General features: G+C 31.5%; 4 protein-coding genes across 9 annotated transcripts; 1 reads left to right on the top strand and 3 right to left on the bottom strand.

The window, feature by feature from the left end:
- Window positions 1–4,577: 4,577 nt before the first annotated feature.
- LOC129306474 (protein STICHEL) lies at window positions 4,578–13,036 on the bottom strand. Its single transcript, XM_054947087.1, has 6 exons — window positions 10,567–13,036; window positions 10,197–10,416; window positions 9,029–9,592; window positions 7,729–8,428; window positions 5,899–5,977; window positions 4,578–4,883 (listed from the first exon to the last, which is right to left on the bottom strand). Exons 1-6 carry the CDS (start codon window positions 12,664–12,666, stop codon window positions 4,806–4,808), a joined length of 3,741 nt encoding a protein of 1,246 aa, XP_054803062.1. The 5' UTR covers window positions 12,667–13,036; the 3' UTR covers window positions 4,578–4,805.
- Window positions 13,037–36,790: 23,754 nt separating this feature from the next.
- LOC129306036 (pentatricopeptide repeat-containing protein At3g54980, mitochondrial-like) lies at window positions 36,791–62,115 on the top strand. 6 transcript variants are annotated; one of them, XR_008592106.1, is made up of 5 exons: window positions 36,791–37,042; window positions 38,073–40,591; window positions 42,733–42,840; window positions 43,017–43,147; window positions 62,097–62,115. XR_008592106.1 is itself a non-coding variant. In XM_054946346.1 (3 exons), exons 2-3 carry the CDS (start codon window positions 38,477–38,479, stop codon window positions 41,099–41,101), a joined length of 2,496 nt encoding a protein of 831 aa, XP_054802321.1. In that variant the 5' UTR covers window positions 36,791–37,042; window positions 38,073–38,476; the 3' UTR covers window positions 41,102–41,120. The 6 variants fall into 6 exon arrangements, 4 of the variants coding, with proteins under 4 accessions (XP_054802321.1, XP_054802318.1, XP_054802317.1 ...); XR_008592105.1 differs by lacking the exon at window positions 62,097–62,115 and having other exon boundaries at window positions 43,017–45,505; XM_054946346.1 differs by lacking the exons at window positions 42,733–42,840; window positions 43,017–43,147; window positions 62,097–62,115 and adding an exon at window positions 40,721–41,120.
- Window positions 44,150–45,856, bottom strand: LOC129306038 (early nodulin-75-like). Its single transcript, XM_054946348.1, has one exon. It carries the CDS (start codon window positions 45,839–45,841, stop codon window positions 44,369–44,371), a length of 1,473 nt encoding a protein of 490 aa, XP_054802323.1. The 5' UTR covers window positions 45,842–45,856; the 3' UTR covers window positions 44,150–44,368.
- On the bottom strand, window positions 49,998–56,259 carry LOC129306037 (uncharacterized). The gene is made up of 9 exons (XM_054946347.1): window positions 55,495–56,259; window positions 55,009–55,390; window positions 54,683–54,907; window positions 54,102–54,361; window positions 53,589–53,809; window positions 52,946–53,071; window positions 52,256–52,441; window positions 51,369–51,506; window positions 49,998–50,655 (listed from the first exon to the last, which is right to left on the bottom strand). Exons 1-9 carry the CDS (start codon window positions 55,643–55,645, stop codon window positions 50,332–50,334), a joined length of 2,013 nt encoding a protein of 670 aa, XP_054802322.1. The 5' UTR covers window positions 55,646–56,259; the 3' UTR covers window positions 49,998–50,331.
- Window positions 62,116–72,089: the final 9,974 nt, after the last annotated feature.

Raw genomic sequence — 72,089 nt, 5'->3', positions numbered from 1 at the left:
CAAGTAATATTATTATTATCACAACTATTGTAATTGATATAACAACCAAAATAACTACATACATACCAATAAGAACAATACACAGCCTCTAACATTTTTGCTTCTGCGCAGCTTTCCTTTTCTCATAACCTTCTTGTACTGTTGCATTTCCATGGATAGCTCTTTAAACACAAGGGTAGCCCAATCAAATTGTCTCCATGCATTATTTGTGCATTCCATGATCTTCAACATCCTCTCACTTACACTAGGAGAGGCAGTCAGGCAAAGAAGAATTCCCAATGTGTACAACACAAATAGAAACTCAAAATCATCACTATTTTTTCTCTACAATTTTCTCTTTCAATTAGGTGTATGATAATGGAGCGTATTCTTTCTTTAACTCATCAAGAATATCCTTGTCTACCTCTATTGTCACTTAGCCCCTTCATTAGGTATGCCCAATAGCTTCCTAATATCTACACTTGTCAACTTGATGCACTTCCCTTTAATAGTCATTTTTTGAGTTGGAAGATCATAAGCACTCATTATTTTTTACAACTAATGTCAAGTAATCTCCCAAAACCAATTTTGTCAACCTTCTTTTTCATCTTCCTATTTACTTTCATAAAATCAACCATCTCTTTGAATTTTCTTGGAGAACATCTCGTGTTGAATGGTGGAACATATTTTTGAGCTTTTCCTTCAACCATTGCCACTTGTATGTACTGCTCCTTCTCCTCAACATTAAGCTTTTTCCAAGCTTCTCCAACACGTTTTGTAGCACCTTCAAAAGTGTAGAACTTTCCCTCGTTCTTTTCATGGAATTATTTTCTAAATATTCTAAATGCATTGATTTGTTGTTTAGGATGCTTCTGTTTAGCTTTTTTGTCCACCATTTTTTAATATCCTTGAAAAAATTTACACTTGTGTTATTTACTCAATACAACTTGTTAATATACAATATTCAACTTGTAAATTTACTAGTTTTACTTATTATCAATCTTCACACAATTTACAAACCATTACACTTGTAAACAAGTAGATATTTCATTCAATATCACTTGTTAATGTCTCATATAATACTTGTAAATTTTGCAACTTTACTTGTTATCAAGTTTCACAAAATTTACAACAAACAGATATTTTATTCAATATCACTTGTTAGCATCCTGTTAACACTTGTAAATTGCCTACGTTTATTTATTATTGACCTGCATACAATTTACAACCAACAATCATTTTATTATTAAACATCACTTATTAATCTCCCATATAAGACTTGTAAATTTCATAGCTTTACTTGTTATCAAACTTCATAAATTTACAACCAACAAATATTTCATATAATACCACATGTTAACATCCTATATAACACATGTAAATTACCTACGTTTCTCTTTTATTAACCTTCAAATAATTTACAACTAGAAGATATTTCTTTTAATATCACTTGTTAATTTAATATATCAATCTTGTTAATTTCCTATGTTTATTTGTCATTTTGCTTTCTATCATTTATAAACCAACAACTCAACATATATGTTGTTAAATTTCTATCAATAACCAGTAAATTATTTAACAATAATTTTAAATCACCAGACTAACTTCATTTTTTCAAAATAATATTCAATTTCAAAACATAAATCGCATGGAAAAGTAAAGGTAAAAAATTAACACACCCAACAACTAGAAAAGTCTTTACACTAAATGGTGAACAAAGTTACTATCAAAAGGAAGAGGGATACCTGTGACTGAGTGTATTTGAAAAAGAGAAGATTTCACTTTCTCGCTTGTGTGTACGTCATTGATGGTGAAACATGAAATCCCTCAAGATGAGAGTGACAACGTCAATAAAAATTTGATTGAAGATGAGGATGTAAATCGAAAAGTCTCAACCTTAAGGAAGATGAATGGAGAGGAGAATTTGAAGCTGGCAGCTCTTTCTTCAGAAAAATGTCTTGCTCATTCTTCCACTGTCACATAAAAACTAAACTTGTTTCTTTAGCATTTGCATTGAGAGCAATTTCATCTTTTCCTCATTTCACTTATTTTTAGTTTAGTCCTAGGAGACTGAATTGAAATTTTGCATTCTTTTAAGAACCACCAAAAGATATATTGCTACCCAGATCCTTAAATGAAATTCTCCTAAAGATAAAAATAGTCATCTACTATTACATAAAAATTTAGTTGAGAAGATGGATACCGATGTTATTAAGTAATGATAACAATATATCGGAGATATAATTGTATCCAAAAAGTTCTCATTTCCCACATGCCCCTTTTTTCTCTGCTTTCGTGCTCAACCCAATCATATTTTTTAGATGCTCGAGTCCAAGAATTTGAGCTTATTAATTCTAGTGATGATTTTAGTGCTAAAGAATCAAAGTTTAGATAATAAGAGTGAAACTATTTAGTAGCATTTGAAATTGGGTGAGCATGATTTATTTACATCAATTAGATAGATGACTTATGCACATTGTATGAAATCAAAGAAAAAGGTCTATCGCTAATGATGCTGATCTAATGGCATCCATTGTTTCTTTATGATCCTGGCCTCAGTAACAGGAGGTTATAGGATCAAGCCCTCATATGACTAAAAGGGAGGGAAAAAATTTGTGTATGAGATTGTAGCATGGTGTACACTGTGTTTGTGTGGGATCCCCTTTTCTTACAAGGAAGGTTTAGCTAAGATATTAAAAGAAAGAAAAAGAAAACAAAAGTGGGGGGAAAAAAACAAGTTTGTGTATCTTGATTCTTGGACTAGATTTATGTTGTCTTATTCAACCTAAACCCATGTAATTTCAAAGACCAAAGCCATCTCAGATTCCAGGGCAAGCCCTTTCAAATGCGCTTTTTGAAAATTAAAAACTGACAGTTAGAGGTTTTATTTTTTTTTCCTTGTTTCCCAATGATTTTTTTAAATTTTATTAGGGAAGCCAATTTAATCAAGTTAATTTGTAAATAAAAGTTCTCTTTATACCACCCATTATGAGCATTTGTTCATCAAAAGGGGGCAAATTCTTATCTAGCCCTTGCAACATGGAGATTTTTTTATTACTTACAAGTAATCTCTTATTAGAGACAATTTTCACAGGGATGAATATATCTAATATAGCTAGTAATTCCAGCAGACCAAACTTATTCTGGTCAGGCTCAATTCGGGCTGAGTTTATTCAGATCAAGCTTAAAGTATCCTATTCTTTCTAAAAAGCCTATATAGTCAAGCCCGACTCTAACATCTTCAAGTGTCGGGCTTATTCAGGCTAGCTCGAATACCTAAATTTTTTAAAAATATTTTTTCTTTATTTTTTAAACCAATTTTAATTTTTAAATAATTCTATTAAGCATAAAATATTATTTCAACTTTAAAAGAATAAAATAAAAAATAATCTATCAACTTTATACTTAAGTAGTTTTGTTATTATTTTGTTGTATTATATGTAATTTATTCATGAATGTTTCATTTACTTATAAATTAATATCTTAATTATTTAAATATTGCTCTTATCATAGTCATAGATAAATGTTTTATATATTTTAATTAAACAATATTATTTTTAATTATGATTAAATTAATCTCAATTCAAACACGTTTAAACTACTAACTTAAAATGATTATCCCGATTAGTTCAAAATGTTTAATAATTTTTGGGTAAATTATACTTTTCATTTTTATAAATATAAAAAAAATAACCATCATTATATTATATAAAGCAAAAATATTTAATTATGATTAAAATATTTTTTTTGAATCATTTTTCTTCAACTTTTTATATTATTTAACTCTTACATATAAAAGATTTTACTTTAATTTATTCTTAATTTTTAACCAAGTTTAACATGGACAATAACCAAGTAGTTATTCAAAAATATTATTCTACTTATTATATTTATCTAGTAGTAGAGTCAGGAATTTGAACATGCCTAAATTTTATTTTTACTTTAAAATTAATCATCTAAATTTATAAAAAATATATAATTAATTTTTTTATACGCAAATGATGCATAAGACTCAAAACTTTTTTAAAAAAAAATTGAATCTTAAAATATAAATCAATATTAAAATATATTTTAAATATTATTGTGAGATATTTATTGATTAAAAATAATAACAATATGAAAATATAACTATTTTTAATTTTTTAAAAAAATAACTATATTAATGCACTTAAATATATAGTATTTTGGTGTAAAATGATATAAAACTTAAAAAATTAATTAAAATTTATCATATTTTATAAATTTAAAAAAAAATTACTCAAGTATTCAGACCAAGTACGAACCCTATCAAACTTAGATTGAATTTCCTTCGGCCTCTTCAGGCCACTCGAATAGACTTGAACAATAAAAAATTAATATTTTTTAAATTTGGCCCTAAATTCTTCAGGCGGGTTCAGACTTAGCCCAAATTACTGGTTATAATATCTAGCAAAAGAGGAAAGAAAGCCTTTTGTAGTAGCTTATATGTGAAACTAGAAGTGTTATTCCTTGCCTCAGGCTAAATAGTAAATAGATAGATTGCAATTGACTTTCACATAATACTGAAACTAGGAATGGTGAAGTGCTAAAAGAATAACATCGATGAAACTGGGGAAAAAGAAAGTAAAGGTGTTGATTCTTTGTTCCCGCTTTATTAATTTCTTAAATAAAGGATGAAGCAAAAGGAACACAAGATGAACATAATAATAACCTCTACACTTTTCACTCACATCCTTGAAGAATCGCTCAAATAAACCTAGACAAAACTTTTGAAGAATAAAAAGAACTTTTGAAGAATAAAAAGAACTTATATAGGCAAAACTAGATCTGAATTATGAGTCAGATTCTCAACTCTTTTTCTCTGATTTACCACACTCACCAAACAATGAAAAGCGTCCTACTTTCCTCACTGGGGTACCTTTTACCTGCTTGCCAAAAAATTGGACAGGTTTGTTCAGAGTCACAAGAAAGATAAATTCAGAAAGGAAACAGAACAAAGAAAATCTCTTAATGTAGATACAATATATGAGACATTAGTAAAATAAATTGCGGCATCATGAATGGATATATAGATGTGTCAAAACTCAAAAGTAAATCCTTCTAAGACATAAAAAGTCAAATGCATTTTAAATTTTGTATCCTTTCATTATTGCCCTTGAATTCCATTTTCATCCATATATTAACACAGGCTAACATGGGACAGCGACAGGGATTCAAGTGGAGTGAAAAGCTGTCACCCAAAAGCTAGTTATTGAGATGAGAAACCAACTCTTCATTATACCACCAAGTATCTGTATCTTGTACTACTTCTTTAGTCTTATTTATAGGTCAAAAAGAAGATTAATTTTGATCATATTTATATTCATATTTACTATTCTGCCTTTATTAAATGCTAGGAAGAATTATTAAAATAATTATTTGTGTCTTTATTAGTAGAGTAGAAATCAAAACTTATTAGATTTTAAGACAGAGTTAATGAGGTTTAAAATTTTTCTTAATTCTAGTAAAACATGTTGAAAGTGATTTGTAAATAGGATGGAATACATTGGACTCCACATGACTTGCATTAGTTAATTTGCATATGCTTAGTAAGATAAAAAGCTCTAATAAGAAACCTTGATTTCATGAAATTCAAAAGCTCAGCATCTCCAAATTTCCCCGCTAACACAATTTTCATCAACTGAATTGATACTATTTTCGATAGTGTGTCATAGGCAAGTTAATTAATGCCAGTAGAAAACACCCACCTCAACCATCTGTTAGATTCTACATTAATATAGTATAAATCTAAAGAATGAGAAATTAAACTGAAAGAAAAAACCCAATAGGTATAGATTAAAAGTTCGCAAGTCTTGTAAAGAGATAAAAAACAGTTTTCCTCAACAAGAATGTTAACTAATTATTCGTAGTAAAAAGAAGGAAAGTACAGTCTTAACCTACCTTTACCCTTCTACGGTTGGAGTTATTCCAACACAAAAATCCGCTACAACCTCTTGCTCCTGGGCCTGATTCATATCCCCTACAGAAACAAAGCAGAATTGGTAAGCAAAAGATACACGAAATGAGTTCTGAATGAGCAATGCTATTTGTGGGTTTAATCAATCTTCTTCAGTTACTATCACATTACTTGTCATGTTAAGGAGCAAATGAGAGACATAAGAGAAAGCAGAGCAAAGTGTGAGTAGCATTTCTCTCTGACTAAATTCACATTTTGGTTCTTGAAAATTATTACTACAGAGTTTTGCCCTTGTTTTCTCGAGCAGCATATAAAATATGATAAATGAATCACATTGTTTATGACTTATGAATAGTGTGGCCTAATATACGTTGGCCAAAAACAGTGTGACCTACTATAATGTTATATTCTATGTTGAAAAAAAAAATAATGTATACTTAAACTTTCAATTTCTTCTTTTTGCAGGCTCAAAAAAGGACTATGTAGGCACCAAAATAATAAATAAATAAATAACACAATATAAAATAAAGACTCGAATGTAGACTTTTTTTTTTTTAATGAACAAAGCACAAATCAGTAATACTTCTCAAGCAATTTAGTCAGTATCTATCGATACATTCTCAAGTGAAAAATATTCATTGAATCAATCATATGATCACCAATCTCCATGACACTAACTAGAATATAGAACTAAAGTTATAGCCAGTAAATTGCGGTTAACAAGATACAAGGAACTTATATCACATTATGGAGTGTAAGTCATAGTTTACACTTTACAAGCGTTTTCATTTTGATCATAGTCAATAAATTGGGGGGTTACTAATGCGCATGTCTACCGAGAAGCTAATACTTGTGCATACTGGATCACAAATTTTGTTCATACTATGGATGCTGAGGCTACGATCATGAAAGAACCTACCGAGGATTGCAAAAACCTTTTTCATTTGGATTTGTACTACGGACACAATGCCATGTTTACAGACCCAATGGATTCCCTTTTTTTTTCCCTAGCTGAGGACATCCCTTCGTAATCCCCCCCCCCCCACAAAAAAAAAAAGGGAGTTCTCATTTTCATAAGCAAAAACGGAACAGCAATCAAGTAGATATGAGGATCATTTCAAAACGAGTATAATTACAATAAAGCCCAAATTTGCTATTTCATGGGGGAAATAATCAATCATCCGGAGGTTTAACAAGGCATCTATACAATGTATTTAGCCATAAGTGCAATAATTTTTCTCCATCTTAATAACAAAAATGTTGATTCTTGTTCACCATACAAGGAATGTTGTTACTGGTTCATGCTAAAAAAAGAAAAGGATAATACTGACAGTTGCACAAGGCAGTTCTGTGTGTCTCTGTGTGTGTGTGTGTGTGTGTGTGTGAGTACGCAGTCCTTAGATTTCAACTGCAAGAAACAGATACTAAAACAACAATTAGAAAACAACCCAAGCACACTTGTAAAATTTAATAGAAAATAGAAGACCACAGAATTGAAAACAATCGAAATGTTCTGCTTCTGCCACTGTAACACTTTAATGCTACCTTAACAATTCAATAAGTTCCTAAAGAATATCAAGTTATCAACATTGAAATATTGATTTGCCTCAGAAGCTAAACAATATTTGATGCTCTGAAAATTTAATCTCAGCTTCAAAAAATGCATATTTCTTCTGGGAAAGCTACTTCATGCACTCAGATTCTTACAGGGAGTTCACCATGGAATTTACAACTACAGCATCCAATCATTTATGAAGGAGAGATCATTGGAAATAAGCATGCAAACAAACTGGAATATTTAAAGGTTAACTTACAGACTGTCTTTGATGGAAGTTGTTACTAAACTGCCATCATGCAATAAACTAGGGGACATGGAGTAACAGTCAACTCTTCTTCCAATTCCAATCTGATCCTTCTGTAGGACCCTTCCATTTTTAGCTTTCAAAACTTTGACTTCATGACTGATGTCATCTTCCCTACGCTGAAAGGAGAATCTTGTGGAGTCCATGGACTCTGTTGGGTCTTTACAGTAGATACCTTCCTGAGGCAGGACCTGATTCTTTTCAGGTCTCAATCGACTTAATGATCCTGGGGAGCCTTTTCCTACGGCCTGTAACCAAGCAGTTTCCAGCCTCTGCTCACGAATGATGGATTCAATCCTTTGCATTGGAATATCTGATCTCTCTCTTACTCCATTTCCATCAACCAGTAAATCCGATGAATCATTGGCAGATTGAAAGCTTCCATCCGCCAAAGGAGAAAAATCTGAGAAAGTATTTCTTCCTCTTGTATGACCTTCTCTACGTTCCTTCTCGTTTGCTATTATTGATTCTGCCTGTTTTGGGCCTGACCGATTGATCTGATCTTCACTTTCACCATCAAGCAAGTGGATAATTCTGACCTCAACATTTCGTCTCAAAACCATTTCCATTGAATTTGTAATGCTACTCAAAAACCTTTCGGCCCTAAGTTTAATATCTGCATCCCCAAACACAACGTATGCAACCAGCAGACCTGCAAGGAAAAACGTACTGAGGAAAAGTGATCTTCAATATGTACAAGGTGAAGAGGAACCTGGAAAAAGGAATTTAAGCAGTAAAGTACAAAATAGCATACTTTGAATTAAAAGTATGCATAGAAGGAGTTTTATAAAAGTGCTGCAAAGAAATAAGAAGGAATGCAGATGGCAGCATAATTTTAGAGAAAACAAGCCCATCTGGAGCAATGTTGTCCTTTTTTTTTTTTAAGATAAGTATTTGAAATGTGTTGACATTTATTGATTACACCATATCCCGAATATCAAATTTCTTCTTTCAAAATTAGACAACACAATTAAAATGAAAAGCTGGCAAACAAGTTCATACATTCTGATCAAACAAAATCTTTGTTTTAGCTGGTGCAAGAGCAATAACTTAGTAAAGAACCCATGATAACTATCAGCAATAAGCATAAGTGGATGTCTGACTATTGGCTGCCTTACAGAATTTATCTGCATAGGTTCAAAGCTAAAACAAGCATCTTAATCAGTTGCTATAACCGGGTTTGTCATAAGTGCTCTTAAATTCATTTGGCAAGCAATATGTTCAATTTTGGGCAAAAGTCTTATCAAATTACCTTCAACTTCACGAATGGATACAAGTTTTCCATGATTATGTAGCAGCTGCTTCAATGTCTTTGAGTGACACCTTCCAATACAACGTGCCCAGATATCACATAACTTTCCTGAATCTACGCATCTAAATGTCACATTACTAATTGTATGATCATCAAATGAAACAGGTGCGGCATCATCATCTATGACTGGGCTATTTGACGGCTTTGAATTCAAGCTGAAACCATCAGACTTTGATGATAACTCCCTTTGGTGGCTGGGATTGCTTTTTACAACTTTCTGCAGAGATGCAGGTGATGTTGATTTCCAAGGCATAGACTGAACATCTGACCTGTGCTTGTGAGCAGTTACTTCTCTTGAAGCATTTGATGGATCACCGTCAGTTGTCTTGCAGCTCTGCCTCCTGCTACTGCTGGTCAGAGTAATATCTGGCGAAGGCATTGAACCAAGCTGTAACAGAGTAGCTGTGAACCATGTTGAGCGTTCACTAGAAGTCCTCAACTGTTTCTCAGCCTCTGAGAGTAGCTTCAAAGCATGCTTTAATCTCTCCAACTCCGATTCATTCACTGAGTGTGAAATCCAAGTGTCCGTCTCAATAATTAATCAAGTGTTTCAGGTTCTCATAATTATAATACACAATGCAACTTGGAAGTAATACATAGAACCCAGAAAAGGCAGCAATAAACTTCAGTGTCAAGAGAGCATCACTTTATTTGAATTTAGTTGTTCTGAGAATATCTACCATAGCCTAAGGTCAGAAGCAAAAATTAAGAAATAGGAAGCTTGACTTTCTGAATATTTATAATACATAGCTGTTAATACCTTTTCATGCAGTGCTCAAGCTTTCCAAGCACAAGCCACTAATAAAGAGTTGCATTAGTTTGTTTTGCAGGGCTAAAAAAAGAACAGAATCATTAAGCTCATAGCATAAAAGTATCATGTCCAACATGATGCCCTAAGTTAATGAAGATTCAATTATTTCCGTTGACAACCTGATCAATAATGCTAGTTCATTCCTTTTCGATTTAGATGACAATTAATGAACTTTTCTTTCACTCCTTGTTAAAAACCATATTGCAGTTAATAACGCCTCATATATGACAGTAGGGGATGATAGAATTTTCACAGTACCAATTCAAATATTTAAGATCAAAGATCAAGATCACTCACAACTTCGTCCGCCAAAAACTGAATCACCAGGTTTGTCATCTATGACAGTATATGATCCGGCAATGATGTCCATAATGAGGCTAGCCAGTTGGGACATCAAAACAATTGGATCAACTCCAGAGTCCATCAATTCTCTGGCCCTTTTCACTGTTTCTGCAGTGTCTGATGACATTGCCAACTCCAAAAGTTCCAGCAATTTTTCATCTGAAACAACCCCCACCTGTTGCAGGTAATGCACCACAGCATTTAATTTGAATGATATAAAGAGATCAAATTATACTCATTAAAGTAGACATTATTGATTCAAAATATGAGAATGACAGTTACACTTTCGGATCAGGTCAAATAATAATAGAGAGAGAAAACTCACAAGTTCATTGACAAGACTAGTAGTAATTCTTTTTCCCAGCAAACTCAGCTGTTCTAACATAGTTTCTGCATCCCGAAGTGAGCCATCTGCATTCATAGCAATAAGATCCAACGCATCTGTTTCAATATCCAGGTTCTCCTCAGCAGATATTTTCCTCAGACGTGCTATTATATCTGCATCTCTAATTTTGTTGAAAAGGTACTTCTGGCATCTAGATTGTATTGTCCGGGGCACATTGTCAAGATCTGTGGTTATAAATATGAACACAACTCGCTGAGGTAGATCTTCCAGAGATTTAAGAAATGCCAACCATGTCTTAGAGGGTAACAAATGACACTCGTCAATAACAAAAACCATGTATCGTGAGGAGGCTGATGAAGAGCTAACTGATAATCTTTTCAATAGATGTCTAACTCTATCAATCCCTTTTTTATTGGTTCCGTCAACTTCCAAAAGGTCCCTGCTCTTTCCAGAAATGAAATCTGTACATTCCCTGCAGTAGCCACAAGGCTTAGTTTCATCAGGAGCTATACAATTCAGTGCACCGGCAAAAATCCTGGCCGTTGATGTTTTACCAGTTCCACGTGGACCTTGGAAAAGATAAACAGGAGCAATTCGACCTCTTGAAACAGCATTTATAAGGGACTGGACCACAATATTCTGCCCAATCAATTCACTAAAGAACATAGGTTTATACTTTTGACTGAAACTCCTACTATTTTCTGGTGTGCCTTCATCATCCCCTTCTCCATGGAAAGCTACAATCTCCCATCCTTCTTGACTCCTACAACTCGAGGACCACCTTCTTCCATCCAACCTGCTTATTCCCTCAAGATCAAGCTCCCCATAGTTTGTAGAAAGTTCATCATCGCTCATGCCAGTTCCTAGAGGTGACCCTCTGGCATCATCCTTGTTAGTGAGCAATGGGAGAACACCTTGAGCACTCCTTGAGGAAATTCTCCGCTTGTGAGAGCTTGACAAGGATCTCCGGTGTCTAGGATAGATAGTTTGACTACCACAAAGCATGCTACTTCCTTTCCTCCTTAAAGTGTCTGAAAGTGAAGGTGAATAACAACTCCTACACATCCCTCTATGTTTTGGAGTCTTCTTTGACCAATAGCAAGGTATACCGCATCCTTGGCGACCAGGCAAATCCAAAAGATCATCTACTTCATCATCAGCATCATTTAAGGAGGTTGTCGTGCCATCCCAGGATCCGACAGTACTGGGATTATGTTGACCGTACCTATTATAGGAACTGGTTGACATTGCAGGGGTACTATAAGAAGAATCCTCTTTTCTATTACTTCTCAATAACTTGGAGTTAGAGCGAGACCAATTGTTATGCTTAAGCTTCAAAAGCAAAGGAGATGGCCCTGGTTTTCGTGTTAAATCTTCAGAATTGCAGCAATCTTCAGTATCATCAGACGGCCCTACTGAGTCCTCTCGGCTATAAGCTATTGACTGGTGAATATGATGCTTGGGATTCACCATAGCTTTACCAAGGTTGGTTTCTCTTTGCTGATATTTTCTGAGAGTATCCAAATGGGCATTTTTGCTTTTCTTGCTCTTTTTTTTCTTAATATCCATTGCTCTTCTGGTCGATGGCGTGCCCAACGCCACAGGATTTGCATCTTTACACCGGAAAATGGAAGAACGAATCCCATTCCCACCAACCCCTAAGCAAGTGTCGCTCTTGGAATCGCAACCATTGCGAGCATCACTAAGGCTATCCTCGAAACTCCCCAGAAGAGACGAAGATCCATCATTTCCACCATCATCTTCATCATAATCTTCTTCTTCGTCCTTATCATCACCATTGTGCCTCTCACTTGACGATTTGTAATTCTTCCAATTGTACAAGAACACCATCTTCTCCTTCCCATTGTTGTTCCCACTCGGGAGAGACGAATGGGAATGAAGTTGAGAGTTGCTACTGTTCTTCCATGCAGAAGCAGAAGCAGCCGCAACAGATCTCGACGAACTAAGTGGCGACTTCCACGAAGAAGTAGTACCAGGATCCCTCAATACACGAGCAGCTTTGCGAATTTGGGTGAGCTCCTTCTTCAAGTGGAGATCAGAAAGCCGCATTTCTGACATTGTTGCTTACTTGGGGTGGGTGAACCTTATTGAATGAACCCGAAGCTAATCAATCCTTCAGAATCAGAACCATAGATGGAAAAGAAATTACACGCATTCCCATTTAAGAAACAATATCCACATTTATTCCGGCTTCAATCAAAGATCATCACAGTATGATGTAGAAATCAAAAGCGGTTTTGAAGAAAAAATATGAATAGATAGTGATGGACGATCAGTTAATAGCCAAGCAGTGTAATGGTGCTGTGAGTGCGGATCTGACAGATAACACAGTGACAGAGGAGGCTTGTGTGAAAATGAAGTTGATGCCTTCTTCAGCCTTGGTTTGACTCCTTTCTCTCTCTTGTTCCTACCTCTCTCCTATTTTTATTTCTAATTTCTATTTGATTCTTTCTTTTTAGGGTTTTTTTATTTCCCGCCCCAAATGAATTCTTGAACCTGCGTCAGTCTCTCAGGAACGTGGATTCTTGTCGGTTTTTGATTTTGTTTTTATTTTGGGGTTAGATTGATTTAATTTAACTTTTTTTCCTAATTTAGTTATATTAAACATTAATTTAGATCTCGTTTGATTTTGTTCGTATTTGTTGCTTTGAAAACTATTTTGTAGACTATTTTTTATAAAAAATTAAATTAAAATAAAGATAAAATATAATTATTAATCTTTATAATGTTATCAAGTTTTATTTTTAATTCTTATAATTTATTTTTAATATTTTCAATCTTTATAATTCATGTAATTTAACATTGTTAGGAACTTAAAAAAAAGATATCACCAATCTTATTGATATTACAGCAATTGAAAATACTGAAAAAATTATAGGGATTATAAGCAAAACCTGATTAAACTACATAAACCAATAATTATGTTTTCCCTAAAATAAAATAAATGTGTTTGATTATGCTAATTTAAAAAATAACTTTAGAATTAAAAATTAACCAATAGTGATAATAGTCCCTAATTAATGATAATAGCTTAGAATAGTAGTTGGTCAGACATGAGAGTAATTTATAATAATCAAATATAATATATTTTAAAAATTGAATTAAAAGGTTAGAAAACTGATTTCAAAAATAGAAATCGTGTCATTAATCTCTAAGGATTGGTTTAATTTTTGTTCTCAAAAGCTATTTTTTATTTTTAAAAATAAAAAATTTAAAAACTTGTTTGGATAAGCATTTTAGATTTAATTACTTTTAAAATTGTTCTTATTTTTATTTTTAAAAACAAAAAAATAGAAATATCTTAATGTTATTTTCATTTTACGTTTCTTATTTTCAAAACAAACTACATTTAATTATTAAAAAATATATTTAGTTTGATCAATTTCTATCATAAATTATCATCATTAATTACCTACAATATCACTATCAGCTTATTTTTCAATTCTAAAATATTTTTAAATAAATATATTTTTATTTTATTTTATTTTAAAAAAATTCTAAAAGCTATATTACAAAATAGTATTTAAAAATAAAAAATGGGAACTTAAGTATCTGATTTTACAACTATGTAACTAATTAACCATCATACATACATGATACATGTATATCCAAAGAACTCATTTCTAATTATCTATTGTCTTAACATTCTAATTCACGTTGGTTAAAAAAAAAATCTAATTTCGAAATATGTAGTATGGTTTATGTTAAAAAAAAAAAGGTGAACTTATATATACGAAAAATATTTTAAAAATACAGGAAAAATGTTTAAAAAATACAGTGAAAATAATTATATTAAAAATACTTCTAAAAATTACTAAATATTTAAAATATATAAAGATCAAATCAAACATAATTCATATAAATAAAAAACGAAACTAATTAATCAAATATAACTAACCCAAGTGTGTAAGCCAATGAGTTCAATAAGTTGAATTATTTATATTTGAAGTATAAATGTCAATATGTAATCGTGTTAACAAAATTAAAAAAAATAATGGTATGAATTGAAATAAATAAGTTATAATAACAAGAGAATTTTATTTAAAAAAGAAAAAGAAAAAGAAACAGTCTCGTAGCGCACCATGTTTGCCTGAGAATGAGAATGCCTTTATCATCGGCTTGATTGACAAATAGTTTGTGTCTTTAATTTTTTTGACTTTGTGTCCTTTATTCATGCACTCTTAACTGTAGTGATTACCTTTTGCATGATTTTGTTCCGAATTATCATTTCAAAAAGCGAAAACGTGTTGCCGTATGAAGCTAGTCAAATGGCAATATCTATGTTTCTTAATATAGTGCGTTTGAATAAAACTAGAAAGGAAAAAACCAAGAAGAAATCAAATGGGAGAATAACAAACTAGTCCCAAAGAATCAATTTAGTTGCCATAAAGTTCCAAAAGATTCCGAAATGTCAATACATTCCATAGATTTTTTTATATATATAGTTATTATAAAACAAAGGTGTAATTACTTTCGAAATTTGTCACTATTGTCAAACAAATGGTGTTTTGGGAGCATGTATTATTTTTCTCCTGAGTTCTACTTTTCATTAGATGAGTGTGGTTGGAAGATTAAAAGAAGAGCATTAAGGAGGCAGAGTAAATACCAAGGGCATCTTAGTAAAAATACATTAAATATGATAAAAATTGAAGCTATTCCTCTTGCTCAATTTATAAGCCATTTCTAATATATTTCATTAGCATTAAGAAAAATCTTAAACTTATTAACTTTATTTTAAAATTTAATAAATTTTTAACTTTATCCCTATTAAATCTATGCACTTCAATAATATATTTTCTCTCTCCAACATTTAATGGAAGGTAAAAAAAATTTATAATAAAAATTTAATAATGTGATTTATAAGCATGACTAAAAAATTATTCTTTCTCTGTCTTATAAATAAAACTAGAAGGAGTATTCATTAGTTTCACTGTTTGCAAATTTAGACTGATTGGATGGGATTAATTCATAAACCAACAAGTTGGTCACTTTGGCAATTTAGTTAATTGAGCAAACATGTTATTTTGTTATTATCCCTTTTTAAATTGTGAACCGTAAAATCAAATCTAAATATTTTAATTAATATTTTTAATTTTATTATATTTTATTATTATTAGAAACTTATAAATAATATTTGTACAATACTATTTTTTCCTTGTAACTATCTAAATTAGTTCCTTCGAAATGCAGATAATCTTGAATTAAATCAAGGCAAATATTATTTCACTTTTAATGGTGCTCTAATGCATTAACCAAGTAAGTAACTTTGTTTTGTAACTATGTTGGTATGATTGATATTATTTATTCATTTTGTATGTCTAGGAACTAGTGGACTATATATTTTTAGGAAATGTATCTCTTAATTGCTAACCAATTTTAGATATATTTTTTTGGGAAAGGCATTGATATTTTATCAATTCGTATACATCTCCATGTGCATTCAACTCTTCACTTGCTTACTTGTCTCAATAATTTAAAAAAGAAAAAGAAAAAAAAAGAAATTAGGTGAGGGTGTTTAATTTTAAAATTTACTAGTATTTTCTACTAATTAATTGGGTATTTTTAGGCATTGATTTCTTTATGCGTTCGATGGTAAATAATTTTGTGAACCTTTCTTTGATTTGGCTCAAAGTGGTTAATGTAGAAGGTAAATATATATTCTTAAAGGATGACTTATGAAGGAGCTTATCATCTTTGTTTGACATAAGGAGTGATAGCTTTTGGTTCTACTAAGCCTCAAGTTTCTTTTTATCACATTTTCACCTCCCAAAAAAAAGTTTTTTTTATCATCCCTTACCTTACACACTAAATTACAAAAATACTTTTATTCTTCAATTATTCATTTACAAATATTTGGCAATATAAACTTATATGTGATGTAATTTTTTTTTAATATTTAAAAATGATACACTGAACACTCTGGTTTAAAAAATGTTTAACTTTAAGATCCTTAATATGGTATTTATCTTCATTTGGGTTTAAAAAATGTTCAAGTATAAATTAGCTCAAATATATATAGATATATGCTAAATAATTTATTTTTTGAGCTTGAAATTTTAAAATAAGCTGACTTAACTCTCTTAACTGATTAAATCAAATGCCTTATATAATACAAGTTTTATCGTCGCTTTATCTAATTCAGACAGTTTATATCTTGTTATTTTCTTAATTAAATTTTTTAAGAGAATATAATTTAAAATACAATTAAAAATAAATTGATACCCCCCAAAAGTTGGCCACTTGGCCTAATTGATAGGGACTGGAATCATATTTTAACAAAGATGCTCCATGAATTTGATTATCTTCAATTTGGGAATCTAGTTAACAAATAATATATGTTTCTTTAATTTCTTTTTAAATCATGAGATTCGTTTAAATGTGGTTAGTCTGTTAACTCAACTCATTTAATTTCTTTTAAAAAATAATAGTACCTTCGCCTACCAAGATTTTATGATTGCATGTCTATATATAGAGGGCCTAACTTAGTTGTACTGTAGGAGTTTTGAGTTTTCTTTTGCTCTCTTTTTAGGTTTTTCTGCTTGTAATTTGTTTTCGTTCAGTTGATTGAAGATTCTTATATTATTCAAAAAAAAAAAACTTAGTTGAATGATTGGACAAATAATTGAATAAAGCATGAGAATAAAATAAATACTTCCTCTATTTAAAAATATAAAATATTTTTAATTAAATCTTACTTCTCAATAAAATAATTATCTACTTTTAAATTAATCCCATCTTTTTATATTTATTTTTATTAAATACCTTATAATAAATATAAAATCACTACAAATATAAGCACTTTTAAAAAAAATTAATGATTATAACTCAAAAAATTAAAAATACCTTATATTTTTAATATTTAACTCCTTAAAAATATATTATATTTTTAAACTAAGAGAATAATTTTTATGAAAAAAATATGTAACAAATTTTTAATTAAATATGTACTTGTCAATTGTCTTTTCCACATACAAATTTATGATTTTTCAATTTTGAATGACAATGTATTATGTCTGTATTCTTTTTATGAATTATAGGGGCAGACCTAAAATTACAAGTGGGATTAAATTTGTGACTTTTTAATTATAAAAGAATTTTACATACTACTAGACTGTAAGATTTTTTGCAGTACGCTTGTGTTCTTAATTTAATAGCAATGGAGACACCTATGCAAATAAGTTAAACACATCGGGCCAAAATAAATGATTTTGTTGGGGAAAATTTTAAATTAAAATGACACAATTTTTCTTAAAAAAATTGGGAGTGTTTGCTCGCCTTTTTTTTTAGATGGCTGACAAGTATTCTTTTATTAAATGGAGTTGTTACTAAGTAACTAATTTTTTTATATAATTTAATTAAATTAAAAGAGGATGAGAATTAGATTCTAAAATATTAAATTAATAATAGTTAAGTCTCCAATCATTTTTAAAAAAATAAATTAAAAATATTAATCTAAATAATTATAGATTCAGAAGTTTTAATTGTAAATAAATATTTAAGTATTAAATGTGACTTTTAAATTGTAAGGGAAATTTTTTTTATAATTGTTTAAATTAATAATTATAATTTATTTTTTAAAAATTTTTATTGAAGATCTAACTATATTATTAATTCAATCCCTTGGAATTTAAGTTCCAATCTCTCTTAAATAAATGATTTCTTTTAATTTTGATTACTCTCAGAGAAACTTATCCCTTGAATCCTTAAAGATAAGATTCACTGACTCAATATGAAAAGATCACTTTCTCTCCCGCCAAAAAAGATGGGTCAGTTTCTTCTCAATTTCACCTTTAAAAAAACGCAGTGCCTTACTTTTGTCTCCCGGACATTTTTACATTCCAAAGTGTGAATTAGAAAAATTGATGAAGGAAGAAAAAGTCCGTCATAGGAGTTCTAATTATCATAAATTTTCATAAAATGCATGAATTATTCTCAAGTTTCAAATCATTTATTTATCAATAAATTTTATATATAATTATTAAAATATCTTTATTTTATCTTTTTATTAAAAAAAAGTCAACCCATCCATTACTAATTGCCGGAGCTCCGAATGCCGTCCAAACTTCAGTCAGTGCTCGTCACAATCCATATGGCCACCAGAGTTTCAGCAGTGAATGGATTGACTTTTTTTTTTTAAAAAAAAAAAGGTAGAATACCGATATTTTAATAATTATACATAAAATTATCTTTTAAATAAAAAAATTTGGAACTTGAAGGGTAATTCATGTATTTCGTGGGATCTATGATAATTAAAATTCCTATGAAATACTTTTTGGAGATTTTTTTTAAAAAAATAGAGCATTTTTTTCTTATTAAAACAGGAAGAGAAGATAAAAAGAAAATAAGTGGATGAGAAAATAATAGCAAGTAGCAAGCGATAAAATTTTAAAGAGAGAACATACTTCCAAAATTGTTTCATGCGGGGGGAAGGTATGAGATCTACAACTTTAATTAATGTCCATATAGGTATTATTGTAATTTTTTTTAGCCAAAACAAATTAGTCACTTTTCTTCTCTATATTTCTTTTTCTTTTTCAGTACATGTAAACATAAAGAAATAAAATACTTTCTCACTATTTCTCTCCTCCCCTTGTTTTCTCCCTTACAATTTCTTTTTCTCTCATGTTTTCTTCTCATCTAAAAAAAGCATGTAAAGTTGGTGTTTGATATTTTTCTGATTTTATTTATAAATTATTTTTAATATATTTTATTGATATAAAAAATTTAAAACTTATTAATTTTGTCTAAAAATTTAATAAGTTTTATTTTTTATTAAATATATATATATATATTTTAATTATCAACTTTCTCTCACTAACATTTAATATAAAGTAACAAAATTATAATAAAATCTTAATGATATAATTTATAAATAAACAAAAAAAATTCCTCTAATGGTCTTATAATTAAATAGGATTGAAGGAAGTAACTGTTTGAACCTATACATAGACCACGTAGGTGAAATTAAAAAATTAGGGTTTGGACAATATAGGTGAAATTACAAAATTAGGGTTTATGGGTTCTAGCATAGCTATAAAAGAAAGTGGCGACGATAATTTTGAAGAAGGATTTTATTAAATGGTATTTGCCTAATAGTTATAACAAGTTGAGCAACCTGGCAAATAAAATTGCATATACATAAAACAAGGAGCCATTTTTTAAAATAAAGCAAATATTTTATTAACAATAAAAAGTTAAAAACATAACTTTTAAGTTAATACACAAGAGAGAGAGAGAGAGAGAGGAGAGAGAGAGAGTAAAATATCCCATGGTAACTAAAGAGATGAAGCAAAGTAAAAAGTAATAAGGAGCTATTTTAATAATATGATTTTTTTGATAAAATAAGAAGAAAAATACTCAGCTTAGACATACCTGATATGAATTTTGTCCTAAGAAAATCTTAGTGATGAAAAGGATTATTGACACTTAATGGAGAGTGCTAACAATATATTGGATTTTTGAAGTGCTAAAGCTTAATAATAATTTAAAGGGTAGTTTTTTTTAAATAAGAAGTGATTCAATAATCCAAGCAAATTATGTTATTTGTCATGTCACGGCGGAGGATGAGTAAAGATATAACTTAGGTCAAGCATTTCTTGAGCATGCTTAGTCATAGCATTACCATGCCTAACAAAATCAATATACAATAAAGTAAACATTTGCAAGTAACTAAAGTTAATATAAATAGTAGAAACTCTCATTATTTAAGCAAGTGATGATTGAATGATGCCCTAACCCTTATATATATATAATAATAATAATAATAATAATAATTTAGTTATAAGAAATCTTTGAAGTCAACTCCTTATGCTTAAAAACTGAACATTTACAATCCAATCCCTTAAGCGGTGAACTTTACAATCAATCAGCTTCTTGCAAAATATCTAATAAAGGCTGATCTTCCTTCTAGTCTCTAGTGATAACATTTAATAATTTGATCACAATTTGATCTAACCAGACTTCCACTTTTTTGATGTACTTATAGTTTGCATGTAAACAAGACTTTCATATTAGCAACGAAATATGAACCTACAACATTGTAGGTTATAAGCCAAATTCTTACCACCTCAATATTATCAGTGTTGAGAATCATTTGAATAAATTTCATCATGAAGAGAGTTGTTACAGAAAGAATGAATTAAAACCAAATTTTTAAATATAATACCTTACATTCTTTTCAATCAATGATTGATACAGTTCCTTTCACACATTGCTACCTAATTTCTTTTAAGTTTTAAGACAGAATGACAATCATAGAGCTTGGACACATATACTCTAATTAAATTCATCTACAACTTGCTCGGTAACACTTACAAAAGATATATGTGTATAGTAGATTTCTATTTGATTTTTGTTTTTTTATTTTTTGTTTTTAAAAATAAAAAATTATTTGGGTAAATGTTTTCAAAATTATTTTTATTTTTTCTTTTGAAAAATAAAAAATAGAAATATCTTAGAGTTATTTTCTTTATTTTATTTTTAAAGCATACTACATTTGACTATCATAAATTATATTTTATTATGACTAACTATTATCATATACTGTCACCATTGATCATTGGCCCCCCACTCTCTGTCCTTTTTTATTCTAAAATTATTTTTAAATTAACGTAATTAACAAACATATTTTCATTTTGTTTAACTTGGAAAATCATGTTTAAAAATTGGGTTATAAAACTGTTTTTAGGAAAAATCGCATCCAAGCACCTATGAAGAAAATTATTTATAGACAAGGACCAATATGAAATGGATTGTTGTTGGAAACATGGATGTGTTTTTGTCTTAAATTGTGACTTGTTATCATTCTTGTTTGCAAATGACTTTTTTTCACAGATCCTTGAATGCAGTTTGCCCTAGTTTTAAAAATGAAAATTGAGCCCAAAGCATTACAGGAAAAATTAATTTAGGATTTACTCATTTGACCACTACTGTAATATTCTAATTTCTAGATAATAAAAAAATTATAAAATTTAGGTTTTATTGAGGATAAAAAAATTAATAATAATAAAAATTTATATTATTTGAGGTTATTCAAGAGTAATAATATGTTATATATTTAATCATGAATTAAAAATTTAAGCTTAAAATCACATAAAAGATATTAAGTTAAGATATAATTTTAAAATTTAAATATATAAATGTGTGTGTGTGTTCACATAAGAGATGTTTAGTTAAAATATAATTTTAAGATTTAAAATATATAAGAGTGTATGAGTGTGAGTGAGAGTGTGTGTGTGTGTGTGAGTGTAGGTAGCAAAAAAAAAAAGAGAGAGAGATATGCAAGGCTTATTTTTAGATCCCACGTCGATTAGATGTAGGAAGAGGAATGGATTCCTCAATTATAAAAATGCTGGAACATGCATCAGATGGGGACAAAAGGGCATTGAGCAATTTATAAAAATTATAACTATTGGCCCAAGGATTTGAATAATTAAATTTAAATCTATAGTCATTTTTTAATGTAATTGTGAGACCCACAATCTTATTTTTATATTTTCTCTGTTAAAAAATATAAAGTATTTTTAACTAAATCTTACCCCCAATAAAGTAGTTATTTAGTTTTTAATTAACCTATCTTTTCATATTTATCACTATTAAACACTCTACAATAAATATAAAGTCATTTTCAATAAGGACATTTTTGAAAAAAGGCAATTATTACACCTAAAAAGACTAAAAATGTTTTATATTTTTAAACATTCAACTCCTTAAAAATACTTTACATTTTTGAATAGAAGGAGTATTATTTTTTTCCCATCTCTCTCTCTCCCCCCTCTCTCACGTTGGGTCATCTTTTCACATGCAAAGAAAGTTATTTTCTTTTTTTTTCAAGTATGCTCCAAATTTTTAATTTAGATTAACGTTAAAAAATTATTTAATTACAAAATTAATTTTATATTTATTTTTAAAATAATATTAGCTCTTTAATGATATGATTATTTTGTAGAGTAGAGCAAATATTCTGATTAAGATTTTTCTATAAGATAGTTAATACGACATTATGATGAATTAAAAATACATGTTAAAATTGTTAGGGATATAATAAATATTATAGAATATTTTTTTAAAGTTGAAACTCAGATTTAAGAATTTTTGAATTAGACTCTAAATCTATATGGTTGAATTTATGTTGAGTTTGAAATGTAGGGATGAACCTTTAATTATTAAATATTTATTTAAGTATGAATAGGTATTTCTAAGGCTATAGAATGGTCATTTGAGGCTTGACAGTATTTTTTGAATTTTTAATTTATTTTTGAACGAATTTTTAGAATATGAATTAATAAAATTATGATACTAGAAGTGATTTGAAGCATAAATATAGTTTATAAGGGTATAAGAATGCTAGGAAAGAATTTGAAAAGTTAAATGAGGTATAAACTTTAAATAGTGTTTATATGAGTCTCGGGCTTAAAACTTATCCAACTCCTTAAATTAAAGTTATTTATTAATTTTAATTTAAAATTAACATATAGTATCATGGAATAATCATGTAGATTGCATTAATAGAAAGAGTGGTGAAAGAGGAGTTGTGAATAAAAACTTGTTGTTTAAGACACAAGGTAACTATTATTAATGTGTTATGATGAGGGTGTGATTGGTGTTTTGTTGTTTGAAAAAAATTATGAATTGTTGAAAATAAGTACTAATACATACTTGTTTGGAATTATTGTTAAGTGGGTTAAAAATTTATATTTGTTATTATGATGAGATATTATTATTCAGTTATATTCTTGTTCGGATGTTTAAATGATGCATGCCTTGTTAGAGTATTTTAATATATGGTAATGTTAGGGATTTCTGTTTAATTAATTATTACCACGTGATAAGCCCTCGTTGGACCCAATGAGTGGCATGTAACTTGGTCCAACTTACCTTTGGTTAGGTGATTTAACATCCAGACATGGCGAAAGGAGGATATAAGGTGTAATTATACAATTAAAAATTTGTTTGGTTTGTTTAGAAATATTATTTGATTAAATATTTTGTGTGTCCACTTAGCAATTGCATGATTAGTTACATCCGCATGCATTATTACATATTAATTTTTGTTTACTAAGACTTTTAAGTCTCACTCCCCATGATTAATATTTTTACAGGAGTGAGTACGGTCAAGAAAGCACCAAAGGTGTAACTTTGGTGTATAAGACCCACCTTTTACATTGCTTCTTATTGTAAATTATGCAATGTATTTAGTGCCAATTTAGGACATATTTTATTTTGTAGAGCATATACACTCTACTCCTTTTTATTAAATGCATGTATATGACTAAGAGGATCATATCTGTCCCTCTTGATCATTGACCTGATTTGAATATCATACCATGAAGATCATGTCTGTCTCTTATGATTCTAATTACTTTTTGGGATATTAATAACATAACAAAATTTACTTGGAAGCATTGAGTATTGAGTGAAAAAGGTATTTATAATATGAATAAGTGTACATCCTATAATTATATTTTGTTAAGGATAAATATTGGATCATGGTGAATGTTATGCAGACTTGTTTTAGGTATTGTTGAATTAGTATTATTTAGGAAGTGTTAGTACTTAAATAAGACTTATGATATATTATCTTGGATGTACAATTAAGTCACATAACAATATCAAAATTTGTATTTAAGAATTGTTTGGGATTCTATCACCCTAGGATAGGCTTCTGCACTAAATGCTGATTTAAAAATTATTTTTCTTGATATGAATTGTTTCACATCGTTTTTCATTAGGTAAAATTTTATAATAAATGCATTTTCAATTATCATGATAGAGCTTATTCGTTATGCTAAATTCTTTCTATTATGGTAGGCTATTTGTAAAATATTTTATTTATATGATAAACTCTTTTTTATTATAGTAGAGTTTTAAAAGGAGTTTTGTTATTTATAATCATGGTAAAAAATTTTCTACCATGGTATGGGTTTAATGAAGTAAAAATAATTTATTATGTTAATAAATTATGAAAAATCAGTTGGAAAATTTTAAGATGTTACAACAACAATTATCTTCATACCAAATGACAATGAAGTTTGATATATGGGGAAGAGGGCTACTTACTGAATACTTTCAAAAAAAATTATTAGAGAATCTCATTTTATCATGCCTATCAAATGGACATGGACGAACATATGACTAATGCTTATTGATGGATAGAAAACAACATGCGTGACATTCTAAATTTTAACTTCCATATTCAGTTAATCAATCAAGGGTAAATAGCTAAAAATTGAGTGCTAATTGTTCAAGGGTGGTCAAAGGTAGCTAAATGGCTTAATAAATTCACATTCAACTTTAGAATTTGGTCTAGGATGGAACTAGGCAACCTATGGCTAAAAACCAATTTAGCCCTCTTTGTACCATTCGTCATGGTGAATGGCTCGGATTTTAAATAAATTGAGCTGTTATAGCTCATGCGTAAGCTATGACACATGGTCAAATTTATTTTTATAAGTAGCTCTGTAAAATCTCCAATGGTCAAATGCATAATTAACACATACTTAACCTTAAGGTAGAGCTACCATGATATTTATAACTAATTTAATAATAAAAGATATTATGGAAAGAAAAGGATCAACCTTGGCTATATAAGAACTCAAAAAGGCTTAGTAAAAAAATCTTATAGAGATGAAATCCTTCATTTAATCTCAAAAACAAGTTTAGAAGGTCATTTAATCATTATAAATTAAAGTAAAAAGTATTTGGGAAGTATGGAAAACATTTAGAGTTGAAAACATGATCAAAAGAGTTATTTTTACTTAACAGGGATACTTAGCCATGACCAAGGCACATTAAGCAACAGCCAACACTTCTAAAGAAGATTTGGCTGGGCCAGTTCTCTTTTAGCTATGGCTAAATGGTCTCGAGAACTCCTTTGATTGTAGCTAAAAATTTGTAAGCTGTGGTCAAGATGTCATGATAGCAATTGTCATGATAGCTATTAACCATGAATTTTCGATGCACATAACTTTTGACTTGAATCTTTGATTGAGGGGATTCAATGCCCAAATGTCAACAATTTCATAATTTAGCTAGTGGTTTTGGTCTCATGTCAATTCGACATCAAACGAAGAATTTGGACAATCAGGATACAATTTCACATTTTGCCTCTAAAACCATCAACTAAGTATTCAAATCTCACACCATAAGCATTAGTTTACACAAGGGCTTGAGCCACACTCAATAAGTCCTAATGAACTTGTCTAAACAATCACAGGTATCAAACAACTCTTAATATAAGAATTGACTACCTAACCACCTTAAGGCACATAATAAGGGGTGAAAATTCAATTCTTTATATTCAAACTAAATAATCACCTAAAATATGTTAAACTCACATAACTTGTCAAGATCTACTTGTTTAAACTATCTTGTACACTACTATAGTTAGATCAGGTATTTGGACCTTACTATAGTCAAGATAATCTAAAAATGAATAAATTCAATGTTTAAGGCCACAAATGTAAGTGGACTTCAAATAAATATAAGTCAATATGAAAGATCCTTAGTTGAAAAATATTGCATTCTAATTACACATAAAAGATAAAACTAGAGACATTACAATTAACTATTTAGTCTTTAGCTTCAAAGGCCCTCCCTTTGCTTTTAGCTCGATCCCCACTTATAAACAGTAAACTACAGGAGTGAGATAAATATCTCAATAACCAAGTAATTTAATCAAGTATATTAAAGTATAGCATTCACAATAATTAAGCATTTAATGTCATATAAGGCAAATCGACATTATTCACAATACATCATTATAATGTACTTTACATGATCAAATGCAACTACCTTATGCCACTCCTTATATCATCTGACTGAATTCATGGGCTATTATTTCATATAGGTCTAGCCCATGTGACTGGACTAGCCTTACTATTCAATGGTGTGGGATCACATTGCCAAAGGTTCCTACACTTACTCTTGGGTTATGGATTCTCCCTACTTGAATTTTAGGGTGTCAAAAGTGCTCAACTCACACTGTCCAATTTAGGATAGGTGATACTGAGCTTTATGCCCGACTTATTCCCCACTCGTAGGTTGTTGGCAATACTAAACACATATAGTGATAAAGTATGCCAACTACTGTGCACAAACTTAATAGAGGCCACACCATGTAAATTTTCTATCATAATCCTTATATTATGCAAAATTGAACTCCCATCCATTATGATCATGCAAGTTCAATCAACATATATGAATCTAGGCTCATGCATATCATAGTAATCAATCATCAATCACAATCACAATCACCCATCATGTTAACACATCCATCTTATAGGCAATCAAGCTTAACATCTCATGTTCCAATATCACATAACATCTATATAAATATAATTACCAAGCACTTCATCACAATGAGTTATGTTTCATATTTGGATGATCATTGAAAATCAATGTATTCATTTATAAATTCATTTTGCTCATTTCAAACTATCCATACTAATGCTTAAAGTACAAGTATAGATAAGATAATATACTATAATTAAATTTTTGATCACCTCAACTCTTGGTTTACCAACCAAGAGTACTTGTGAATATTAAATGAAACCTTTAATAAGCTCAATAGCACTAATAATGGTTAATTTACAATCAAACACATCAATAGCTATTAATCACTAATTATCCTTAATTAATTCTAATCAAAGACTAAACCCAAAAATTTCATGATGGTCATCTACCCACAACCAAATCTATTTTTAGATTTTATTAGTTCACTTAGACTCTCATTAGTATAATCAACACTACTAATAACCCATAACCTCTTTAATTCAACTAATTAGTTATAGGGTTTACTCCAAACCTCACTTTAAAATCCTAAAACATCATTAGCACCATAACCCAATAATTAAACACTTAAATAAATATCTATTAATCCCATTGAAGTCAAAATTCTAGGCAAAGTCATAATCTATTTTTGGATTTTTAAAGAACTACCAAAAAACAATATTTAAGATGCACAAGAGAGGAAGAAAGGAGGTTGTAGAAACTTATTTGAGTGATTAAAAGATCAAATAGACTCAATTAAATACCTACAATAAATCCTAGTAGAGTTTTCCTCATTTGCCTTTGAACTCCCACTTAACTCTCTAATTTTTTAAGTTGAAATACAAATTTGGAAGCTTAAAAATCAAGCTTTGGCTGTAGCCAAGAGACTTTTGGCTGTAGTCAAGGGACTTTTGACTGTAGCGAAAGGCTAAAAATTAAAGTTTCGAATATGGTCTATTTAATTAGGCTTAAATGTGGCCCAATACTACCTAAGGTCTAATTCTAAGCCCTAATTAGGGTCCAATAGACTCATAAGTCGTTCGTACATTATCTTTTAATCTAAGTTAACTCTCAATTATTTAATTTGTCCTTAATTATTTAATTAACCTTAAGTTAAATTTTCAGGATGTTATAGGCTTTGTTTGTTTGAAAAATTAGAAGAGAGGAGAAGGAGAAACGAAGAGAACACATTTTGCTCTGTTAGGGCATGAGTTGGATTATCATTGGGGATATTTTAAAGCTAGAGAACACCCAAGATAAGTGTGTTTAGCTTCTTCCTCTCTTCCTCTTCCATTTTCTTGAAGATTTGAGTTAGGGTTTGAATGTGGAGTGATTTTTTTCCATATGAGATATAAGTCTAAATTCATTAACTTAGATAGAGTTAATGAAAATTATTGAGATGATTTAAATCTAGTATTAATGGTTTTGTGAGTCATTAGTTAGCCATGAATATCCAAAATTTACAATAATGATTATGGTTGGGAGTGTTGAATAACCATTAATGGTGGTTTAAAGGCTCATTAATTGTAATGTGAGCTAAGAACTCTAATAGACTTAATGGGTATATTAAACAATGGGAGATTGTATCCTTGTGTGAGTTGAAAGGATAGGTTAGTGTTAGAAATTGCTTAAATAAGGATATAAATGATTTTCCCTTGTGATGGAATTGTAAACTAACTAATTTGGCACCATTCAAGCTATTTGGAAAGCTTTGAAAGTTTGTATTTTGAGAGGTGAACCTTTGACCTCTCAATGGTTTGAGATAACTAGGGAAAAATTTAATTTTGTATAGTTGCTTGTTAATTAATTATTTATTGAACTTAAATGTTGAAATTTATTGGATGTGTGTAAATTTATTGATGTAAGTTTTGGCATGATTAAGTAGGTGGGTGAAAAGTGTGAAACATGAAAATGATAAGTATATTAAGCATGTATGTTTAAGACTTGAGCGAGCATGTATATATATATATATATATATTTAATAACAAGTAATGAGATGTGTGACATGATAGAGATGATTATGATGGGAATGATGTGATGTGATAGTTGTTGATAGTGTTGCATAATATGTGTCCATATATGCATAGCATGATTATTGCGGCGAGAGTTCACCTATAAAGGGAGGAGTGGATGTTCTAAATCCACATGGTAATGGTAGCTTACTATTGAAATCAAAAGCTAGCCTAGGCACCGACCTTTGAAATTAGGAGGTAGCCACTATTTAACGATTGAGTAAAGACTGTCCTACTTATTTTGTGAAGGACTTGAACTTAACTAGTCTCAACTAATTCATGAGGAGGCTAGATTATGGTTACAACACCTCATGGTTATTAGTATTCGAGGAAACTGTAGGTTACAAGTGAGTAAGGTAGCTTTAGCCAAGCAGCTCCTCATGAGTGGAAAACTGGGTTAGTTTAGTTCATAGACATAGCCACTAAATAGCCATCGATTTCATATTGGAGGTAACAAGAGGGTATAAGGTTGGCATTGATCATGTATTTCATATTTACAGCCACATGGTTGTTATTATTATAGTCAGACGTAATTGATAGAGGTGCTTGATTGTTATTATTGCAACATCACGTGTGTATCATTAAATTTATATGAAATGATTTATGTTGAGCCCAGCCATGAAGTTGTTAGTATTGTGGTTAGGGATATCTGTGAATTATGTGCCTTAAACATTTGTAAAAAGAATTTTATCGCCATTTGCATCCTAAAATTAATTAATATGCAATTGTATATATTAGATTGAACTTGATTGCTGAGTTATTATATTCACTCCTCATTCTTTACTATTATAAGGACTAGCTTGATGGACTAAGATTGGGGAAAATGATTGGAGGTTTAAGATTTAGTGTAAATCCTACCAGTAGGCCTCTTAGCTTATTTATGTGTATCTTGAATTGTTATTGCCAACTAGGACCATATGCAGTTGTTTTGACTACTTGCACTACTATTAAAAATAATTGAATGTATATTTTATGTCCTGGGTTGTTCATGATTAGGTTGTAAAGTTTATATAGAGCCAAAATACTAGTACAAGTAGGAAATTGTATAATTGGTTAAAAGTTGATGATTGTATATGAAATTATGTAAAGTTAACTTCCCCCAATTAACAAGAAGTTGAGTGTTGAAATTATGATTTATGTGTATTTGTTTAGTTGTGGTATGTTGCATGAGTCCTGTATAAATTATTGAATTTAGTCTATGGGTGGTGTGGGCTTTTAGCACTTGAGTTATGATTTGGGCACCCTAATTATGTATTTATGTGAAAAAGGAGTGAGTTCTGTAAAAGGTGTCCAACTTTTGATACAAAGATAATTTGATGTGAAATTAATGCCATTAGCTAGAGTTAGGAAAAAGTTATCTATAGATACTTAGATTACATCAATCAAACATCAGATGAAAAAATGGTGCGCGTCAAAAGTTTGTCCCCTAAGTTATGTCGTGACAGTAAAATGTTGTTAAAATTCGTCCAATGCACTGTAGCGTATAATGCCTCCACCATGGCACATGGCACAAAGGTAACAAGTCATGGCATATGTGTTGTTTTTGCCAAAAATGATGTTTTCTGACCTTTTTGCAAATGCTATAAGGTATTTTAGATTCTCATGCTTCCGTATAGTGATTTCACTTTGATTATTGATAAATATGTGGATTTAGAAGTATTTTATATTGAGAAAACTTGGGATCCCAAATGTTAAAATTTTATTAATTTGGAAACCCTTTGGGGTTATCTTGATTTTAGAGATTTAGAGTGGATTAGTAAGAGTAACTTTATTGGTCTTACTCGAAGTTTTACATATTTGTGATATCATGTGATGTGATATTGAATTTTATACTTGAAAGGTTTTATATGTCACTTTGCATGCCTTAATTGATTTGCTTTGTATGTGTGTGATTTAGAATTTTTTTTAATTATTGAGTGCTTATACTCACCTCCAGTATACATATTACAAGTTCAAGGAAAGTCAAAGAGAAAGCACCTGAGACATAGGGATTTGTAATTACTACTATATGCTTCTTTCTTTTGATTAATATATGTGTAATTAATGATGATAAATTGGCAACTAGGACATTCTTTTGTTTACTTGCAATATGGCATGATATATATGTTGATTTGATTGTATTTAGTACCCTAGCCTTTTTGTATATGCTAGTAATATTTATTCATGCCTAAATACTAGTACAAGTAGGTTTATGAATATTTTGATTGATGAAAAAGAATAGTTTATGAATTTATGCTATTATATCTCCCTGATGGTTTTTGTTGGAATTGGAGCTAAGGAGTGGAAATGAGTTATGTGTTGAATATCTATGATGTTGTGTATTGTATAGGTTGTCCATAGTCCCAAGATTTTGGTCTAGGAGGTGGTTTAGCCTTTTGGCACTTGTTTGGGTTTTGGACACCTTGTAAGGGTTTAGGTGTGAAAAAAATGATTTTGATTTCGGGTATCCAACTTTTTCATATGATAAACTTTTAAAATAAAACCAGTGTTATTAGTTACTTTACTAAATATTTTTTTGTGGGTGCTTAGATCACCTCGAATAGACGCCAAACGTTGGCTCAGGGTGCGTCAAAATTTCACCCTTGTGTTGTGGTTTGGTAGATGTTGTCATGTTTGTGCAGTGTGCGGTGGCAGATGGCAACTTTCCCACAACACACAACACAGAGAGGCTCGCCGCGATGCATTTTTTGTAGTGTGCTCTGGTGGATGACTCCAATTTTAAAAAATGGTTTTAAAATACTATTTTCAAATGTTTTGATCATCAAATGATACTCCATGCTTCCATGTATTTTTAAACTTTGAATGATGACTGTTGGGTCCTTAATGTTTTTGAAATGCATGTTCTATATTGGGATCATATTTGAGACATTATACTATTAATGACAAGTTTCAACCTTTTCTGGCATACTAATATCTATTAATTAGTTTTAATTCTTTCTACTATATTAGATTCTTTTCTAACATAATAGGGGTACATGTGCTTATTTTCTAATGACTCATATTTAAAAGTTTAATTATATTAACTATATAGTAGACTTTCGATCTTAGTTTTTCCTTTTCTACTAGTTAACTCTTTTAACTATAGTTAAATTTTATTTAATATGGTAAGGAGATTAGAATAGTTGATCCCTAATTACCATAGTAATATGTGGTTGTATGGTTGAGTTCATGGAGTTAATTAGGCAATATTATAGCATGGAGTCAATTATTATCTATATATGAGGTGCAAGACAACACATGGCTGACCATCTATATAGCATAAAGGAAAAGTGCCCTGCTTGTTTTGGATTTAAATGTTTTTGAAATTTTTTTCTCTTAAAAAAAAAACAAAAATATGGAAACATCTTTAGACCTATTCATTTAAATTTTAAAAATAAAATTTTTTTATATAATTTAGATATTTTATAAAAAGATATTTATTTCATAGACAATTTATTAAAAAGAAGATATTATTTTTTTTGTTTAGCTACAATAATAAAAAGTTATTATTAATTAATTATTTTTACATTTTCGATATTTTTGTGAATCTTTACTTGTAAAAAATAATTTATTATTTATTTATTTTAAAATTTTATAATATATTTGTGTATCTTGAGTTTTTATGACATTCTCTTTTATTTATCATATCAAATTATTTTCAAAAACTATTTAAAGTAGCTTCTCAAAATAATAAAAAATCCACTTTTTCAAATTTAGATTATTTTTAAAAAATTAAACAAGTATTATAAAATTTCATAAAATGTATTTTCTTAAAAAAGAAATAATTTTTTTATGAAAAGGGTTTAAACAAACCAGCCCTTAGAGCTATTTTTTTTAATTTCTAAAATACACTACATCTGATTATTATAAATTAAATTTTATTTAGCTATGGCTAAGCATAGGCTACTACTATTAACTGCCACTGACCACCATTGTTGACCAATTTTTAATTTTATTTTTTTTTCAAATTAATATAATCAATTTTTTTTAAAATTGTTTACAAAATAATTTTTTAAACAAAATATTGAACAAAACCAAATAAGCTCTAATGTTTCTTAAAACTCTAATTATAAAAGGCCATACAATAGGCGATTGCTTTTTTTATAAGTCAAACTTATATTCAGAGAAGAGCATGAGGCAAACAAGTGCAAAACTTGTAAAGAAACATTCAAGTTTTTTTAATAGTCGATAAAATGACACGTATAAGATATCTCAAATAGAGAATTTAATGAAATTATAAAACAATCAATTTCCTAAAATGATAAGGATTAAAATCTCTTATATTAATATATTAATGAAAAAGATTCTTACTTAGCTATTCTCCTAATTAGTTCATAAATTTGTCTTCAAGAAACTTTCTTTGGTTGTCCAAACACACTCCTAACCCGTGTTTATATATGGACTCCTCATGGGCCAAGGTAGCAAACTAAAGTCCAATTGCTTTTTGGGACCTCTTGAATCTCCTTTTAGTTATTGAGCCTATATATAGATTTAATTTTTTCTACCATAAATAAGCTAATAATTCAAGATAAATTTGGATAAACTTGAAAAATCTTGGGATCAAGCTTGAGATTTTAAATTTTTTTTACTTCACATTTATTTAGGTCACCCGAATTAGCTTAAAGAAATCTTAGCTTAGTCAAACCGGCACGAACTTAACTTAAGCATTTGAATTTTTTTATTAATCAAATGAAATTAACTTTCACTTCATCTTTCCCTTAGCACTCACAAACCTTCTCATGTTCAGTTTGCATTCCTAAATGAATTTTTAATGTTTTAATAACTATTTGTTTTGAATATTTTTTGAAAATATTAAGGAAAAATACAAAAAAAGTTACTTCATATGCTTTCATTTTTACTTTTTTTAATTGCTTGATTTCATTTTTAATAATGATGGAAAAAAGGTTCTTCATAGTGTTTTGTTCTTGAAAAATTTTTATTTTTAAGATAAAAATTAAAATTGGCTAAGAAAAAAATAAAACAATATTAAATAATTTAGGTATTTAGGTCAGTTCAAAAGCTTGATGTGTTAGGATTGGAGTTGATAGTATAAAATGTAGAATTATGGAGTCAAAAGTGTACTTTTTAGTGCGCTGGCTAATACTTCTAAGCAGGAATGGAGTTATGGTAGAATTTGGTTCAGAAACACGTAGCAAATACATTGGAGTAAAAGAGAGAACAGAGCACCGAAGGCTTTTTGTAGTCTGCCTCGCTAATATCTCTCCCATAGGAGATATAGTTTTCACACACACCCTTGCCAAATAACTTCCATACATGAAGATAAACGCAACGTGCATGCAGTTAACTATTCCCTCTTATTCCTCAAAATGGATTTAGGATATATTCCAGTCAAGGACCCTGATCTCTTTGCCTCATTAATTTGACCTCCCACTGTACAATGTAGGCTTGGGCCAACGACATTGATCCACTGAAAGTGTACTATATGTCAAAAACTAACATAGGCTTTTTACATATTTATACATTTTAAATCCAATCCAAATAAATTTCACCTAGATAAATCCAACTCACAAGTTAGCTCTAATAGTAAATATTTCTTTCCTTTTGAATAGATTGAATGAAAATGATATAAATGTATGTGCCAGTGAGTGGGTGTGTATGTATATATTGGTGAAAAAAGAAAACAATATATATCAATAGCAAGAAAATATTTTATCTTCCCAAACCTTATTAAATCTCTCATAATACATGCAAATATTTAAATCACATGCAAGAAATAGTAAGGAATTGTAAATTATAAATAACATATTTTTAAAATGAGTTGTAATGAATTCGAAAGAAGAAACATGAAGCTTCCTCTCACCTGGTGCAGTACTTATAAATGCTGGGGGAAATTTGTCGAAGGGATTGGAAAATGGGTTCAAAACGAGCACAACAAGAAGTTTTGGACTCATAGCTAGTTTGGATTAGGGGTTTTGCTTTCCCATATTGCTCATGATCACTCATTTGATGCCAATGAAAGTGTTGCTGATTCTGTTTCCCTAAAGGGGAGACGGGATGCTAGGAAGGTGAAAATTTGGTTGCCTAGTCATATTGTCCATCATATAGCTTGCACTTCCACTCCGAGAGATAAAGTGTGGTGAGAACATATTTATTTGGAGGCCATTCCATGATGGCAACTTCAACATGAAAACTGCATATGATTTCCTTGTTGGAGGTACACAACCCTCGGATGGAGCAATATGGAGTAAGATTTAGAGATGGAAAGGGCTAGAGAAGATCAAAGTCTTCCTTTGGTAAATTGCAAGCAATAAGGTTCATATAGCGGCATGGGGAGCTGGGAGGGTATTGACTGATTTTGATAGGTGTGGGCTTGGGTGCAACATGAGCGAGGATGTCTTGCACCTTCTCAGGATTGCCCTCTTGCAGTTGAAAGATGGAAATGGCTCGTGAGACCAAAGCATTGGAACAAATTCCCGATACATCGAGAAGAATAGATCTCATGGAACTTAAGAAATGACGCTGGCAAGGACTTCACAAAACAAGTACCTTGGGAGTTGCTATTTGGATATGGGCGTCGGAACGTTTGGTGTGATAAATGTAAAAAATTATTTGATGATGGTTATTTGGCAAGAAATTGTTATGGGGCTAATCTTTCAACTCACATGACGCTTAGACACTTTTTATCGAAAGATGTTAAGTAAGCTTGATTTATTGAAAAGGAATATGCTTGGCTAATTTGAGGAATGAAAATCTTAAAAGTAAAGTATGATTAAGAGAATTGTAAAAATGCGAGACTTGTATTGTTTGAGAACTTAAAGACGAAACTTAAGGATGTTTACAAATGATAAGGGATAAGGTAATTATAGACCTCCCTTTGAATTTAAAAAATTTACACCTCCTTAATAGATAGTAAAAATTAAATTGATCTCACGGTCATTATTGATTCTCTAGAATTCTCTACTAAATATTTTACAACAAATGTTTGAATATTTACATAGAATTCTCTAGAGTTTATATTAAAATATTCATGTTAGAGTTGTGTGGATTCTTCTAAAATATTCTCACACAGTCTAACCTTCTCATAGTTACTCAGGAGTTTTTAGAGTATTCTAAATCGCCTTAACCTTACAAAAAAGTAAAGTTAGATCTACGTGTATCACAAATATCTTATACTTTTATGAAACATTGAATCATGACCAATGGTGTAGATCAGAAATGGGATCAGTTAGGCTAGATGGAGATGGCTTTGTCCAAGATAATGTTAGCAAGTGCAGGGGAGTGATAAGGGGAAGTTAGGCAGAGTGGAATACATGATTTGATGCATGTGTGGGAGCCTACCCTATTGCATTTACTAAAATGATTGGAATGTTGTATGGGCTGCAATTATGCTGGGCCAGCGGCCTTGGGAGAATGAGCTGGTTCATGGGTTCAGCCATCAACATGTTGCTTAAAGACACTATTAACGACCACCCTTATAGGGATATCATTGATCAAGCTAGGAATTTTTTTAATAGGGATTAGCATTTTAAGGTTAACTTCACGTTAATTTATAGAGGCAAATGTTTGCTCTCATCTTTTGGCTAGAAATGCTTTATGTCATTTAGATAATTTACGAACCTTTGATCATCCACCTCTTATTACGTTAAGGTGGTTGATGATCAGCGACATTTATCTTTGAATTCTTCTAATTGTAACTATTAAATTATCTTAATACTCTTTTCTATTGAAAAAAAGAAAAGAAAAGAAAATAGACTTGTAACTTTTAAGCAAACAAGTGATAATAAATCATTAATAATATAATAAAAATATAAATTTTCAAGCTGAACAAATTTTATAGACAAATTTGAAAGTATTATTAAAATATATATCTTTATATAAATATATTATATTAAAACTAAATATACAAATAAATATTTTTATTTGAATATATAAATTGTTCCGGCTTCGGCCTTCGTGTTCCAGCTCCACTCTCCTTCTCGCACGTTGCCTCTGCCTCGGGTGCTTCTCGCTGTCCGTCGTGCTCGAGCCGTCGAGCGTCTCGCCCTCCGCCGTCACCTCTCCAAGCCTCTTCGTGTGCTCTTGTGCTTCTGCCTTTTGCTCCGGGTTGGTCGGCTTTCTTCTTGCTGACTTTGCTAAATAAATAATTGTTGCTCAATCTGAGCTCCGGGTACGAGTCGACATGGGTTGAATCCCCACATCCTACAGTGTCTCAGGTCTTCTGCTTAATTGAGATCGTCTTGTAAATCTTTTGTATTATTCACTAAATAATCATTGCCATGCACGCGCTCTGGGTGTTCAAATTTTCATGCCATCCATGTTTAATGGGCTTCGTTTTCTTCTATTGGTGATGGTAGGGAACTGATGATCTGGTTAGAATTTGTGTGGGAACTATCACTGGATATGTCATTGTTTGGATTTTGGATTGTATCAGCTTATGTATGTGTTTTATTATTTTTTAATTGAATTATGTAAGCCACAACCATCATGTTCTTAATTAATTCATCTTCGGCTTTTCCAGAAAAGAAGAGAATGGGAGAGATTTCGCCATATTCTATATCCCACTCATATAGCACTTTTATTTCTCTAAAGTAAACCTATAGGATTCATTCGTGATTTACTTTTTTTCGGGCAGCTAAAGCATCATAATTAGAATGAATCAATGGTTGCAAATATAATAGTGCATTAAGTTTGAGATTTTAATCATATCTAAGAGGATATACTTTTCATAAAAGTATTTAATTAAGTAGCTAGTAGGAGAATACATTGTGCTGAGTGAAGGAGGGCATGGGGAACAAATATTATTGGTTATATTGCTGCACTTCTTTCTGTTTCTGTTTAGAGACTCTAGGGTCTCCATCTTTTTCTGCCCTTTCTGACACCATATATATTACGGTGTAACTTTTGAACTGAACATCTCATTTATTCAATTCCAATTTCGGCAACATACTCTGGTCTTGAATTTTTTATGCAGTTCTTATTTTCTGTACTTTTTATGATTAAATGAAAGTCTTATGTATTTTTGCATGAGTAAACAAAGTTTTGAATTTTTACTTCTAATTCAACACTGTTGCCCCCTACGTTGAAGCAAATTGAGATGTTTGACAAAGTATTTGATCAATTTGATAAGTATATGTTAATTAATTCCTATAATCTCTTACTAGTAGATAAGATTGGTAGATGAATAAATGAACATATACCGTGAAATTTCTAGTTCTAATTTTATTATTTGATATATCCTTGCAGGATTGGCTCAATTTGGATTAAGTAGAGGAGGAGCTTTTGTAGTAACCCTAATCGCCTTTTGGGGCAGCAAAATGAAGTGGTCTCTTGTCCGTTAACTGAAGGAAGTGGAAATAATGTAAAATTCAACCTGAAAAGCACTGCCGAAGGAAGAAGAACAAGAAACAGCAAGAAATTTGCAACCAAGGGCTTATATTGATTGCAAGATGGAAAGGCTCAGATTTTGTTTTAGGAAGCAAAACAGTGTGTTTTGAATTAGTGGAGAGGCAGCGGAGGGAAGGGGTGGGTGGAGAGAAGCTGACTCCACTGGGGACTTGTTCATTCTGTGTTTGCTGCAACAGGAGCAACCTTCTGCGTTTCCTGTGTTTGCTTTCTTTTGCATAATTACTCACTGAACAATTTAGACAATGTGGAAGAGATCTTCCACCAACATGTCATTGATTTCTCAGCACAAGCTTCACATTTTTTTACGCATAAGCAATCTGTGCTCAAAGGCACGTCTCCCCAGTGAGCCTCACATGGACCTGAAAACAATAAATTCCACTTTTATTTCGAGTGGCAACTTTCCTGAGCAAATGACACCGAAATCCAATCATATGGAGGGAGTTTCATCTGCAATTGATTATGATCAAAGCTCATGTTCTGAGGAACCCCCAGATGCTGACTTCACCAAACCTATCATGGGTGATTTTCTTTCAACTTCAAAGCACGTCATGGACACCCTTTTAAGCTGCAAGAACCAACCCACAACAGCTTTAAAGTTCTTCAGGGAAATAGAATGTAAATGGGTCTCTATAAAAAGCATTGATGCTTTCTGTTTGTTGCTTCATATTTTGACATTTTACTCTGAGACTCGTGGGGTTGCTTGGGATCTGCTCAGTAACTACGTTGAAAATTTGTGTCCAGCTCCAAGTGTGTTTGTGCAAGAACTAGTTAAGTGCGCAGGAAGGTACAAGCTTGCAGCAAATCCTCGGGTTGTCAATTATTTATTGTATAGTTATGTTAAAGCTAATAAAATCAAAGATGCTGTTGATTGTTTTAGAACGATGCTCGATCAAAATATCAATCCTTGGGTCCAATTTATGAATAACCTTCTGAAAGCAATGGTTAAGAGGAACATGATTGATGAAGCAATAGATTTGTATGATGAAATGATCCAAAGAGAAATCTATGGTGATTGTTTTACTCTGGATGAAGTAATGTCTGCATGTTTGATCCGGGGGTATAGTGAAAAGGCAGAAAAGTATTTGAGAGAGTTTAGGGCTAGAGGGCCAAAAATTGATGCTTTGGGATTTGACATTGTTGTTCAGGCTGCTTGCAAGTGGCTTAACTTGAAGTTGGCATATAGTCTGCTGAGGGAGATGAAAGATATGGGTTGGGTGCCATCTGAGGGTACATATACACGTGCCATTGGTGCTTGTTTGAAGCAGGGTAATGTCACTGAGGCATTGAGGCTTAAGGATGAGATGGCGAGCAGTAATATACCACTGAATATTGGAGTCACAAAATGTTTGATGAAATGGTATTGCATACAGGGGAATGTTACTAGTGCAATAAAGTTGTTCAATGAAACAGTTGAGGCTGGACTTGCTCCTAACAAGGGTACTTTCTCTCTTTTGATCAATTGGTGCTCTAAGATTGGGAATATGGAGAAGGCATATGCAATTTTCTCCCAAATGAAACTCATGGACATCCAGCCTACTTCCTTTATTTATAATTGCCTTCTAAAGGGATTCTTGAAACAGGAATTGCAAGAAGATGCAAATAGATTGTTTGATGAGTCAGTTGAGCATGGTATTGCTAATGTTGTAACGTATAATGTCCTCTTATCCTGGCTCTGTGATCAGGGCAAGATTGATGAGGCTAGCAACTTGTGGGATAAGATGATGGTTAAGGGCATTGTACCTTCCGTAGTTTCTTACAATAGCATGATACTTGGCCACTGCAGAAAGGGTCATGTTGATGATGCATTGAGGTTGATCAATGAGATTCTAAAAGCAGGTTTAAAACCAAATGCCTATACATATACTATTTTAATTGATGGATTTTTCAGAAAAGGAGACTCTAAACATGCACTCAATTTGTTTGACCAAATGATGGCCGAGGAAATTGCACCAACAGATTTCACATTTAACATGGTTATAAATGGATTGTGTAAAGTTGGTCGGACATCTGAGACAAAGGATATGTTGAACAAGTTTGCTGAGAAGGGTTTTGTTCCTACAATAAGGACTTACAATTGCATCATCGATGGATTTGTTAAGGAAGGTTCTGTCAATATGGCATTGTCTGTATACAAGAAGATGTCTGAAGATGGAATCCCACCAAATGTGATCACTTATACCAGTTTGATTAATGGATTTTGCAAAAGCAATGACATTGGTCTTGCTTTGAAAATGCATGATGAGATGAGAAACAAGGGTTTTGAATTGGATATTACTGCATACGGTGCTCTTATTGATGGGTTCTGCAAACAGCAAGACATGGAAAATGCTTGCAGACTGTTTTCTGAGCTTTTGGAGGTTGGTTTGTCTCCTAACACAATTATTTATAGCAGCATGATTAATGGTTTTAGAAATTTGAAAAATATGGAAGAAGCATTGGATTTGCACAAGAAAATGATTAATGGTAAGATTCCATGCGATATACAGATATACACAACATTAATTGATGGGCTTCTCGAGGAGGGTAAATTGGCTCTTGCTTCAAATCTCTACTCAGAGATGCTATCCAAGGGTGTTGTGCCTGATATAATCATGTGCACTGTTCTGATTAATGGACTTAGTAGGCGAGGACAAGTATCAAATGCTCTTAAGATACGGAAAGAAATGGATACGAGTAATATCACTCCTACAGTTCTTGTTTATAACACTTTAATTGCTGGACACTTCAGGGAGGGCAATGTACAAGAGGCAATTAGATTGCATGATGAGATGCTTGATAGAGGTCTTGTGCCTGATGACACTTCCTATGATATACTTGTAAATGGAAAGTTCAAGGGATCAAATCCTCTAGACTGCAGTTCTATATGAATAAAATTTTAATTCTTTCTATGATGGGATTCCTCTGATGGCTCGGGAGTATAATGAGTTCTGCCTGATGTTCTGTTTGAAGTCAACTGTTGTTTTTGCAAGTATAAATGAATTCTGTTGGTTGGAATCTTCTTTTATCTGAGTTTGAGACTGGCTATAAAACATAGGTAGAGTTAGATTTATTTGGTTTTAGATTGGTACTATTTTGTTTGTAATATTTTGAAGTTAAGCTTCAAAGTTTAAGGCTGTTTCTCGTGTCAAGAAATTAAAAACAATAAGGCCTAAGATTGAATTTTATGCATATTTTATATCTCTGGATATGAATAATGGTAACATCTTTTAATGCTATCAATTAATATGGATGAATTAAGTGAAGTATTTGTGGTGTCTCATTTTGTAGTTTGTGTTTTGTTGAAGCGAACACTTGTCTTCTGATTTCCACATTTTATGTCACCAAGATGGTTTGTTACTTGAAAAGATAAATTTGAAGCTTTTCTCAATCATTTCCTATCAGGTTTTACAACAAAAATACAACAATAGTTTTTTACAGCTCAACCTCAATTACACATTTTTGAATCTTACCCAAAAAAAAAAAAAAAAAAAATCTTGTCTCATTGGAGAAAAGGGTCTAGCAATTTATCTCTCTGGTGAATCATTTACATAAAGCAATGTCAAATCGATTGATGAAGAGAGTTCCATCTAAAAATTCTAAAGAAAAACAAGAAGTTACTAGGTGGGACATTGTGCAAGCCCCAGACACAGATTATCAACATTTTGAACTACATAGTAAACTAAATGATACTCTTAGTTTAACATTCAATGTAAGTGAACCCTATCTTTCAATTTGATTTCTTTGTTTTTAGTCAAATGATTGTGTAAATTGACTTGCTAGATCGATTCACGATCTCCATAGTCATACTCTTTGTTTTATTGATTGACACCTTGGTTGCAGGAATTTGATTGAGTTGGATGGTAGGAGCATGTAATTTGTGGCCCTTCCTATTTTCTTGTTCCTTTCATTAAAAAAATCCTTTTTGATTGGTAAATTCTACAACCTCGATGAAATTGTCTTTGAAATGAATTTGAATGTTTGGCCAAAGAAAAAAAAAAAAAAGAAAGAAATGAATTGGAATGGATGATAGATTCTGGCAGAAACTTAGTACTTGGCTATGCAGGAATTGAATTTCTTTATTGATTCCTCTGGGTAAGTTGTATGCTAATTTGATTTCATTGTAGCCTGGATGGAATACTGTCATTGTTGCTAAAGGAATGGGATGTGAAATCCCAAAGTTACCTAACCTGTTGACCACTCATCTTTTGTAATTCTTGCACAAGAACATTTTGATGCTACCCTTGTACAACTCATTTCCATTATTCTTCTATTATGTTACTAAACTTAATATGAAGAAGTGTGATGTTTTTGCCCAAGGCATATCAAACATTTTATTGTTATATTCATTTCCATTTTTCGTTCTACTTTTCATTCAATACCAAATGCAAGCTTTGTAGAACATGATTGTGTTTTGCATTCTTTTTGAGAAACACGAAAACATGTTATAGTGTAATAGATTATTAATTGGTTGAGACAAGTTCAAATAACTGATAAGCTTTTGTGGTCATTTGTCATGCAGGCAATTAGGCAAAGGTTGATCAAATAAAAAGATATGCACTGCTGCTGCTGCAACCATCAAGTCTTTGGTCCGTGTACGTTCCACCAATGCTCACAGCCTCAGTGATGAGTAAGTTCATCATTGTAACCGTCTGAATCTGGTCATTCTTAATTAACTATGTCTTGATAATTATAAACCCAGCTTAATTTAATGAACCTGAATTAAAATTTGAACAAGAAATTCTCAATTATTATATTAATAGTTAATGATATTTGTTATGATAATTTGTGGTGGTTTTTGTCTAGGCTGCAGCATCTCTCTGTAAGAGGCATAATCAAATGATAAATGAGTGTTCTGGTAGGGGAGAAAGCCGTCAGCTTTCAGTGTCCCATACAGTTCACTGCAGCTGCTTCCGATCTCAATTCCTTGGTGAGAGGTACCTTTACAATAATCCTGTAATGAGATTGTATATACAATTTCTTGCTCTTGTTGGTTTTAAGGGATGAGAGAAATATATACCAATTGCCGATGAAGATAAATAGAATTAAGTTGTCCTTGTGTACTGCCATATTTTCTACCCAACCTGGAATACTGTTTTTTACAATCAGAATGAGGAAACAAAAAGAGAGTTGAATTTTCTGGCTTTGACGGTCACACTCACACAAATGGAGCTAAAAATTTAGTCATGGTTTCTAAGTCCTGTACCCTCTATATATGACCAGATCTGAATACTATTGAATGTGTGTGAAATTTGTGCTTTAATTTCTTGTGTGTGTTTGTATATTGTATGTATAGGTTAAGTTGATCTATAAGATGTTGTGGTTGTATCTGTACCAAAACATTTGAGGGAAAGAATTTGAAAGTGTACTTTATTTTTTATTTTAATACCATAAATGGCTACAAGCATTTGAGGGAAAGAGTTTAAGTGTACTTTATTTTTCATTTTTTTATTTGAAGCATTAAAATTTTGATTTAGCTTTGACTATGACATTATAATAAAATGGGCCACTTTTTAATCAAACAAAACATGCCCCTAAAAGCTAATTGATTATGTGATTTTTTTTTTTTTTTGGGAGGGGGCATTGGGCAGTTTTGTTCTTTCTGCAGTTTATTTGGTCCAGTCCACATGATCAGATTTCCCAACAACAACATAATCTCACGAAACTGAACTTGTTGAAAAGTTGGATCTAAATGCATTTTCATGGTTAACATTAATCTGACTAGATATCAGGGAGAAATGAGACAAACCAGTGATTGGGTTTTGTATCATCTTTTCATGGCAATTAGTTTTCTATTGTTAGATAGCCCCCCACCCAAAAAAGGAAAAAAAAAAAAAGGACATTTTTAGCGATAAAGTGCTTGTGATTCGAGTGCTATGTGCTGGTGAGGAGTAAGTTTGATAAAAAAAAAAAAAGTAAAAATAATATAAACATATAGGTAACACAAAACGATGAAAGTAAGATATATCAATGCTGAATATGATACATAACAAGCACCAATAACCGGTGCATCTCCAATCTCATGTGGATGATGGGAACAACAAAAAAGCTCACAAAATAATAGCATATGTATGGATAACTAGCATGTGCAAGCACGGTAAATAGAGACCGCCATTATTTTAGTAATAAACATATCATATAGAGCACCTACGAAATACTCAGTTCATCGGAGGCTTATAGGGAGGCTTATGAGGTGCTTCAGGCTTGTTTCCAAGAATCGAAGCCTTCAACTTTCTAGGAAACTTCTCTCTCTCTTCAGCATTATCCCGTGTAGGAGGATATTTGTGATAAGGATCTTGTGGTGGCTTCTCTCCCTTACCTCCTGGCACAACCTTTTCTTTCTCCTGCAAACGATGTCCTGGGTGAGTAGGGTCATGTGGAGGCTTGGTTTTTGGAAGAGGTTTCTCACCCTTTGGCTTAGGTTCTGGGAAAGGCTTTTCTTCTTGTAAGCGATGTTCTGGGTGAGTAGGGTCATGTGGAGGTTTGGTTTTCGGAGGTGGTTTCTCACCCTTTGGTTTAGGTTCTGGTAAAGGCTTGTCTTCTTGCAGGCGATGTCCTGGGTGAGTAGGGTCATGTGGAGGATTGGTTTTTGGAGGTGGCTTTTCACCCTTTGGTTTAGGTTCTGGCAAAGGCTTTTCTTCTTGCAGGCGATGTCCGGGGTGAGTAGGGTCATGTGGAGGATCGGTTTTTGGAGGTGGCTTCTCACCCTTTGGTTTAGGTTCTGGCAAAGGCTTTTCTTCTTGCAGGCGATGTCCTGGGTGAGTAGGGTCATATGGAGGAATGGTTTTCGGAGGTGGCTTCTCACCCTTTGGTTTAGGTTCTGGCAAAGGCTTTTCTTCTTGCAGGCGATGTCCGGGGTGAGTAGGGTCATGTGGAGGATCGGTTTTTGGAGGTGGCTTCTCACCCTTTGGTTTAGGTTCTGGCAAAGGCTTTTCTTCTTGCAGGCGATGTCCTGGGTGAGTAGGGTCATATGGAGGAATGGTTTTTGGAGGTGGCTTCTCACCCTTTGGTTTAGGTTCTGGCAAAGGCTTTTCTTCTTGCAGGCGATGTCCTGGGTGAGTAGGGTCATGTGGAGGATCGGTTTTTGGAGGTGGCTTCTCACCCTTTGGTTTAGGTTCTGGCAAAAGCTTTTCTTCTTGCAGGCGATGTCCTGGGTGAGTAGGGTCATGTGGAGGAATGGTTTTCGGAGGTGGCTTCTCACCCTTTGGTTTAGGTTCTGGCAAAGGCTTTTCTTCTTGCAGGCGATGTCCTGGGTGAGTAGGGTCATGTGGAGGCTTAGTTTTCGGAGGTGGCTTCTCACCTTTTGGTTTCGGTCTAGGGAAAGGTTTATGTTCTGGGAATGACTTCTCTGATAAACGATGCCCAGGGTGATCATGGTCAAGAGGAGGATTGTTTTTCAAAGTTGGCTTCTCACCCTTTGGTTTGGGCTCGGGGAAAGGCTTATGTTCAGGCAACGGCCTCTCCTCGGATAACCGGTGTCCAGGGAATGGCTTCCCTTGGGGAGGAGGTTTCTCAACAGGCTTTGATGGTTTGTGTTCAGGGAAAGGTTCATGATTGAAATCTGCTCTCATAGGATTGATGAGAATCACCAGTCCTAAGAAGAACACAAGTAGACTACTAGCGGAAGCCATGATCACTATCACTAAGTTGGGATGATGCAAAAACAAGGAAATGCATGTGGCGTTTTATAGTAGAAGATCACCGGCTTGCTACGTCACTAATCATGTCACTACACACTCACTCGTCAATGGGTTCATACTTCAGGGGTCCTGCATGATTCTTTCAAGTTGAAAAGTTTGAAATATTGTGCGTGCACACTTGTGTCTTCTTGTGATCCAAGTGCTCAATTCTAGTTGAATTTGGTTACCACAATTAGATAGTTATGGCCTTTGTAGGCCCACAAACTTCCACATGTTTTATCGCCTATAGTTCACTGAAATCTTGTAGCGTCAATTTCTTCACTTTCTCAACTATGCATACGTCGTGCGAGTCTTTCTTATGCAAATAATTAAACAAAAATAAAAAAATCTAAGGAGGTCCTAGCTAGTTCAGTTTTCAACTGGGTTTTGGTAAAATCTGAATCATCTAAATTCATTTTCAATTGTCTAGATTTTAAATTTTTAATTAATAATTTTTAAGTGAAAATCTTTTTTTTTTTTTGACAAAATGGCAGTTAAAAAATTATCTTTATTTTAAATCCTATATTTATTAAAATTTTAAGTTTTTAGAAATTGAAAATAAAATTATATTAAATATCGACCATTCGATTTTGATGTGCCTTAGATTTGGTGCTCGTCACTTCAATGATTTAATGTGAAAAAATATAATTAATATTAGTTTCCCATTTTACATGTCATATTCTCACCCAAATAAAATTAAATTTTGGAGGAAGGAAGTTTATATTCTCATATGTGGTTGAAGGTTCTAATGTTATGGATTAAATAAAAAATTATATTGAGAGTTATATTTCCTTGAAACCTTCCCAATGCTTAATATAAGAGAAAATATAATTTTTAGTTCTTGTATTTTACTCATGTTTTTGCTTTTGGTCTTTGTATTTTTTTTCCACTGTTATTTTAGGATATATATTTTTGTTTTTCATTGTTTTCGGTCTCTCCAAGGCTCCTATACTTTATTCATAGAGTGATTAAAAACAATAAAAAATAAAAGTATAGAGACATAAAATATTAAAAAAAAATACAGGAATCAAAAGTAAAATATAGATATCAAAAGCTATGTTTTCTCTATAAGTAAATTAGTGGATAATATCAATATAATAATAAAGACTTGTATATTATAATAATAAACCACATTTTAGTGAAGTATTAGTAAAGGCAAGAGATTGAATTGGGGTTGAAGTTTGAGCCGTTCATATAAGTGGGTTTTACTTTCTCCATTTCCCACATAGGATAGGGATAGTGACTTTTGTTTCGCACGCTTTCAATAACTTCAACCTGGACAACTTTTTTGATCTGTCGCCTTAGTAATAGTCGGGATTGTGGTCAGCGCTGCTGAACCAGCGGCGGGTCAGCGAACCGTTGCCGGTTTTTGATTTTTTTTTTTTGCAGTAAATTTTTAAGTTAAAAAACACCATAAAATATATACCGACTTACATAAAAATTTTAAGAGTTTGTTTATATGCCTGAGAATTTGAATTTGGATTTAAAGGGCTTCTCCTGCAGCTGGAGGTGGCAGGCTGGCGGCCAACACCGGCAACTATGAAGGTGAACTTCCAAAAAAAAAAAACATAATCTTTAATTCTTATAGTTTTATTGAGTTTTGTTTCTAATTGTTATAGTTTTTTTTTAATATTTTTAATTCTTATAGAGATTAAAAACAATAAAATTATAAGAACTTAAAAAAATGAAGGCTACCAAATCTTTCTAAAACTATATGGATTAAAAACATTAAAAAAATTACAGGGACTAAAAATAAAACTTGATAAAATTATAAGGATTGATGATTGTGTTTTTTTTTTAAATCTATAATAGTTAAGTCTTTTTACAACCTAATTTAATTTCATTTAAATCTCTTGATCTTGCAAGGGGATTTCAAAATATTTGTTCTTTTTTGTAATAAAAGTCCTTGGAGTTCCTTAATTTTTCCTTCAAATTTTCCTATATTATTATTAACAAAAATTTCAAAAAGTAGATAGTGATCCTTGACTTTTCCATTGATAACTTTTAACCAATTTGGCACACCATAAACTATTTGCAGATGCAGCTATTATTAGAGAGCATTAATTATAAATGATCATTATTTTAATACCTAGCTATCATTAAATTTATTTTTAATTATAGATAATGTTAGCATGAGTGATAGGCTAAATATAAAGGATATGTTCATGTGTGTTTTGATTTTTAAAAACATATATTTCTAATTTATTTTGCTAAGTTGTTTTAAATAACTTATTAATATAAGTTAAATTTCTCCCAACAACTCCTTTGTATTTAATTTTAAAGTAAAATAAACTAAATTCTTTATTTTACCTTAATCATAGATATTTTTTTCTATTTTTAAAACTTATACTCTCCTCGTTTAAAAATGTAAGACATTTTTTGAATGGTTGAATGTTAAAAAATGTAAAGCATTTTTAGTTTTTTGAGGTGTAATCATTGCTTTTTTTTTTCAAAAGTGCCCCTGTTGATAGTGACTTTATGTTTATTATAGGGTATTTAATAGGAGTAAATATGAAAAAATAGGATTAGTTTGAAAATAGATAACTACTTTATTGGGGGGTAAGATTCGATTAAAAATATCTTATATTTTTTAATAGAGTGAGTATGAAATTCCTTTAGAATTAATAGTGGCAAAATATAAATTTTCCTTCTACTTTCAATATTTCATTTCTGTCTATCCAACTTTATTAAGTTACATATGTTAGACTAAAATACTCTTATTTAAACATAAATGTTCTCTGGAATTCATTCAAGTTACCTGAAAAGCAAATTTAATGCATACATTTTTCTTATTTTTTATTCAAATTGTAATTTTTTTGGTTATGTAAACTTATTTATTGAGTAATTTTAAAAAATTAAATACATAAGTTGGATAAAATAATATTTCAAACATGCATGTAAAGAAACTTAATGAAATATGGTTTTAATATAATAAGATGTAACTTAGTCAATATAATTTATGTTTATTTTTCTTTAAATTTTATTAATCTTAACAAAATACTTAATTATTTAAAGTTTTTTAAATTAGGGGAGACAGTAGACAATTAAATTATAAAGGAAAATTAATGATTTATTTTTTAACATAATTATAAAAAAATTAAGTTTTCTGGAATATTTAATAGAATATTCCAAATAGTGTTAAAAATTAAATTAAAATATAGGTTTTAAAAATAGAAGGAAGGTATATGTAATTTTAACAAAATGAAAGGGAGACCACTGTTTTACTTTTAAATTAATTAAAATCACTTCTTGTTTTTTCCCCTCATAATCTTAAACAAACATGCCCTTTATACACTCATTCTACCAGGAAAATCATATTCATTTTAGAAGTCTAGCACTCATTCTGTTAAAAAATATATGACACTTTTAATTGAATTGCTCCTACACCTCTCAATAAGTTAGTTAATTGCCTTTTGTTTTATTGTCTTTTAACTTTTTTTTTTTATATTTACCCTTATTTAATCAGATATCTTATTTAAAGGCAAATGGTTGAATGATTTATTTATTAAGGGTATTTTAAGGAAAAAATTCATTAATTATATATTAAAAAACTAAAAATACCTTATATTTTTAAATATTTAATCTCAAGAAAAAAAATGTATTATATTTTCTAATGTAGGGAGTAGTTGCGGCACATAATGCTATCTTATATTATGTTTTGTGTTTTCTTTTTATTAGTATTGCATGGAAAATAGGTCTGGAGGTTGAACATACACTGATGCCCAAAAAAAAAAAAAAAAAAAGCTAAATGTTTCCTTTTACATTGGTCATTGGTTTTGGAACCAGTGTTGTTATAAGCAGCGCATGAAGCCATCAACTTTTTATATTGGTAATTAAATCGATGTAAAAAATACAATTTCCACGCCAATTATTCTAATTAGAACAGAAAGGTAAAGACAAAATAAAAATGAATTATTTTCTTTCACTTCTTACATCAATCAACGCCAAAATCAGTGTGAAAATTGACATTTGACACCAGTTACATGTACTGGTGTAGAAAATAAGGGTTTTCTTTTAAATATACCCTATCATCATCTTGAATACGTTACAGGGATACAATAGCAACAAAAGCACAACTGAATCAATAGCAGCGAGACAACACAACAAATGTTAATTAAAGTATCATATATAAACTTTGGGCTTACTTTCTACACCAGTTATCAGGTTTCATAAAGTCTTTAACATTAGCTACATCCTTCTAGAAAACTTGATATCAAATTCAATTCTGCTCTTGATGCTATTCCCCTCTCACAGGACAGTTTACCAGAATTTTATATAGAACTGATGATAAAATCCACACATAAACATATCGTAAGCATCCAACTCAGCTCATTTTTGCAGATTTGGTTCAAAATTGTTATTCGGGCAACAGATAGAGACCCTTTTGCACCATCTTGCTAACAAATTCACTTCTTCATACTTGAAGATTTGGTTTAGAAGTGTCATTCAACCAACATGCTTCTCTTCTCAGAAGAGACCCTTTCAACCATTTTGCCAACAGATTTGCTTTTTTTGCTGTTGATGCTACCATTACCACTGCCACTACCATCTCTCCTAGTGACAGACCGTTGCATGATTCGTATCGGAATACCACCCAAATCAAAGTCCTCCTTCAAGGATTTTGTTAAGAATCTAATGTCTGTATCTGAAAGCTCAGTCTTCCCACGCACAAATGCGACAAATGTAGGTGGCCGAGCCTTGACTTGGGTGAAATACTTGATCTTCGGTTGTGCTGCTTGATCTTTCCAAGAATGCCGGCTCATAACCTGATACAACCAATATCAACTTATTAAATGTTGATAAACAATGGTCAATGAATAGGTTTGTTAACAATCTCCTAACACTCCCAAATGAACTGCTGAAAGGCAAAATCCCTTTTTTTTATCTTTTATACCTCGTTATCATAGTTTTCATGGTTAATATACTCCCTCCCTTCAAAGACATAAGGCATTTTTTCTAAAGCAAGATATTAAAAAATATAAGACATTTTGAGTTTTTCAAAATGCAATTAATGAAGTTTTTTCAAAAATATCCTTAACTAGGGGTATAATTAATAAAGTTTTTTTAATTGAAATACTATTAAATAAAGGTAAAGATGGAAAGACTGTAATTTTAAAAACAATTAACTAACTTAATGAGAGTGTAACTCGATTAAAAATGCCTTATAATATTGAACAAAGGGTGAATTTATTCAGGTGGGAGAGTAATTTAACAAATTTGTGTATTTCCTTCCTTTTTCCTTGATAAATCAAAATAATAGAAGAAAAACGTCTCTGTTTCCAATGTAAGTAAGATGCCAAAGAAAGTGATGACTGAAGAGTAACTTGTCCACTCTCTATCCTTTCTTCTCCTTTCTCTTTTCGGTTCTTTTTTCTTTCCTTCCAATGACACTAAACAATGCACTAGTTAAAGGTTCTTACACCAAGAAGATTAAACTTTTAAGACCAACGAATAATTTCATACAATCCCTGACACTTACCTTAAGCAACCAACGATTAAGGCGAGCTGTAGGTAATCTCGAACACCATTTTTCATACGTATCAACAACCTGCCGCAAGACAGCTGTCCGGCCCCTTCCCTCAACAGCTGATGTGAATATAACTGGGATTCCTGTTATCTGCTGACAGCAGCCAAAAATCACCACAAAACCACAATAAAACTGGAAGACAAGATAAAATAATACTCATCCCCCACATGAGGAGGAGATACGAAAATGGTCACATAGTTTAACTTTATTCTATGAAAGCAACAGTAGCAGAACGGCCAGTTATACTTTAGCTCTAAACCCTGATTACACAATCTGAGCTTGCGTGTTATAATTCAACATCTAACCATACTAACAGACTTTTGTACACTCAAGGCTTCCACAATCAGTACAACACATCCCCCCAAATGTCATTTTTCAGCAATTCTGACCGGTCATGTGCTTCACAAATACTTCATGCCCGAGAAAGTTATCGATGACCAGGGTAAACATCATGCTTCTGCATTCTTTTTGAAGCGAATTAAAATGAGTCATTCACTATTAATTTGTTCCTTTAGATGAATACATTTAGATTCACAAGTATACCTTTTTCCTTGTTTGAGTCAACTATACCTTGTTTGAGATGAAAATCAGGAATTAACACCAGACTTGTGTGAGCAATTTGAGCGAAGGAAAGAGATTGATTGACAGATTTTTCTTCTCTTTTCTTTTTCTTGTTTACTATGAGATTTTTCTTCTGTTTGAACCATGATAAAAAGCATATTCAAATATATGATTTTGGCAACTACGTAAAAATTTATAATACTTCAAGGCATGGGATCTTAAAGTTCAACTTGTCAAACAGCTAGACTTGAAGTTTGGCCTATTAGAACATGGCAAACCTGAGGTATAATCGTCTGAATTTCTAAAGGAACAGCTTCCATAACCTTCTCACACAACGAAGATTTTCGCTTCCCTCTAAGAAGATCCATCTTGTTCACAATCACAACCAGACCACGTCCCTCTTCCACTGCTCGTCTCGCAATAACCACCTCAGCATGTTTCATACTTCGTCTGGCATTTGCAATCTGGCCAATACTTTTGCAGGATAAGTTTATCAATACAGGATGTGATAAGCATATAGTAATGGGGAAAGGGAAAACAAATACTGGATCATGAAATTCTATAGAAAGGATATGACAATCCCATCGGTCATTCTAGCAAAAGACAATCACTATTCACTAGCACATATATGGTAATTACTAATTCATGCATCACTCACATCACAATGTTCACCAAATAGGAGAAACAGCAAGAAAGATACTGAATAACATGCATGATTATTGATTCCTCCAGCAAAGACCAGCCCATTTAGAAAAAGCATAAATGAAAAAGTAATATAAAGCACATTTGGCAAATTTTGAGTATCAAATCAGATACAACTTTTCAAGCAATAAATGAGTTTAGAAGAACAATAAAATTTCATCAATAAACGATGGACTTCATGAGAGTGCAACTTGGCATGCTAACGACAATCTGATAATATTACAGCTGTATTGCTCACGCCTAAACCCACAATATCCTTGGCATACCTCTTCAGCATCAAGCACCAAAGCAATTATATGAGCCCTGAGTAGATTCTTTCTTGATTGCATGATGCTCAAGGAAGCTGGTCCTTTATCTTGTTTTGTCCTCTGCAACCACCCAGCAGTATCAACCTGAATGACAAGAAATTAAATAACTGTTAGTGTACCCAGTTTTTGAAGGCTATGAAGTTATCTAGTTCTACAAGAACATATGAATAATATTGTCGGCACGCCTATTAAACAACTTTAAGTCAAAATGTCTGTCTCAAAGTGAAGAAGTAACAAGCATGCTAAGCATCAAACAATAAAGTACAAATGATGTGCCACAATAATAAAGCAAAAGAATATAGGAACCTTAAAATGTTAACCATGATTACTGAACTCAGTTGTTCATTAGATGCTATGACATCATAATTAAAGGGAACTATTGAATCTGAAATAATGAGGCATAAATTAGAAAGAGTAAGGATGCATCTTAGCATATAATAAAAAAGTAATAATAAAGTAATGAATCCTAATTGTACTACAACTAGAGTCAAGATTCATACTTCATCGAAATATTTCTACTAAGGTCTATTTATCTCCACCACCTTCGATAATTTATAATACCAGCTCTAGGGCCCAAAAAGAGAAATTAATGAGTACATACAAGATAAATCTGCCTGCCTTGATATTCAAACTGGGTTCTGATTGAATCTCTTGTCAGACCAGCTTCAGGACCAACAAGAACCCGGTCTTCTTGTAACAATGTATTTAGTAAGGTCGATTTCCCAACATTGGGGCGTCCCACAATTGCTAACTGCAATGGAAGTTTACTTTCATCAACCTCAGTGGAACAGCTGTCCTCACTGTAGCTATCATCCTGAGTTCCTTCATCCACAATTATTAAAAATTGAATGAATTCATGTTGGAAAGATGTCAATGCAACAATGAACTTAATCTCTATGAGACTGAATTTGCATATTCTTCATGTGATTGAAAAAAATAAATGATGAACACATTATTGGCCTAAACCTGCTTCAATGAAAAAGAAAAGACACATATATCACATCAGTGATCAAATCTTAATACCTATAAGATAGACAGGCATAAAATAAGCATGCAGTAGTCGTATTTTTATAATCAGATAGAAAAATCTACTCTGAAACTGGGCTTATCTTACCATTTAGCACTTGAAGCATATAATCCTCCAGAACAGGCCTAAGAGACTGATACAAGTCAGGCAAACCCAACCCAGTCTCTGCAGATATGGCAATAGGATCCCCAAATCCTAAGCGGAGCATTTCAGAAGCAGCTGCCATTAGAGAACCACTAGCATCAAAGAGTGATTCGCATTTATTCATCACTACAATAGGTTTGATTTGAGGTGCATGTTTGCGAAGCCATTTTCCAACCTCCAAATCAAGAGGATGAAGTCCAAATCTGGTCAGAAAAGTCAATAGTAAACAGAAACAATATCAAGAAAAATCAAAATTAGCACTTTGCCTTAAAGAGTTGAGATTCAAAACTTTAACAATCAGAGACATGACGTTACTTACATTTAAACTACGAGATACAGCATTTTTTTTTTTTTTAAAAAATGGTCTTCAAATACATTGAAGTTGTATTGTTCATAGGACACAATCACCTAAGATCCCATAAAATATCATACAGATCATCAAGCCAGAGAGAAAATCCGGCCACACTCTTACACACAAATTAATCCATGTAAAAAAGCTTACACATTTCATTTATATAACTAACCTTCCATCTGTCAGGAAGATTGCAAACTGAGACCTCGATAAGACACTAGCAGTCATTCCTGCTGTTCTATGAAGGATTGACCCTGAAGATGCTTCAGCTTCTAATCCAGCTGAATCTAACACTTTAAATCGTAAATCACCCAACTTGGCAACCCCTTCTCGTACATCCCGAGTAACATGATCATTTGGTGTGTTATATACCAGAGCCTCCCTCCTCCGGATCAAACTAAAAGTTACCACACAGACAAAAATGTTACTAGAGTTGAATGCCACATGTCATGCCATAATTGCCAGCAAACTAAGCATCTGTCGTAATGCAGAACTCACCGGTTAAACAATGCTGACTTCCCTACATTAGGGCGACCAATAATCATAACAACAGGGAGCTTAGAAATTTCAATTTTAGTAAAATCCACAGGTTTTCCATAAGTTTTCTTGGTGACTAACACATCACCAGGATCAACATAAGACTTCTCAAAACAACCTATCGTAGTACAATCATCATCTAAGTCAACAGAAGACTTCACCGAATGGCTTGAATTTTCAGCAGCATGCAGATCAGATTCAATCAGTTTATCTCCAGAAGTAGAAAAACCCCTGTTATGCAGAACCAAACAAGAAGTATGAATATTTGAAATGACCAGGCCGCAATTCCAATTCAAATAGTTTGCTGCAGAGCCGTGTATGAGCAAACGATTAAAAGGTTGTTCTGCAAAGCAACAAGCTTTCGATCATCAAATCAGTTTAATCCATTTTCTATCAAAAACAAGTTCTTCAATTATTACTCTTGGAAATTAAGGGTTGGTCACATACCCAAGATAATTCCGGCACCGAAGGATTGCCTTTCTCTGCTAGAACCGGAAATTAAGTTAATCAAGTTCTCGTGGAAAGAAGTACTTGTATATAATAGACCAAAACCATTCTTCCTCCTGACCAAAATGGCTCTCAACAATAAATGAGACATGCCAAATATCAGCTTTTTCCTCGACAAACAATCAACCCAAGAAGTCTTCTCCCCAAGTCCCAAGCTGAAATTATTATGCCATACATGCAATAAAGCAATGACCGCAAAACAATGTAAAATTGATTTTTACTTCGAACCTCAACTTTTCAGTTCCCCTATTAATCCCCTTTACAGTTGTTCCACTAGCTTCACCATAATTCTTCAACGTTGATTGAAGCCGTTACCCTGAAATGTTGAACTTGACTTTATTATTCTCCTGTTCTACGAAGCCCGCGACGAAAGTGGCTCTCGTTAAGATTCCGCAAGGCGAAGCACGAACGAGGAAATGACGAGGGATAGATGATTGCGTTGCAGGCAACTTGTCACGCTGTTTGAGGGAGAGTAAGAAACGAGAAAGCCATTGCCGTTTCGTTTGGTGGGTACAGTTTGGGATTCGATTTTGTTTACGTGTATATATATGTTGGAAAGGATCATTGGTTGAAGAATTGAGAAAGATTTTGATCGGCAAAAGCAACGGAGATGGATGGGAATGGGAATGGCTCCCTCTCCCCCGCTCCTCAGCATCTTGGATGAACCACTAAACCCTCTGCTCTGCTTCCGGGCTCCGGCTTCCCGATCTTTCCCCGAGTCCCGACCCGAGGAACCGGTCATTGTACCCGTAAATGCAATAATTCAAGGTTTAATATTCAAAACTGTTGGTTGAATGATTATCAAATGAGTTATAAATAAAATATTAAAAAAACATAACTTAATTTTGATTTTCGCATGTTTATCTTTTGTTATAGATTCCTGTATTTTTTTTAATATTTTAGATCTCTATACTTTTATTTTTTAATATTTTAAATTTCTAAATGAATAAAATATAAAAATTTTAGAAGGACCTAAAGCATCAAAAAATAAAAATATAATAATCTAAAATGTAAAAAAAGTGTAGAAATATATAATAAAATATGAATGAAGTGTAATGATCAAAAATTTATATTTTTCTTAAAATATTTTATTAAAATAACCCACTTAGCAATTACTTGTTCAATTGGATACATTGAGCAAGATTTTTTTATTATAAAAATTAGAATAACCGAGTTTCAGGGGATGTCGTTAGGTTGCAAGTAATATCTTTTTTATGGTACAAAAAGTGGACTTGGTTGATAATAAAAATTAGACTTGGTTGCAAGTAATATAATCTTTAGACCTTATCAAAATTTTGTTAGTCATGAAGTGGATTTGGTTTGGGAGTGATGAGCATCTAAACTGTAATGAGATCTGAATCATTTAAATTTTAATCTGGATAGTCTAGATTTAAGTCATTATTATATATTATATTTTTTTTAAATAAAAATTTATAAAAATTATAAAATAATTTTAATAAATTTTTTATTTTTAATATGGTTTAAATTTAATTTAGATGGATCAATTTAATATTAAAATTTTTATAATTAATATATATTGACTATTCAAATATATTCTGCACAGTCAAGTGATTACCATAGTGTTCATCAGTGTGATGAACACCCAAACTAGGTCCTCATTATGTGAAATGGGAGAGAAAAGAGGGAAGCATAAATGAGCTCAAGAAGGAGGTTTTATCACATGCAAAGTATTTATTTGAAGAAATTAAGATTATAAATTGCATTTAGTGGGACTTAATTAATATACATAATTATTAACAAGAAAATAATACATTATAAAATGGGGCAGACGAAGCATACATGATCGGTTTTGTATTAAAAAAGTTTGCTTACACATTAAATATAAAAATTTATATAATTTTATCAAAACCATGAAAAGTATATACTCCCTTTGTTAAAAAATGTAAGGCATTTTTTAAGAAGTTTGATATTGAAAAATGTAAAGCATTTTTAGTCTTTTGAGGTGTAATTATTACCTTTTTTTCAAAAGTGTCCTCATTGATAATGACTTTATATTTATTGTAGGGTGTTTAATAGGGGTAAATATAAAAAGATAAAGTTAGTTTGAAAGTAGATGACTACTTTATTGAGAGTGAGATTCAGTTAAAAATGTCTTATATTTTTTAGCGAAGGGAGTATTATGTTATGAAAATGCCTTTGTGGATGGAAGAAAATAAAAAATTTTATGAGCAGATTTCTTTTTTTTTATAACCAACTATTTGCAGATTTCATGTTGGTGTTATGCTAATTTTTCCTCCTAATTTTTGACATAAACATAAAATAAAATATGTATAATTAAAGGCCATATTTTTTTGACCAAAATTTAAAAGCCATATTCATAACCATAAATATATTTAATCTAGTGTATATGAATATTAAAAAGAAAAAAAAAGGGGTCTAACTAGCCGTTAGCAATCTTAGCCCCAAAGCACCGGACATGCTCTTCTAGTCATTAGTGAATACGCTCCTTGCATCTCAACCTTTAAGCATCGACTCACGCTTTTCAGCCCTTAGAGAATGCTCTCATTGCTTTCTCAACTTCTAAATACCGATAACACTCTTCTTTAATCTTTAATACAGTTCGGCTCACTCACTCACTCTCTTTCAGCAGCATGATTCTCTCATAATGTCACCTTCTTCTAGCCAAGAAAGACCCGTTAGATGATGTTCACTAAAGGTCTAGACAAAAGCTCTATCAAGTGGATCAAGAGGATTTTTTTCATCATCGCTGGTTCTCTCTAGGTTTCTCATCTTCTCCACCTCTTCTCTATCTTTTCTCCTTTTTCAAAGAGGTCTTTCTTGAACTCCTTTGGAATTTGATCACTTTCTATTGATGCTTTCCATTTTATCTTTAAAACATTCCATATTTCTATTTTCTTTTATCTTTTTGAATTTGGATTATGTTTTATATAAGGGATAGAGTTATTATCTTTCCTTTTTCCTTTATAATAGAGAGACCTGTATGTTCTTTTATGAAACATAACCTTTATTTCTTCTGTAATTTTGTGCCCATATCACTTGACTTACTCTATTCTTTCAAACCAAATTTTGGCTTTTTTGCTTTTGCTTAATTTTGAGTTCTGTAATTTTATTCCTTCATGTGCTTTTCAGGGATCTCTGGCTAAATCTTTTGAATGTTGACACTTTTTCTAATAATGATACCCTAATTTGATATCTCATTGAGCCATCCATTCCAATCATCTACCTTACCTCATTGCTTATTCCCGCCTGCACCAACCCCACTAATTGTCTTAGCCCCCACCCTCAGTCGTCATCACCACTAGTTCTCACTCCAAGTTCTGCCTCTCTATGTTCTATCTACTTGCTTTTGGTGTCTTTTTTTTATTTTCTCTAATCGTTGCTGGTATGGTGCTATTTTTCCTTTTTTTATTTATCTTCTCTTTCTATGTTATTTTCTACTTCCCTCTTCCCCTGTGCTTGCTCTCTGTTTCTCAGTAGTTGCTTTAGAAGAAGTTTTTCCAATGTTTTCATATCTGTGTTGTGCAATCATAAGAAAAAAGAATAAGCCGTTTTGTTTTCCTTTCATTCATTACTTCGATGCTTTTTACTTCTTAAGATATGCTATACATAGTCTTGAAAGTTGAAACATTTGATTGTAACTAAACCCAATTTATTTAATATCTAAAAGTTTGGGAAATATAAAGCCCTTTGAGGAATTGAGTTCTTTTCCTTTTCCATCGGCTATAGAGAATATCTGCAACTGATTCATATTAATTGATGTTAAATTAGGCATGCTATTGTAGAAAAATCAGCATAATATATTGATTCATATTTACAGTTTATGGTATCTGTCTTTTGATAAGATGTAAATTTATTATTTGGTTTTACTAGATGAGATTGGTAATGCATAGATATATGTCAGTTCACCAAATTTTGATGCAATACTTTATGTTTGTTCCCTGGTACTTGGAATTGCATTAAATAGCTATGTAGCTCAACTTGTTTGTGCTTTTATATGGTACTATGTGATTCATATATGACTAATAAGATTTAAAGTATCATTGAATATATATTTAAATATGTGGAAGGATCATTCTTCTTTGTAAAATTTGAAGGGAGCAAATCAAAGGATGCATCTAATCTTTGTGCAATTATAATTTGTCATACAATTATGCTTTTCAATCAAGTACTGTAGAATGAATTTTCGGGCATTAGCTTTACAGTGTTAATAGGTATCGTTTCTTTTTGTTTATATTTGAGTTCTCCTTGAGTGTATTGTGATTGAATGCAGATTTAGTTATTCCGACATTAAAAGAAGTTTGTTTCTAATGTTGTATAACTAAACCTGTAATAGTTTCTATTTGCTTCTTTCCCTACACTAGCTTTCTGTATCTATGTTGTTGATTTTGGAAGATGGTTGGCCCAATTTTTTCACAATGTCTGTATTATATCAAAAGATTTGGAATTCTATAGAAAAATATGGTAACAACATGATAAATACACATATATTCTTCTGGAAGCAACTTTTTAAGCATCTCTATTGTACATTGTGATGTAACTTTACTTAGATGTTTTAATTTTCTCTCCCCTTTTGAAGCGATATTTTCTTCTACCACCATTCCATTATTGATTTGTCGTACCCTTACGCATTCTAAATTGAAGAACAACGGTTGTAAATGAAAACACTATTTCCTATCTCTCCTTCTCCTCAAATTTTTGACAAAGGCCTACATCTTTGTTGATTTAAATGTGTTGGGTTACCCACCTTTAGTGGATTGGCCTAATATATAAGCTATAAGGCTTTATCATGAATATGAAAGAGTTTGGGTTTGTTAAGCATAATATTCCCTAGGCTTTTGTATGTAAATGACTCCATTGTTCAAATTTATTAGATTGGAGGGAATGGTTATATTGAGTAACTTCCTACATCTGAAGCCAATGCATATATGGGGGCAATTTAGGTTCGACGTGACGGGATGTATTTTTTTGCTTGTTTGGTGAATCTTTCCAAATAATAGTCTTTTATATTCTCTCTTGCTCAAAAACCTCTCTTTCAGTCTGTGTGCATTTGTTGTGAAGCAAGAATCGAGTTCGGTCCTGTCACTCCATTCCTGCATACAACATTCATCCGGTATATCATATAAGGGTATTTTCCTCCTCCAAAACCTATATTTCTCCCACTCACACTTGATGAATAAGATATCACAGGTCTTGTCTCTTTCTCTTTCTTCTTTCATACGAGATGCTTTGTCGTGACCGCATATGCTTGATGTCTTCATTGTGGGTGTTCGTACTAGGAATCGTGTTAAGGACTAGCATAAATAACCTTGTAGTTGAATTTATTCTTAATTAAATTTGTGCCTTAATGTCCTAGATTTACTAATATAGACTTTTCTCATTTTGACTAATTCGATTCCTCTTAAGTTAGTTTAAGACTCAAATAGTCTCTCTCATATGCATAGTATCTATACTTATGAATCAATAAATTATTTCATGTCTTGAATACGAGCATAGATGTGTATATTTAATATAATCTTCCTTTCACCTATGACATATCTCCATGATAATGTCAAAGTCAAAAGACCTTATTGAAAGGATTTTTCCTTTCTGAAACTTACACATCAATGAAGAAAGGATTTATTTACTTGTTTCCTATTATGATTCCTAAGCACATATGGTATGAAACACATGTTATGGTGTTACTCTTACTTATACGAGCGTACGTTGTTTTCATTTATTATTAACACCATATAAACTTAAGTTCAAATACTTAGTGTACCTAAACCTAAATTCTTCTATTCTATTGATCTCGCATGACGTCAATTTAGAAGAATTTATTGTTTGGCTACAAGCATCATGGATATAGGGATCTATGACTCAATCCAAATATACTTGTAGATCTTATCTTAACTTACTCTTTAATCGAGGTGACATATGATTTATGTTTCTTCTCTACCATATCAACATTTTGGTTGTCTCGCTAGTGAACACAAATGTCTCATCTTTGATTTAAATGTCAAAGGTAGTTGCTCGTATGTGAGAGTCAACCCTATCAACCTATATGACATACTAGATATTGTATATTCTTGAGCACATACATATGGAAGTAATGAAAAATTCTTATTAATATAACCAAAATATTACATCAACTATATCTTTTTATAGTCTAGACATGCCAAGAGCCCTTACATGTTTCTCAAATATCTCTTTGGTTATAGTTTTGTCAAGGGATATGCCATCATACATTTTGTGGAAATGTATTAAACAGTGATAACCTTTTGTGCTATAGAATCCCTTACAAAATTGTATTTGATGTCTATATGTTTAGTTTTGTTGTGGTATTTAGGATCTTTAGTGTAGGCCATGGTTGCAATGTCATCACAATGAATTAAAACTGAATTTGTGCTCTCATTTCCAAATTCTCATAATGAATTAACACTATACTACAACCTCTTGTGTAACATCCTGAATTTCTTAATCCTGAGTTTAGCGGTTAATCAAGGGAGGATGGTAATTAGTGTGGGATTAGAAATTCGGATGATTCCTTGATGTTTTGACTTATTGGTGTATTATATGAGCAGATACAGGCAAAAGGAGTGCGTTTCGAGTCAAAGCAAGTGCGCGTGGTGAGAATAAATCTCACTGTGCCATGCACTATAGCTTGTGCTACATGCACCACAGCATATGGACCAAAAAATTACTTCTTAAGTTGTGAAATTAGATGATTTTCAAATGTGAAAATTTGAAAAACACATGAAAAAGGAGAGATGAAGGGCTAAAAAGCTAAGTCAAGCCATTTCAGGTCATTGGAAGGTGATTCGGATTGATAACTTATCAGGTAAGCTACGTATAACTTTTTTTTTCATTCTATACAAATTTATCTAAAAGTGAGTTATAGAGAAATTGAATCGGTAAAATTCGAGGAGTTTGATTCTTACCCAATAGTAATAAAAAGGTTCTTAAAACTTAAATTAGAGCTTTACGACTAGTTTAAAGCTAAATGGTAGAGCTTTGAACTTGTAGACTCAATTTTAGCCCTTCAAGAGAGAAAGTTAGGGTAAAAATCTAATTTGAGTAAAATAAGATCAGTTGAGGTGATATAAAGTAGTGATTGAGTAGTAATAGACCTAGAATGGATTAATGAAAAAGAATTTACAAATGAATATAGCCCTAAGTAATAGAAATGAGTTTTTGGTTAAAATGGACCAAATGACTAAAACGTGCTAAATGTATTCAGATTGGCATATTGGACGTGTGAGTAGAGAAGGGAAGCTTGAGATAAGCTTGTGTGATAGTTGAAATTCACGGGAAACCTTTCTAGTGATAGAAGAGTTAAGGTAATCAACTAACTTTCTTTGTTTGACTATTTATTATAACTATATATTAGTATGCTATGTAGTGTATAAGATGGTTTTAAACTGAGCATATTTTATAGCATTGAGTGATTGTTGTGTAAAATGACTTTTGGTTGAAATAAAACATTAAAATATGTGTTTTAAAATGTAGAGTATTATTTGTATATATTATGTGTAAGAAAGTATGAAATAAAAAATGGGAACCTTAAATGGTTCCAAAAAGCATGATCATAGGAGTAGGAGTTCACCCAAGTGTAGGAGATGATAAAGACCATATGGTAAGGTTTCTTAAGTGCCTATTGAGGTGTAGTGTTGGAAACAATTCTCCTTAGTACCTTAAAAAGTGCGGTGTTAGAGAAGATCTTTTTAGTGCCAATTGAGGTGCAGCGTTAGAGATGAGAGACTCCTCAGTATCTTTGTAATACGGTGTTAGAGTCAACGACGCCCAATATGCATATTGGGAGAAATTATAGTCTGTATTTTGAGTTAGAACACCTTTGGTCAGGTGATTCTACCACTACAGGTAAGCTCAAGGCCAATAAGAGTATACATAGGTCTAAAGTGAGCCTATGGTTTTGTGTTGGGATGATTTAGAGGTTTGGTCGGTAGTGATCATACTAGTGTGCTATATGATATGTTGAGATATGTTATGAGATGGCATGAGATCTTATCTGATTGATGAAAAGTTAAGAATGAAATGAGATATGCAGTATAAATGTTATTTTAATGAGACTTGAATGATATAATACGCTTTACTTCCATATTATTACACGTGATAGTCAATAAAAGTGAATTATTCTATTACTGACATTTTTATCTCACCTTCGTGGTTACATGTTTATAGGATTGGGAAGTGATCAAGGCAAGGGAAAAGAGTCTAGACTGGCTTGAGTTGTAAAGCCGTGTACTTTAAGTTTGTGTAATAAACTAAATGAAGATTATATATATATTAGTGTAAATAAGTTGCCATAGGATTGCATGCATAAATTGAATAGAGATTTTGTGAAATCAAGCCCAATTATGTGTATATGTATTGATTAAAACAAAAAAGGGTTATGATTTGAGTATATTGTGTTGGTGAATCTTAAGCTAAGGGATAAATTATGATGAAATGAGTAATTTAAGAGCTAAAATTATATTGTGAATATGATTGTATATGAATGGGATTAGAATAGGCTAAGTGGGCCTAAGTTATGTTAAGAAATGGCAAAGTATGTAAGTTAGTAAAATTGTGGAAATTGGCCGTAGAAGGGACAAATTTTGATATGTGAGTATGATTGAGATATGTTGTTATCAATCAGGTATATTAAGTCCTTTTAGACTTGATTCAAGGCTTAGTATGGTCTAATAAGAGAAAGGAATTGGTTTGAGCGCTTAGGTGCGCAAAATTTTTAGAAAAGTAACTTTTTTACCCGGGTGTCTAAATTTTGATCAGACCATTAGATCATGTCCAAACCTATCTTATTAGTTATTTATGAGTTAAGCTACGTGTGGGTACTTAAATCATTCTGATTGGATGTCGTATATGAAAATGGCGCACGTCAAAAATTCATCATTTTTGCTATCCTTACAGCGAAAAATCGGATAGGCGCGTCGTGGCACATGGTGACACATGCCGTGGTGCGTGGTACAGAAAGGGTGAGCACGTGGCTTTGTGCCACATACCGCGATGCATGGACTACACACTGCAATGCACGAACCAATTCTTAATTTTACTATGTGGTGAAAATGCATACCATTGGGATAAGAATGTTAGTGAGTTATGCCCATTACGTATTAGAGGAGTGTATGTTTTGCTTTTGCTGTATATTTCTTTGATTGTATTATGAATTGAATAATTTTACAAAATAAGTTTTCGGTCGAAGCTTTTAAAATGAAATCTGATTATTGTAATTAATGTGAATCAGTGGTAACACCGTAATCTTCTCATATATTGAGTAGATATTTTGGAAGGTTACATCTTGCACTGCTGTAGTACATGCTATAAACTTAACTTCCATAGAGTATAGGGAAATACATGTTTGCTTCTTATTGCTTTGACAAATGGCCTTATTGTTTAGCAAGAAAGTGTAACCTGAAGTCAATCTTCATTCATCTTCATCTCCACCTAAATCCGCATCGGAGTATCTTATCAGGTGTAGATCACTCCCTTGGTAACATAGTACATAGTTAACAGTACCATTTAAGTGTCTTAAGATCTTCTTTACAACCTTCTAATGTCCTTCATTAGGGTTGGATTAGTAGCGAATCACAAGTCCTACGGCATAGCAAATGTCTGGTCTTATACACATCATTGCGTACATCAGACTTTCAACTACATTGGAATATAGAACTCTTTCCACCTTCTTTTTGGCTATCTTAGTTTTAAAACCCATATCAAGACTAAGCTTCACACTTGAAGCTACTGAAGTATCTATAGGTTTACAGTCTTTCATATTAAAATGCTCAAGAATTTTCTTTATATAATTCTCTTGTGAAAGAGAAAGGAGCTTCTTAGAGTGATTTCTTTGTATTTTAACTCTAAGAATGTATTTTGCTTCACTATATCCTTCATTTGAAAGTTCAATGAAAGCCATTCTTTAATAGCAATTATCAAATCTAGACTATTTCTGATTAACAGAATATCATCCACATAAAGAGATAATATTATGAAGTGCATGTTGAACCTCTTGATGTAAACACAGTGGTCTTCCTCAATTATTTGAAAGTCATATCAGGTTATTACTCTGTGAAACCCTTAAATGCTATTATCTAGATGATTGTTTTAGTCCATAAATTGATCTATTTAATTTACATACTTTATCTTCTTTTTCTTTTTCAATGAAACCTAATAGCTATTATATATAGATTTCTTTATCCAAATCACCATTTAGAAAAGAAGTTTTTACATCCATCTAGAGCAACTCTAAGTTCAAACTATTTACTATTTCCAAAATCAGTCTGATAGAATTGAAGTGCACAATGTGGGAAAAAGTATTCTCAAAATCTATTCTCTCTTGTTGTGTATACCCTTTCGCTATTAAGCAAGCCTTATATTTATCAATTTATTTATCCACTTTTTTTTATTTAGAGAACCTACTTGTTCCCAATAACTTTTCGGCCACATGGTAAATTAACTAATTTCCATAATTGGTTAGTCCTCATGGGATCCATTTCTTCATCCATTGCTTTCTTCCATTTATCCTTAGCAGGTCCTGATAAAGCTTCATTTACAAAACGTGGCTCATCATCATCTTAAAGAGTTACCATCAATACTTTACCCTTTATTTGGAAGCATCTTTTTGGCACATTTTATTACTTTTTTAAAGTGGGCTCTCTTGTGGATTTTGAATCTTTTTGGGTCTTCTAGTGGACCTTTTAAAGCTCCCACTTAGATTAACATTTTACGATGATTCAAGCCTATCTATTTGTTCTATATTATGTTGCTCCCGTGTCTTGTAAAGAGATATAGTTTGATCAACTTCTCCCTTGCTAGGAAACTCATTTTCTAAAAATGTGATATTCTTGAATTCAATTTCAATTATAGCTCCATCATCATTTTCATCAATGAAAACATAACCCTTTGATTACTTAGAGTATCTTATAAAGATACATTTCTTCCCTCTTGGACCTAATTTTCCATATTTATGGGAATCATCATGGACATATACAGCTAATCCCCATGGTCTTAGGATATTTAAATTCGGTTTGTGTTTTGTCCATAACTTATAAGGTGTGAAAGTAACTAATTTTGAGAGCACACAATTAAGTATGAAGGCTGCTATGAGCAAAGCGTTTCCCTAATATGAGATTGGAAGATTTGCTTGTGCCATCATTAACCTAACATGTCTAGAAGAGTTCTATTTCTTCTTTCAACAACTTTATTCTATTATGAAGTGCTAGAAATAGTTAGTTGTCTAATTCATAGTACTTTAATTTTACTATCCATTTGATTTTCAACCTTATTAGTGTATCGTCTAAAGCACTCAAGAGCTTCAGACTTTTATGATATCAAATAGACATGACCAAAAAATGAAAAATTATTAATAAAGGTAATACCAAGCTCCGTGTTTTGCCCTTATACCCATAGAACCGCATATATCAGAATGGATTAATTGCAACAAATTTTTAGCCCTAGCACCTTTACCAAAAGGTTTTCTCATTACCTTACCAGTTAGACAATTTTCAATAAGGATAATTTCGTGTTTGTAATTGGACCTAGCATTCCTTCTTTAGCTAGTTTAATCATTTTATTCTGATTAATATACCCTAGCCTAGCATGCCAGATATTCATATTAACATTATTGGAAGAGGTGATAAAGCAATCATGAAAATAAACTCTGTCAACAATATCCATAATAAAGAACTTTTTTGAAAGAAAAGCACAATAATAAAATGTTGAATTGTGCGTAATGTCAGCAATCTTGTCATGAAAATTAAATACAAACTCAAATTCTAAAAGGCAATCAATAGAAATTAAGTTTCGTTGATGTTTAGTGCATGTAAAATATCATGGAGAATTAAGGTTTTGCCACCTCACAAGATTAACTTGCAAGTTCCAATGCCTTTCACCTCGATTCTCACATTGTTGCTAGTATAAAGCCACTTATTTGATTTGGAAACTGACGGTACTTTATAAAGGATCCACAATCCTTGCTTATATAGTTTGTAGAACCTGAGTCTACAATCCAAGAAGAAGAAAAAAATTTTGTTAGAAAAAATTACTAGAAACATAAGAAAAATGTGAATTCATATAATTCACAAGTACCTAATCATGTCCATTTTACTTAGGACAATCCTTTACGAAATGGCCCATCTTTTGACAAGCAAAACATTTGACCTTTTTAAGGTTAATTCTCTTTTTGCTGCTCTTCTTTTCCTTCTTTTTGAAAGGTTGTTTGTCCTTCTTTACCTTAAGGCCAATCTTGTTACCCTTCTTTTGTTGCTTCTTGCCCCTCTTAGGCTTAGCATTTAAAGAACCACCTTCTTCGACAAGGTAAGCTTGTCTAGATGACTTGTTAATTTAGTGGTTGAGGTACCACCAAACTTATCTTTTAAGGAAGCCCACATAGCCTGGGCAATAGAGTGCTTTTTAAATTTACACATTAGATCATCCACCATAGCACTTAGAAGTGTTATTCATGCGATACTGTTTTTCCATTTCCATATCGTAACTGCCTTTTAGTCTCTCCTATGCTAAGTCGAGTTTCCTACCTCTAGCTTAACCATAACCACAGTCAGTGGCTCAATAGCATCTTGTTCTTTCAAAATATCCCAGTTATCCCTGTCTAACTTGTCGCCCTTATGCAATTCAACGATACTGTTTTTTGTTACCATTTTTAGTTTTGAGATGAAACTATCCCACATTAATAGTTTTTTATATTAAACCAAGAAGAAAATATTTATGAGAAATATACAATGTCTTATATTTATGTTATTCTTTATTAGAGTGATAACAACACTATTAGGTCAATGATTAGGAGGTCACATTTATATCTTCATCACAATGATTCTAACAAAATCACTATCATCTAGAAAGAATTTTACAAATATTTTTATAATTGTTATATAATTCTTAAATGACATATCACTTTAAAGCTCCCACTCAAACGAAGTATATATAAAGCAATAAAAAAATATCACATATATATCATAAATCATTAAGGTCTTAAAACAATACAACATAACTTGACTAAAAGCAAATTGTAGAAAAACAAAAATGCTTTAAGGTACAAACCTAAAAAGACAACTCTTAATTATATCTTTATATTTTTCTTGCACTCTCATCCCCTTAATGACTCTATTCTATAGAGGATTTTTTGAGTACGACTTGTTTTGCTTGTTATATTATACAAGTTCTTTCCTAAGTTGTTTGAAAATTCTTCTATAACTAGGGCTTGTTCTTCTTTTGTTATGAAGCTTGAGTATACTCTTACTATCGGAGAAATGTGTTCCAGCTTTTTAATTCTTTTAGCATCTCTCTTTGCTATATTCATGATTACTGAGGGCATGAAAGGTTGTTCCATATCTTTGTCTTTGTCTTAAAGATTCTCATCACCCTCTGATTCATATTTTGGTCTTAGCATCATAAGCACCTCTTTAAGTCCTTCCGACACATTTTTGAGATCAACATTAGGATCATCTTCAAGATCAGGATCATCACTTTGAGGTTCATACTCCTCCTTCTCCTCTTCAAAAGGTTTCAGGTCAATGCTGTCAGAAGCCTCTTGCTTTTTGACAGCATTGATAACTCACAAAATTATTTTGTTAGTATTAAGTATTTAGATAAGCCAGATTATGAGCCTCTTAGTAAGAATTACGACCTGAAACCCTTCGAGGAGGAGGAGTATGAATATTAAAGTCTCAAATGAGGATTTTGATCTTGAAGAGGATCCTAGTATTGATCTCAAAAATGTGCTGGAAGGACCTAAAGAGGTGCGCATGATGCCAGATTAAAATATGAATTAGAGAGTAATGAGAATCTTCAGGACAAAGATAAAGATGTGGAACAACCTTTCATACTCTCAGTGATCATAAATATAGCAAAGAGATAAGCTAGAAGAATTAAAAAGCTGAATCATATTTCTCCAATAGTAAGAGCATACTCAAGCTTCATAACAAACAAAAAACAAGCCTTAGTTGTAGGAAAAATTTTCAAACAACTTAGGAAAGAACTTGTGCAACATAATAAGCAAAACAAGTCGTACTTGAAATAAAGCCATCAAGGAGATGTGCAAGAAAAATATAAAGACATAATTAAGAGTTATCTTTTTAGGTTTGTACCTTAAGTATTTTTTTATTTTTCCAGAATTTATTTTTAGTCAAGTTATATTGCCTTGTGTTAAGACCTTGATGATTTATGATATATATAAAGCATGCTATTTTTTATGATATTTTTTATTGCTTTATATATACTTTTTTTGAGTGGGAGCTCTTAATTTATAAGTCATTCAAGCGCAATACAATGATTATACAAAAATTGTAAAATTCTTTATAGATAATAGTGATTTGATTTTGTTAGAATTAATGTGATGGGAGATAAAGAATAATACAAATATAAGACATTATATCTCAGAACTAAAAATAGCAACAAAAAGTATTATTATCGCTGAATTGAATAAGGGCAACAAATTAAACAGGGATAACTGGGATATTTTAAAAGAACAAGATGCTGTTGAGCTATTAACTGTGGTCATGGTCGACCTAAAGGTAGGAAACTTGGCTCAGCATAGGAGAGACCAAGAGGCATTTGCGGCATTGAAATGAAAACAGTATCACATGAATAACACTTCAAGTGCTATAGCGGACGATTTGATGTGCGAATTTAAAAAACACTCCATTGCCCAGGCCATAGGGGCTGCTCAAAAGAAAAGTTTGGTGGTACCTCAATTACTAAACTAAAAAGGATGACACTTAAGTTTGACACTAATAAGCTAAGGCCAAATACTCTATGTGGCAACACCTTAAGGAGATGGCCAACATGATCCATGAACTTAATCTACAGGCTATAATCGATCACTTCTAATGTATCTTTTATAGTAGAATCACACAAGCATGCTTGAAAAGAATTTCAAATATTCTCAATTGTCATCTTTTCAAATCAATAGTGTAATAGTCACTAACATGCTTTAAAAGGAATAAACTATTATATAAGAATTTCCAAACCAAACTATAATATAAAAATCAATATCTCAATATAAATATTTCAATGTTACCTCTTTTCCCATCTATAACTACTCAAACATGTAGGAAACTCCTTAGCCATAATAACAAATTAATCTAATCTACAACATTATATATTATAATTTTCCATTTAAATCTATAAACCATACTTCTAACTCCAACATCCAAAAATCCAAATATCAATCTCTCTCTCCTAAGTTCAAATTTCAATCTCTTTCAATAATATAAATATTCCATAAAAATTTTTACATTTATTCATCCTTTCTAAACCATAAAAAATAATTAAATTATCTAAATCTCAAAAACACAATTTAAACAATATAAATATCTTATACATTAGAAATCACAAAATTTATAACTAAAACCTATATTTTAAACTGTCAAATTAGTCGATAGAGAAAACCTAAACCTATAAAATTTAAGTACTAATTTATCTCTACTAATTTTCATTATTAAAGGTTAATACTTACTCTAAATACCAACCTTAAAATTTGCTTTACTCAACAAAATATTACTATTATTAGAAAGCTCTAGACAAGTAAAAAAATATTTATAAAAGGAGTTGTGAGAATAAAAATAGTTTTAAATATGAAATATTACCTCAAAATCTTTTTAAACCCATAAACTTGGTCTCTCCTTCCCTTTCTCTCTATCTCTCCTGTGTGCGGAATGATTTGAGGAATGCAAAATGAAAAAAGAAATGGAGTTAGGAGGTTTTTGATTAATTAATTATGGACCCCATGCCACTTTCTACCCTATCATAATGATATATTTTTTTTCTTTTTAACTCCACCGCCTCTTCTTCTTTATTTTCTTTTTGTCTTATTTATGTATTTATTTTACTCTTCTTATATATATATATATATATATATATATCACTTATTATTATTATTATTATTATTATTATTATTATTATTATTATTATTATTATTTCCATTCTAAAAACAAATCCTAACATAAAATCTAAAAATATTTCCTAATTAATTTATTTACCTTCAAATATTCTTTCTAATTTTTATTAACTCTAAAAATTTAAATTAGAATGTTAAATTTCTTATATTGTTGATTGATGTACCAGAATCAAATAGGGTTAGATATATGTAGAAGTCAATGGTGGCTTGAATCAACAGAAGACACCAATTAGTTTAATTTTTCTATGCATATTTTGTTTTTATAGTACACTAATGACCATCGTAATCTTTGATGCGTGTATTGGAAGCTATTTTAGTAAAACATTTTTATATGTTTCTTATATTATTTATTGGCGTACTAGAATCAAATAGGGTTGCATTTACATAAAGGCTAATAATGTCTTGAATCAATAATGGACATTGGTCTATTTCATTTTTAAAGGTAATTCTTCAGATGCCATATCTTTAAACTTGTCCAACAACTGGGATACTTTGGTGTGTATAAGATTTATTGCTGGTATGGGTCAGGCAACAACTTTAAAAGCAACAACAAGAATAATGTTAACTACCTTACTTTCTTGCATCTTGCACAAACTGCTTCTCTGTTAGTATGTAAAGTTTATGACACTCTAATTTTAGATCCTTA

This window comes from Prosopis cineraria, unplaced genomic scaffold (genome assembly GCF_029017545.1).
Source record: "Prosopis cineraria cultivar Desert tree isolate PC_DT_omini unplaced genomic scaffold, ASM2901754v1 PC3, whole genome shotgun sequence".
Lineage (NCBI taxonomy): Eukaryota > Viridiplantae > Streptophyta > Magnoliopsida > Fabales > Fabaceae > Prosopis > Prosopis cineraria.
Note: the sequence above shows the minus strand (reverse complement) of the source record. Positions and strands in the feature narration are given on the sequence as shown.

Bases quoted from the DNA above. Each gene is read 5' to 3' on its own strand.
- LOC129306037 (XM_054946347.1), bottom strand. From the start codon at position 55,645: ATGTCTCATTTATTGTTGAGAGCCATTTTGGTCAGGAGGAAGAATGGT. The intron at 54,362-54,682 runs GTTAGTTATATA...TTTTCTGACCAG, and splicing joins ATCTTCCTGACAGATGGAAG to ATTTGGACTTCATCCTCTTG. The intron at 53,072-53,588 runs GTATGTACTCAT...CTTGTCATTCAG, and splicing joins AAGGCAGGCAGATTTATCTT to GTTGATACTGCTGGGTGGTT.
- LOC129306038 (XM_054946348.1), bottom strand. From the start codon at position 45,841: ATGGCTTCCGCTAGTAGTCTACTTGTGTTCTTCTTAGGACTGGTGATT.
- LOC129306474 (XM_054947087.1), bottom strand. From the start codon at position 12,666: ATGTCAGAAATGCGGCTTTCTGATCTCCACTTGAAGAAGGAGCTCACC. The intron at 10,417-10,566 runs GTGAGTTTTCTC...TACCTGCAACAG, and splicing joins CTAGTCTTGTCAATGAACTT to GTGGGGGTTGTTTCAGATGA. The intron at 4,884-5,898 runs GTAGGTTAAGAC...TTTGGCAAGCAG, and splicing joins CCAACCGTAGAAGGGTAAAG to GTAAAAGGTACCCCAGTGAG.
- LOC129306036 (XM_054946343.1), top strand. From the start codon at position 38,477: ATGTGGAAGAGATCTTCCACCAACATGTCATTGATTTCTCAGCACAAG.